Source organism: Salmo trutta, chromosome 3 (assembly GCF_901001165.1).
Source record: "Salmo trutta chromosome 3, fSalTru1.1, whole genome shotgun sequence".
NCBI lineage: Eukaryota > Metazoa > Chordata > Actinopteri > Salmoniformes > Salmonidae > Salmo > Salmo trutta.
Window position 1 is genome coordinate 57,300,773 of NC_042959.1, and position 60,948 is coordinate 57,361,720.

At 41.2% G+C, this 60,948-nt stretch overlaps 1 protein-coding gene, 1 long non-coding RNA gene and 3 other non-coding genes across 13 annotated transcripts in view; 3 read left to right on the forward strand and 2 right to left on the reverse strand.

The window, feature by feature from the left end:
• The window catches only part of LOC115180434 (uncharacterized), a 4,425-nt gene extending 2,315 nt beyond the window's left edge, over nt 1-2,110 (reverse strand). The window contains exons 1-2 of the long non-coding RNA XR_003873074.1: nt 1,969-2,110; nt 666-1,519 (exon numbers count right to left, since the gene is read on the reverse strand). This is a non-coding gene — a long non-coding RNA (uncharacterized LOC115180434). The remainder of the gene's footprint in view (nt 1-665; nt 1,520-1,968) is intronic.
• LOC115189649 (U6 spliceosomal RNA) lies at nt 787-893 on the reverse strand. The gene has a single exon (XR_003876969.1). It is a non-coding gene; the product is annotated as a U6 spliceosomal RNA (small nuclear RNA).
• A 15,301-nt stretch (nt 2,111-17,411) lies between the features above and the next one.
• LOC115180439 (protein O-linked-mannose beta-1,4-N-acetylglucosaminyltransferase 2) lies at nt 17,412-52,296 on the forward strand. Of its 9 annotated transcripts, none has more exons than XR_003873093.1 (4): nt 17,412-17,553; nt 18,003-18,161; nt 18,796-18,856; nt 21,819-21,852. XR_003873093.1 is itself a non-coding variant. In XM_029742544.1 (4 exons), exon 4 carries the CDS (start codon nt 50,299-50,301, stop codon nt 52,051-52,053), a length of 1,755 nt encoding a protein of 584 aa, XP_029598404.1. In that variant the 5' UTR covers nt 17,412-17,553; nt 17,654-17,735; nt 18,003-18,204; nt 50,211-50,298; the 3' UTR covers nt 52,054-52,296. The 9 variants fall into 9 exon arrangements, 7 of the variants coding, with proteins under 7 accessions (XP_029598404.1, XP_029598385.1, XP_029598394.1 ...); XM_029742544.1 differs by lacking the exons at nt 18,796-18,856; nt 21,819-21,852 and adding exons at nt 17,654-17,735; nt 50,211-52,296 and having other exon boundaries at nt 18,003-18,204; XR_003873092.1 differs by lacking the exon at nt 18,796-18,856 and having other exon boundaries at nt 18,003-18,204; nt 21,819-21,853.
• LOC115189661 (U6 spliceosomal RNA) lies at nt 18,629-18,735 on the forward strand. Its single transcript, XR_003876970.1, has one exon. It is a non-coding gene; the product is annotated as a U6 spliceosomal RNA (small nuclear RNA).
• trnat-ugu (transfer RNA threonine (anticodon UGU)) lies at nt 20,856-20,928 on the forward strand. The gene has a single exon. It is a non-coding gene; the product is annotated as a tRNA-Thr (tRNA).
• Nucleotides 52,297-60,948: the final 8,652 nt, after the last annotated feature.

The window sequence follows — 60,948 nt, forward strand, 5'->3', positions numbered from 1 at the left end:
GCCATTCCATTTTCCCTAGATTTTCCCCCCACGTGGGCCAGCCCCCTATCAATTCGTGTTCCAGTCAATGAGTTCAGCCCCTCGCTACTTGAGTGACAGCTAGCAAGAATCAGAGAAGAGCGAGAGAGAGCGCAATGACGTGGTGCACACGTGATGTAGTACGCAATTGTCGGGGACAACTTTTGGCTCATGAGCGCTACTTTCAGAACTACTGGCTAAAAAGTATTCAAAGTACCGGAAAATCCATTTAAACTATATGTACAGTAGCACCAAATGTTCCAATACAATAACATTCTAAATGTTGATACTGTCGGTGCTTTTTAAAATATTAAATCTCAATCTAGGTTGCCAAACTCACACAGAAACAAGCCTGGGCAGGATAACGAATAGCTTTAACACGGGAATAGTGTAAATCACAAAAACAAGTTGAATTTTACATCTAATGAAGGAATGAATGAGTCATGGGGGTTCTGGTCCTCAAGGAGGGAGCTGTCGTTTTCCCCCGTGTTGTCACAATTTAACTGTCACAAATGTATTAACTCACGGCCTGTTTGCAATTATATGGTGTGGTTTAGTATGGGTATATATATATATATATATATATATATAAGTGATTTACTGTCTACATTGGTCTGGGTTTAGTTCTGCTGTCCTGATGCACTTACCCAACATGACCACTAGAGGGTACCAAACATCCACAGGAGTGCCTGCTTTCTCCACCACACACTGAATACAGAAAACACAATGTTTTAGGTCTGAAAAATACAATTCTACTCCCCAGGGGGAGAAAAGTTGGAAACGCTTCCGGTTATGCGTGTCATCCTTGCGCAGGGGCCATGCTAATCTTCTCTGTATCGTTCCAATTTTAGTATATGTGCTGCCGAAGCGAGCACAAATAGTCCATATTTACAGACCCTAACTATACGACCAGACTAGACTAGCAGTCTCATTGACGGTTAATCTCTGAAACCACCCTGATACTCACAATTACTTAAAACACAAGTCAACCACCGCTATACACACACAGCACTTTTGGAGATACTATTTAAAAGATTCTAACAGATGCCTTTCACCGACCCGGAGAGCAGGCTGGGGGTTATGTAGAGTAGCGGGCTGTGCTGTGATTGGTGTCGTTAGACAAAAAAACCAGGCTGTATCCCCCCTCCCTTCCCCCATAACACTCTTTGCTAGGCTAGTAGAAACTAAACTTATCTTAAATCTGTATCTAGTGGCAGCTTTTACATAGAGCTATGACAGGTCAGGCTTAGTGTGTGTGCTTTGAACACTTTCACATCTGTAAACAGCAGAAACTCTTACCAACAAGGAGGGGATAAACTAAAGACATTTGTGATACACTCACAAGTCGCCATCTTGGATTCTTTTTTTTAAACCAGTCTTCTTTCACGTCCGCTGGTGCAGTACTGATGTTGTCCGCCAGATGGGGATCCATCCACAGCAAATAAGACTTTGCAGAGGGCTGATATAAACGCTGTTCCACCTAGCAGCCAGAAAGTCAAGTCTGTTGACAGCAGATGGACATTTGAATAATTTCACACGTTTGACATCAACACATTTCTACAATTTACAATAAATGGTAAAATACAACAACCATGTTTTCCCAGAGGAATCTATATATTAGAAGACAAAGTTCAAAGTAGACAAACTCCAAAATGGAGGGGAGTGAAACAGTTTTTATATAAATGGGTTGCACTTTAGAATGCAGCAGCACTGAATAAAGTGGTGGTAATTACATGTGGTAAGTAACAAGTTATAGCTAGCTACTCACACCGAAGTGCAGCGGAACGTGTGTAGCTAGTCTGAAGGTGCCCCAGTAACTGTTATCTGCGCGTTAGAGATGTCGACGATGTCTGAAGGGAATGCGTGGCCATAACATAGTTAACTTTGACTTTTGAACAGCAGCAGCTATAACATTAAGTATTTTATAGAACCAGAGCAACTCAAGCTTACCTTTCGCAAGCAAGTATATAACTTTCAAGGTGTGGTTCTGGTAGCTGCTAACCCGTATTTTCGATAGATTACAGTATCCCAAATGCGCTATCATCAGAGATGGCTCTTCATAGTTCAACGCCAATCAACGCTCGAGGCGCCCTATCACCGCAAATTGTCTACACACTCCTGGAGATGGTTGAAAGAAATAGACCCTGCTCTGCATGCATTATGCAACTATCCATGTACACACTAGGCCTACACACAAAATAAAATGTGGTGGTTGTTACTCCAGATATGACGTTTGAGAACCACGGTAGACGGTTTGAAGAACGTTTTTGAGTAGCGATTCTAGAGGCATGTTTCTAATATCAGTGCGCCATACTATATTCTATCTGCCATTTCCAGAGAGGCAACGTGCAAAAACAACCGTATTCCAACCACTCAGGCTGACGTCAACATTGAAGGATCATAACTGAAATATTGATGTCATTATGTCAACCAATTTTCAACATAGATGGAAAATATTGTAGAATGTGTTGACTTTGTAAATCTGAAAAACGCAAGATCAGCTAATGTTTACTATCAGAGAAAACAAACTGGGCAAATTTACCTACAGTTGTTTATTCCATTCTAAACCCTATCCTGGCCTGCGTATATACACTACATTACCAAAAGTGTGTGGACACCAGCTCGTTGAACATCTCATTCCAAAATCATGGGCATCAATATGGAGTTGGTCCTCCCTTTCCACTAGATGTTGGAACATTGCTGCGCTGACTTGCTTCCATTCAGCTACAAGAGCACTGATGTTGGGCGATTAGGCCTGCCTCTCAGTCGGCATTCCAATTCATCCCAAAGGTGTTCAATGGGGTTGAGGTCAGGGCTCTGTGCAGGCCAGTCAAGTTCTTCCACACCGATCTCGACAAACCATTTCTGTATAGACTTCACGTTGTGCAAGACAAGTAACGAGCAGCAAAATCACTAGCCTATGTCAATCTACTATCCCCCATAGTAGAACAGTTTACCTATTCTATTGGTCCGTTTGTTGAGAAAGCGTGAATGTTTGTTCCATAATGCAATTAGCAGGAAACCCTGTCAAAAGCGCACTGCACATCCAAGCGGTTTCCTATGACAGAGATTCAAATATCCATCAGAAATGTAAAAAGAGGGGAGATGTAATATGCAACAACTAGCATGGGTTGCTAATATGACTAGGATTGTGCCTTTGGCCATGGACAATGAAAGAAAGTTTATATAAAATAATTGCCTCCATAGATATGGTCTGATTTTGGCTAGGCTACTTTGAAGCAAGGTAAGACCTGCACATCATAATATGTATTAAAACTTTCAGGTTTCAAAATGCATACTGTCTTCAGCTCATTGCAAAGTGGTGTGTGACACGCTGATGAAGCCTGCCTTCCTTTGCCTATGCATTTGCTGAATGAGATGCTGTAGCAGCAGCTCTCGCGCTGTCTGACAGATTTTCCGCTCAAAGGCTCTGTATATGTATGCTGTACGAGTGTGATAAGATACATAACGAATATACTGTACACACGCCAATTTAATTCCACTAAATTATGCAAAATAACAGACTGATATGCATGACCAGTCAAATGTTCACTGAACAAAAATATAAAATGCAACATGTAAAGTGTTGGTCCCATGTTTCATGAGCTGAAATAAAAAATCCCCAATATCTTCCATATGCACGACAAGCTTATTTCTCTCAAAGTTGGTGCACAAATTTGTTTACATCCCTGTAAGTGAGCATTTCTCCTTTGCCAAGATAATCCATCCACCTGACAGGTGTGGCATATTAAGAAGCTGATTAAACAGCATTACCATTACACATGTGCCCCTTGTGCTGGGGGCAATAAAATGCCACTTTAAAATGTGCAGTTGTCACATGACACAATACCACAGCTGTCTCAAGTTTTGAGGGAGCGTACAATTGACATGCTGACTTCAGGAATGTCCACCAGAGCTGTTGCCAGAGAATTTCATGTTAATTTCTCTACCGTAAACTGCCTCCAACTCCATTTTACAGATTTTAGCAGTACGTCCAACCGGCCTCACAATTGCAGACCACGTGTAACCACGCCAGCCCAGGACCTCCACATCCGGCTTCTTCACTTGCAAGATCGTTTCTGCTGGGGAGTATTTCTGTGGGGAAAAACTCATTCTGATTGACTGGGCCTGGCTCCCACCTAATTCATTTTCCCCCAAAAAAGGGCTTTATTACATGGCTGCAGGGCCTAATGAATTTAGTTCAATTGACTGATTTCCTTATATGAACTGTGGAATCTCAGTAAAATCTTTCAAATTGTTGCATGTTGCGTTTATATTCTTCAGTATATTTCCAGCAATGAATAAGCTAAACAACATTTATTACTCTCCCAGATAATTGGCCGGCACCAATTTTAATTATCGCTTTTCTATTATTATTCTAATTATTTTTTATTTTTTGTAATTAAAATCGGTCAAAAGTCAGCTATTACCGGTTAATGGAAACCCTGCACCGTGGATACCATTTGTGCCTTCGGAAAGTATTCAGACCCCTTAACTTTTTCATTTTAGTCATTTAGCAGACGCTCTTATCCAGAGCAACTTACAGTAGTGAATGCATAAATTTCATTTTTTTTTCCTGTGCTGAATCGAACCCACAACCCTGGCGTTGCAAACACCATGCTCTACCAACTGAGCTACAGGGAAGGCCCCTTCATTCCTTCATTTTGCTACATTACAGCCTTATTCTAAAATGTATTTCCAAAATAAATATTATAGCTTGAATACATTTTAGGGTATCTGTGGAGTCTATAGAAACGTATTTTGACTTGTTGAAACAAAGTTTAAGGGTAGATTTTCGGATTCCTTTCTCTTCAAGTTGAACGAGTGGGTTACTCAAATCGATGGCGCCAACTAACAGACTTTTTGGGATATAAAGAAGGATTTTATCTAACAAAACGACACTACATGTTATAGCTGGGACCCTTTGGATGACAAATCAGAGGAAGATTTTCAAAAAGTAAGTGAATATTTAATTGTTATATGTGAATGTATGAAACCTGTGCCGGTGGAAAAATATTTTGATGTGGGGCGCCGTCCTCAAACAATCCCATGGCATGTTATCGCTGTAATAGATACTGTAAATCGGACAGTGCAGTTAGATTAACAAGAATTTAAGCTTTCAGCCGATATAAGACACTTATATGTACATACATGTTTAAAATCCATAATATTTATGATTGTTTATTTGAATTGGGCGCCCTCCAGTTTCAACGGAAGTTGTCCCGCTAGCGGGACACCTAGCCCTAAGAAGATTTATTAATACATTTTAGAATAAGGCTGTAATGTAGCAAACTGTGGAAAAAGTCAAGGGGTCTGAATACTTTCTGAATGCACTGTATGTCTTTGTGTCAACGCCTTCAAGACTGCAAAATTCTCTACGCCGCCAAGGTACCTTTCGAGCTAATAGACTATGTTAGTTTACATTTCCTCTTCCAAGGAACTGTGGGGATGTCAAAACAATAACTGTCTACCAAATCTCTTCACTTTTAAAATGTTGATTACTTCTACTTGCCATTATCATTCACCTGATAAGACGTGATTTTATATTTTTGCTAACATATGATGAGGGTCCCTGGTTTGCCTGGCCGGGGGTCTCTGGGCAAGAAAAGTTTGAAAACCCCTAGGCTATATCATTTAAATAAATTTTTTAAATATGTTTACTATAGAACTACACTTCTACTAAACTCAGCAAAAAAAGAAACGTCCTCTCACTGTCAACTGCGTTTATTTTAAGCAAACTTAACATTTGTAAATATTTGCATGAACATAACAAGATTCAACAACTGAGACATAAACTGAACAAGTTCCACGGACATGTGACTAACAGAAATTGAATAATGTGTCCCTGAACAAAGGAGTGGTCAAAATCAAAAATAACAGTCAGCATCTGGTGTGGCCACCAGCTGCATTAAGTACTGCAGTGCATCTCCTCCTCATGGAGTGCACCAGATTTGCCAGTTCTTGCTGTGAGATGTTATCCCACTCTTCCACCAAGGCACCTGCAAGTTCCCGGGCATTTCTGGGGGGGAATGGCCCTAGCCCTCACCCTCCGATCCAACAGGTCCGAGACGTGCTCAATTGGAACTTCGCTGGCCATGGCAGAACACTGACATTCCTGTCTTGCAGGAAATCACGCACAGAACGAGCAGTATGGCTGATGGCATTGTCATGCTGGAGGGTAATGTCAGGATGAGCCTGCAGGAAGGGTACCACATGAGGGAGGAGGCGGTCTTCCCTGTAACGCACAGCATTCAGATTGCCTGCGATGACAACAAGCTCAGTCCAATGATGCTGTGACACACCGCCCCAGACCATGACGGACCCTCCACCTCCAAATCTATCCCGCTCCAGAGTACAAGCCTCGGTGTAACGCTCATTCCTTCGACGATAAACGCGAATCCGACCATCACCCCTGGTGAGACAAAACCGCGACTCGTCAGTGAAGAGCACTTTTTGCCAGTCCTGTCTGGTCCAGCGACTGTTGGTTTGTGCCCATAGGCGACGTTGTTTCCGGTGATGTCTGGTGAGGACCTGCCTTACAACAGGCCTACAAGCCCTCAGTCCAGCCTCTCTCAGCCTATTGCGGACAGTCTGAGCACTGATGGAGGGATTGTGCGTTCCTGGTGTAACTCGGGCAGTTGTTGTTGCCATCCTGTACCTGTCCCGCAGGTGTGATGTTCGGATGTACCGATCCTGTGCAGGTGCTGTTACACGTGGTCTGCCACTGGGAGGATGATCAGCTGTCCGTCCTGTCTCCCTGTAGCGCTGTCTTAGGCGTCTCACAGTAGGGACATTGCAATTTACTGCACTGGCCACATCTGCAATCCTTATGCCTCCTTGCAGCATGCCTAAGGCACGTTGACGCAGATGAGCAGGGACCCTGGGCATCTTTCTTTTGGTGTTTTTCAGAGTCAGTAGAAAGGCCTCTTTAGTGTCCTAAGTTTTCATAACTGTGACCTTAATTGCCTACCGTTTGTAAGCTGTTAGTGTCTTAATGACCGTTCCACAGGTGCATGTTCATTAATTGATTATGGTTCATTGAACAAGCATGGGAAACAGTGTTTAAACCCTTTACAATGTAGATCTGTGAAGTTATTTGGATTTTTCCGAATTATCTTTGAAAGACTGGGGCCTGGAAAAGGGACATTTCTTTTTTTGCTGAGTTTATATGTACAGTAGCCTATATATAGGCAGCAGCCAATAGAAGGGAATAGAGTAAAGCCGACTGTGCACTGTGTAAAGTATGCCATGTCATCTATCCTTGGGATGCAGTTATGCCCATGTATAAATTATGTGGTTCTCTGTAGCTCAGTTGGTAGAGCATGGCGCTTGCTATGCCAGGAGAGTGGGTTTGATTCCTGGGACCAGCCATACGTAAAATGTATGCAAACATGACTGTAAGTCTCTTTTGGATAAAAGCGTCTGCTAGATGTTATATTATTTGAGTCAGGAATATCTAGTAGGTGGGAGAGGCACGTGTTCTTGAGTAAGAGAAGAGAAGATCAAAGTTAAACAGGGTTGCAATGAAGAGCTCAATGGAGCGCATTCCTCCTCTGTTCCAATTGTCCAAATTGTTCCCATTACTCCTCTCCTCCAATCAGACGCTTCAGCTTATTCCAATTTAGAGAAAGAGAGCAAAAACCCGCCAATGAAGAGCCTAGCTTGTTCCAATTGGTTGTAAGCCAATCATCGCCCTCCGAAATTGTCTAACTTCACTTCATCACGAAATCTTTTTTTGACAGCCATTGATGATACCCGCTGAGTATATGAGGGAAAAGTTCTTAATTTGCAATGAATGTAACATCAACGACTAGATGTGATGAAATATGACAATAACACGTCTAGCCATTATTATTTAAATATAGATATACAAATCAGACACGAGTTATCTTTACATTTTTAAGTGAAAAGTCACCTTCTTGGTAGAGGCCATCTTTAAGATGGACGTGACCTCAGATGTCAACATTGAAGAATCATACTTAAAATATTGATGTCAACCAATGTTCAACATAGATTACAAATATTGTAGAATATGTTGACTTTTTTAAATTCAACATGTTCTAGCACTTATTTTGTATAAAAGCCTTAGATTTGAATTTAGAATCTTGCAAAAATGTATTTACATTACTTCACCACTTCTCCCTACCATTTATTATTATTATGTGATTCGCCTAGTTGGTGTTGTAATGTTAATTCCCATGAGAGGAATTATGATGTGTTATTTTGTGTATAGAGATTGCTGACATTATTATTTAATGTTTATTGGATTTACATTGCAATAATTTTCTCTTTCATCCTGTTTCCCTATGTATACTCTGGTTCATCATTAAAACTCCTAGCCTGCGCTTCTGTGTCTGTCATCACTCTTTGACCTGGTGCTCAAAGCACATGGCTACTAAATGTGGATTGTTGACACACACCCCTGCCTACTCTGTTCCGATTGTCCACATTGTTCCCGTTACTCCTCTCCTCCAATCAGATGCTTCAGCTTGTTCCAATTTAGAGAAAGAGAGCAAAAACCCGCCAATGAAGAGCCTAGCTTGTTCCAATTGGTTGTAAGCCAATCATCGCCCTCCGAAATTGTCTAACGTCACTTCATCACAAAATCGTTTTTTTGGCAGCCATTGACGATACCCGGTGAGTATATGAGAGAAATGTTCATAATTTGCAATGGATGTAACATCGACGGCTATATGTGATGAAATATGACTATAACACATCTAGCCATCTGACTTGTTTGACTACAGGGGCTACCAAAAATGTTTATTTTTATGACGTTTGTGGATCGCTAGCTACTGTAGATATAGTATAGGGTGACGCTGCGCAGAAAAGTTAGCATTGCCTAAGAAGGTTTACAAAGCTGACAAAGTGTATTTGACCGCTGACAACCCTGTAAAACGTTAGCTAACATTTATATCAACTCAGTTGGAATTCTATACTATTTAATTGACTTTTCTTTCGTTTTTTGATGGCATGACTTTGAAGTGTATGTAGAATGCATTCTATGATATGTGACAACCTGATGGTCATTGGGGCAAACGTGTCTTTCTTTGTAAACTGAATTAAACTGCATTTGAAGTAATAATCAATGCCCCCCCCCATAATAATCAATGCCCCCCCCCATCAGAAGGAGAGGGAGCGAGAGCGCAGCGTTTCCCAGCATCCCTGATGGCCAACAAGGACGCCTTGACTCGCTACTGGTGCGCCTATCCGGCCTTCGCAGAGATGGTCAGGTTCAACCGGGCGCACGAGGAAGCTAAAGTCCTGTCCTCCCAGCCAGGTGAGTTTGTTTAATTCTCCTCATTGTATGTAAGATGTAACTCTCTTGCTCTGAGAATTAATCGGTTCCCGTGCTGATTTCAGGCCAGGAGAGCAAGGCCCTTGTTGCCATCGGGAAGTACAAGTGGGACATGCTGCAGGACCTATACGAGGCTAAGGGTGCGGACAGGATAAAGTAAGGGGCACGTGTTTGTGTTTTCTATGTTCATATCAGTGTGTTTTATGCAACATTTTACATCTGAAATGTTCCCTCTGCTGTGTTTCACAGATATGTCAGGAGCATGAGGACGCAGACACCCCGTTATCCTGGGAGTGCGATAGCCGCCTTGATTGACTACATTCAGCGCAGAGACCAGGAGGGAGTAGCTGCTGTGGCCAGCCCCGCAGCAGCCAGCACCACCCCCGCCAGTAACACCCGGCCCAAGAGTGCGGCTACGTAAGTGTTACATAACCATCTTAAAGGAAAATATAATTCTACTTGTTCCACACAGTTGGAAATGATGACATATTTTCTATGTTTTGCTGTCCAAGGCCTCTTGGTCCTGTGATCTCTGCGTTCCTGTCAAGGCGCTCTCTCACCCCAGGTGAACTGCAGGCGAAGATGGAGAAGCTCATGGCTTCTCAGCTTGCAGTTCAAGGTGAGTGTCTAGTTACACATGTAAGATAATGTTAACTTTTTGGATAAGCTGTGTAGCTCATAATCCTTTCTCTTTCCACGTGATATAGGGGTGTCTTCGACCGGCACTGCCACCGACAGAGCTATCGCACGCAGAGCTGGTCAAAGCAGCTGCTGACATAGACACGTATGTTTTTACGTCACTATTAATTGACATAGGACATTTGATAAGTATTCAGTTAAAGTTTGCTGACATATTAGTGTTTTAAATATTTTTTCCTATCATCAGCCCAAGGAAATGTATTGGTAAGAGTCATCTGGGTTTAGAGGAGAGTCACTGCATGTATGCACTATTAAATATCTTACCTTGTCATTGTAGCTGTCATCCTGCATGTAGCTGTCATTCTGTATGTCACATAATCATGAGTTTCTCTTTTCCATTTGAAACACTAATTTCATTTCAGTTTTACTCTCAAACTTATACACAAAATAACACATCATAATTCCTCTCATGGGAATTAACATTACAACACCAACTAGGCGAATCACATAATAATAATAAATGGTAGGGAGAAGTGGTGAAGTAATGTAAATACATTTTTGCAAGATTCTAAATTCAAATCTAAGGCTTTTATACAAAATAAGTGCTAGAACATGTTGAATTTAAAAAAGTCAACATATTCTACAATATTTGTAATCTATGTTGAACATTGGTTGACATCAATATTTTAAGTATGATTCTTCAATGTTGACATCTGAGGTCACGTCCATCTTAAAGATGGCCTCTACCAAGAAGGTGACTTTTCACTTAAAAATGTAAAGATAACTCGTGTCTGATTTGTATATCTATATTTAAATAATAATGGCTAGACGTGTTATTGTCATATTTCATCACATCTAGTCGTTGATGTTACATTCATTGCAAATTATGAACATTTCTCTCATATACTCACCGGGTATCGTCAATGGCTGCCAAAAAAACGATTTTGTGATGAAGTGACGTTAGACAATTTCGGAGGGCGATGATTGGCTTACAACCAATTGGAACAAGCTAGGCTCTTCATTGGCGGGTTTTTGCTCTCTTTCTCTAAATTGGAACAAGCTGAAGCATCTGATTGGAGGAGAGGAGTAACGGGAACAATGTGGACAATCGGAACAGAGTAGGCAGGGGTGTGTGTCAACAATCCACATTTAGTAGCCATGTGCTTTGAGCACCAGGTCAAAGAGTGATGACAGACACAGAAGCGCAGGCTAGGAGTTTTAATGATGAACCAGAGTATACATAGGGAAACAGGATGAAAGAGAAAATTATTGCAATGTAAATCCAATAAACATTAAATAATAATGTCAGCAATCTCTATACACAAAATAACACATCATAATTCCTCTCATGGGAATTAACATTACAACACCAACTAGGCGAATCACATAATAATAATAAATGGTAGGGAGAAGTGGTGAAGTAATGTAAATACATTTTTGCAAGATTCTAAATTCAAATCTAAGGCTTTTATACAAAATAAGTGCTAGAACATGTTGAATTTAAAAAAGTCAACATATTCTACAATATTTGTAATCTATGTTGAACATTGGTTGACATCAATATTTTAAGTATGATTCTTCAATGTTGACATCTGAGGTCACGTCCATCTTAAAGATGGCCTCTACCAAGAAGGTGACTTTTCACTTAAAAATGTAAAGATAACTCGTGTCTGATTTGTATATCTATATTTAAATAATAATGGCTAGACGTGTTATTGTCATATTTCATCACATCTAGTCGTTGATGTTACATTCATTGCAAATTAAGAACTTTTCCCTCATATACTCAGCGGGTATCATCAATGGCTGTCAAAAAAAGATTTCGTGATGAAGTGAAGTTAGACAATTTCGGAGGGCGATGATTGGCTTACAACCAATTGGAACAAGCTAGGCTCTTCATTGGCGGGTTTTTGCTCTCTTTCTCTAAATTGGAATAAGCTGAAGCGTCTGATTGGAGGAGAGGAGTAATGGGAACAATTTGGACAATTGGAACAGAGGAGGAATGCGCTCCATTGAGCTCTTCATTGCAACCCTGTTTAACTTTGATCTTCTCTTCTCTTACTCAAGAACACGTGCCTCTCCCACCTACTAGATATTCCTGACTCAAATAATATAACATCTAGCAGACGCTTTTATCCAAAAGAGACTTACAGTCATGTTTGCATACATTTTACATATGGCTGGTCCCAGGAATCAAACCCACTCTCCTGGCATAGCAAGCGCCATGCTCTACCAACTGAGCTACAGAGAACCACATAATTTATACATGGGCATAACTGCATCCCAAGGATAGATGACATGGCATACTTTACACAGTGCACAGTCGGCTTTACTCTATTCCCTTCTATTGGCTGCTGCCTATATATAGGCTACTGTACATATAAACTCAGCAAAAAAAGAAATGTCCCTTTTCCAGGCCCCAGTCTTTCAAAGATAATTCGGAAAAATCCAAATAACTTCACAGATCTACATTGTAAAGGGTTTAAACACTGTTTCCCATGCTTGTTCAATGAACCATAATCAATTAATGAACATGCACCTGTGGAACGGTCATTAAGACACTAACAGCTTACAAACGGTAGGCAATTAAGGTCACAGTTATGAAAACTTAGGACACTAAAGAGGCCTTTCTACTGACTCTGAAAAACACCAAAAGAAAGATGCCCAGGGTCCCTGCTCATCTGCGTCAACGTGCCTTAGGCATGCTGCAAGGAGGCATAAGGATTGCAGATGTGGCCAGTGCAGTAAATTGCAATGTCCCTACTGTGAGACGCCTAAGACAGCGCTACAGGGAGACAGGACGGACAGCTGATCATCCTCCCAGTGGCAGACCACGTGTAACAGCACCTGCACAGGATCGGTACATCCGAACATCACACCTGCGGGACAGGTACAGGATGGCAACAACAACTGCCCGAGTTACACCAGGAACGCACAATCCCTCCATCAGTGCTCAGACTGTCCGCAATAGGCTGAGAGAGGCTGGACTGAGGGCTTGTAGGCCTGTTGTAAGGCAGGTCCTCACCAGACATCACCGGAAACAACGTCGCCTATGGGCACAAACCAACAGTCGCTGGACCAGACAGGACTGGCAAAAAGTGCTCTTCACTGACGAGTCGCGGTTTTGTCTCACCAGGGGTGATGGTCGGATTCGCGTTTATCGTCGAAGGAATGAGCGTTACACCGAGGCTTGTACTCTGGAGCGGGATAGATTTGGAGGTGGAGGGTCCGTCATGGTCTGGGGCGGTGTGTCACAGCATCATTGGACTGAGCTTGTTGTCATCGCAGGCAATCTGAATGCTGTGCGTTACAGGGAAGACCGCCTCCTCCCTCATGTGGTACCCTTCCTGCAGGCTCATCCTGACATTACCCTCCAGCATGACAATGCCATCAGCCATACTGCTCGTTCTGTGCGTGATTTCCTGCAAGACAGGAATGTCAGTGTTCTGCCATGGCCAGCGAAGTTCCAATTGAGCACGTCTCGGACCTGTTGGATCGGAGGGTGAGGGCTAGGGCCATTCCCCCCCAGAAATGCCCGGGAACTTGCAGGTGCCTTGGTGGAAGAGTGGGATAACATCTCACAGCAAGAACTGGCAAATCTGGTGCACTCCATGAGGAGGAGATGCACTGCAGTACTTAATGCAGCTGGTGGCCACACCAGATGCTGACTGTTATTTTTGATTTTGACCACTCCTTTGTTCAGGGACACATTATTCAATTTCTGTTAGTCACATGTCCGTGGAACTTGTTCAGTTTATGTCTCAGTTGTTGAATCTTGTTATGTTCATGCAAATATTTACAAATGTTAAGTTTGCTTAAAATAAACGCAGTTGACAGTGAGAGGACGTTTCTTTTTTTGCTGAGTTTAGTAGAAGTGTAGTTCTATAGTAAACATATTTAAAAAATTTATTTAAATGATATAGCCTAGGGGTTTTCAAACTTTTCTTGCCCAGAGACCCCCGGCCAGGCAAACCAGGGACCCTCATCATATGTTAGCAAAAATATAAAATCACGTCTTATCAGGTGAATGATAATGGCAAGTAGAAGTAATCAACATTTTAAAAGTGAAGAGATTTGGTAGACAGTTATTGTTTTGACATCCCCACAGTTCCTTGGAAGAGGAAATGTAAACTAACATAGTCTATTAGCTCGAAAGGTACCTTGGCGGCGTAGAGAATTTTGCAGTCTTGAAGGCGTTGACACAAAGACATACAGTGCATTCAGAAAGTATTCAGACCCCTTGACTTTTTCCACAGTTTGCTACATTACAGCCTTATTCTAAAATGTATTAATAAATCTTCTTAGGGCTAGGTGTCCCGCTAGCGGGACAACTTCCGTTGAAACTGGAGGGCGCCCAATTCAAATAAACAATCATAAATATTATGGATTTTAAACATGTATGTACATATAAGTGTCTTATATCGGCTGAAAGCTTAAATTCTTGTTAATCTAACTGCACTGTCCGATTTACAGTATCTATTACAGCGATAACATGCCATGGGATTGTTTGAGGACGGCGCCCCACATCAAAATATTTTTCCACCGGCACAGGTTTCATACATTCACATATAACAATTAAATATTCACTTACTTTTTGAAAATCTTCCTCTGATTTGTCATCCAAAGGGTCCCAGCTATAACATGTAGTGTCGTTTTGTTAGATAAAATCCTTCTTTATATCCCAAAAAGTCTGTTAGTTGGCGCCATCGATTTGAGTAACCCACTCGTTCAACTTGAAGAGAAAGGAATCCGAAAATCTACCCTTAAACTTTGTTTCAACAAGTCAAAATACGTTTCTATAGACTCCACAGATACCCTAAAATGTATTCAAGCTATAATATTTATTTTGGAAATACATTTTAGAATAAGGCTGTAATGTAGCAAAATGAAGGAATGAAGGGGCCTTCCCTGTAGCTCAGTTGGTAGAGCATGGTGTTTGCAACGCCAGGGTTGTGGGTTCGATTCAGCACAGGAAAAAAAAATGAAATTTATGCATTCACTACTGTAAGTTGCTCTGGATAAGAGCGTCTGCTAAATGACTAAAATGAAAAAGTTAAGGGGTCTGAATACTTTCCGAAGGCACAAATGGTATCCACGGTGCAGGGTTTCCATTAACCGGTAATAGCTGACTTTTGACCGATTTTAATTACAAAAAATAAAAAATAATTAGAATAATAATAGAAAAGCGATAATTAAAATTGGTGCCGGCCAATTATCTGGGAGAGTAATAAATGTTGTTTAGCTTATTCATTGCTGGAAATATACTGAAGAATATAAACGCAACATGCAACAATTTGAAAGATTTTACTGAGATTCCACAGTTCATATAAGGAAATCAGTCAATTGAACTAAATTCATTAGGCCCTGCAGCCATGTAATAAAGCCCTTTTTTGGGGGAAAATGAATTAGGTGGGAGCCAGGCCCAGTCAATCAGAATGAGTTTTTCCCCACAGAAATACTCCCCAGCAGAAACGATCTTGCAAGTGAAGAAGCCGGATGTGGAGGTCCTGGGCTGGCGTGGTTACACGTGGTCTGCAATTGTGAGGCCGGTTGGACGTACTGCTAAAATCTGTAAAATGGAGTTGGAGGCAGTTTACGGTAGAGAAATTAACATGAAATTCTCTGGCAACAGCTCTGGTGGACATTCCTGAAGTCAGCATGTCAATTGTACGCTCCCTCAAAACTTGAGACAGCTGTGGTATTGTGTCATGTGACAACTGCACATTTTAAAGTGGCATTTTATTGCCCCCAGCACAAGGGACACATGTGTAATGGTAATGCTGTTTAATCAGCTTCTTAATATGCCACACCTGTCAGGTGGATGGATTATCTTGGCAAAGGAGAAATGCTCACTTACAGGGATGTAAACAAATTTGTGCACCAACTTTGAGAGAAATAAGCTTGTCGTGCATATGGAAGATATTGGGGATTTTTTATTTCAGCTCATGAAACATGGGACCAACACTTTACATGTTGCATTTTATATTTTTGTTCAGTGAACATTTGACTGGTCATGCATATCAGTCTGTTATTTTGCATAATTTAGTGGAATTAAATTGGCGTGTGTACAGTATATTCGTTATGTATCTTATCACACTCGTACAGCATACATATACAGAGCCTTTGAGCGGAAAATCTGTCAGACAGCGCGAGAGCTGCTGCTACAGCATCTCATTCAGCAAATGCATAGGCAAAGGAAGGCAGGCTTCATCAGCGTGTCACACACCACTTTGCAATGAGCTGAAGACAGTATGCATTTTGAAACCTGAAAGTTTTAATACATATTATGATGTGCAGGTCTTACCTTGCTTCAAAGTAGCCTAGCCAAAATCAGACCATATCTATGGAGGCAATTATTTTATATAAACTTTCTTTCATTGTCCATGGCCAAAGGCACAATCCTAGTCATATTAGCAACCCATGCTAGTTGTTGCATATTACATCTCCCCTCTTTTTACATTTCTGATGGATATTTGAATCTCTGTCATAGGAAACCGCTTGGATGTGCAGTGCGCTTTTGACAGGGTTTCCTGCTAATTGCATTATGGAACAAACATTCACGCTTTCTCAACAAACGGACCAATAGAATAGGTAAACTGTTCTACTATGGGGGATAGTAGATTGACATAGGCTAGTGATTTTGCTGCTCGTTACTTGTCTTGCACAACGTGAAGTCTATACAGAAATGGTTTGTCGAGATCGGTGTGGAAGAACTTGACTGGCCTGCACAGAGCCCTGACCTCAACCCCATTGAACACCTTTGGGATGAATTGGAATGCCGACTGAGAGGCAGGCCTAATCGCCCAACATCAGTGCTCTTGTAGCTGAATGGAAGCAAGTCAGCGCAGCAATGTTCCAACATCTAGTGGAAAGGGAGGACCAACTCCATATTGATGCCCATGATTTTGGAATGAGATGTTCAACGAGCTGGTGTCCACACACTTTTGGTAATGTAGTGTATATACGCAGGCCAGGATAGGGTTTAGAATGGAATAAACAACTGTAGGTAAATTTGCCCAGTTTGTTTTCTCTGATAGTAAACATTAGCTGATCTTGCGTTTTTCAGATTTACAAAGTCAACACATTCTACAATATTTTCCATCTATGTTGAAAATTGGTTGACATAATGACATCAATATTTCAGTTATGATCCTTCAATGTTGACGTCAGCCTGAGTGGTTGGAATACGGTTGTTTTTGCACGTTGCCTCTCTGGAAATGGCAGATAGAATATAGTATGGCGCACTGATATTAGAAACATGCCTCTAGAATCGCTACTCAAAAACGTTCTTCAAACCGTCTACCGTGGTTCTCAAACGTCATATCTGGAGTAACAACCACCACATTTTATTTTGTGTGTAGGCCTAGTGTGTACATGGATAGTTGCATAATGCATGCAGAGCAGGGTCTATTTCTTTCAACCATCTCCAGGAGTGTGTAGACAATTTGCGGTGATAGGGCGCCTCGAGCGTTGATTGGCGTTGAACTATGAAGAGCCATCTCTGATGATAGCGCATTTGGGATACTGTAATCTATCGAAAATACGGGTTAGCAGCTACCAGAACCACACCTTGAAAGTTATATACTTGCTTGCGAAAGGTAAGCTTGAGTTGCTCTGGTTCTATAAAATACTTAATGTTATAGCTGCTGCTGTTCAAAAGTCAAAGTTAACTATGTTATGGCCACGCATTCCCTTCAGACATCGTCGACATCTCTAACGCGCAGATAACAGTTACTGGGGCACCTTCAGACTAGCTACACACGTTCCGCTGCACTTCGGTGTGAGTAGCTAGCTATAACTTGTTACTTACCACATGTAATTACCACCACTTTATTCAGTGCTGCTGCATTCTAAAGTGCAACCCATTTATATAAAAACTGTTTCACTCCCCTCCATTTTGGAGTTTGTCTACTTTGAACTTTGTCTTCTAATATATAGATTCCTCTGGGAAAACATGGTTGTTGTATTTTACCATTTATTGTAAATTGTAGAAATGTGTTGATGTCAAACGTGTGAAATTATTCAAATGTCCATCTGCTGTCAACAGACTTGACTTTCTGGCTGCTAGGTGGAACAGCGTTTATATCAGCCCTCTGCAAAGTCTTATTTGCTGTGGATGGATCCCCATCTGGCGGACAACATCAGTACTGCACCAGCGGACGTGAAAGAAGACTGGTTTAAAAAAAAGAATCCAAGATGGCGACTTGTGAGTGTATCACAAATGTCTTTAGTTTATCCCCTCCTTGTTGGTAAGAGTTTCTGCTGTTTACAGATGTGAAAGTGTTCAAAGCACACACACTAAGCCTGACCTGTCATAGCTCTATGTAAAAGCTGCCACTAGATACAGATTTAAGATAAGTTTAGTTTCTACTAGCCTAGCAAAGAGTGTTATGGGGGAAGGGAGGGGGGATACAGCCTGGTTTTTTTGTCTAACGACACCAATCACAGCACAGCCCGCTACTCTACATAACCCCCAGCCTGCTCTCCGGGTCGGTGAAAGGCATCTGTTAGAATCTTTTAAATAGTATCTCCAAAAGTGCTGTGTGTGTATAGCGGTGGTTGACTTGTGTTTTAAGTAATTGTGAGTATCAGGGTGGTTTCAGAGATTAACCGTCAATGAGACTGCTAGTCTAGTCTGGTCGTATAGTTAGGGTCTGTAAATATGGACTATTTGTGCTCGCTTCGGCAGCACATATACTAAAATTGGAACGATACAGAGAAGATTAGCATGGCCCCTGCGCAAGGATGACACGCATAACCGGAAGCGTTTCCAACTTTTCTCCCCCTGGGGAGTAGAATTGTATTTTTCAGACCTAAAACATTGTGTTTTCTGTATTCAGTGTGTGGTGGAGAAAGCAGGCACTCCTGTGGATGTTTGGTACCCTCTAGTGGTCATGTTGGGTAAGTGCATCAGGACAGCAGAACTAAACCCAGACCAATGTAGACAGTAAATCACTTATATATATATATATATATATATATATATACCCATACTAAACCACACCATATAATTGCAAACAGGCCGTGAGTTAATACATTTGTGACAGTTAAATTGTGACAACACGGGGGAAAACGACAGCTCCCTCCTTGAGGACCAGAACCCCCATGACTCATTCATTCCTTCATTAGATGTAAAATTCAACTTGTTTTTGTGTTTTACACTATTCCCGTGTTAAAGCTATTCGTTATCCTGCCCAGGCTTGTTTCTGTGTGAGTTTGGCAACCTAGATTGAGATTTAATATTTTAAAAAGCACCGACAGTATCAACATTTAGAATGTTATTGTATTGGAACATTTGGTGCTACTGTACATATAGTTTAAATGGATTTTCCGGTACTTTGAATACTTTTTAGCCAGTAGTTCTGAAAGTAGCGCTCATGAGCCAAAAGTTGTCCCCGACAATTGCGTACTACATCACGTGTGCACCACGTCATTGCGCTCTCTCTCGCTCTTCTCTGATTCTTGCTAGCTGTCACTCAAGTAGCGAGGGGCTGAACTCATTGACTGGAACACGAATTGATAGGGGGCTGGCCCACGTGGGGGGAAAATCTAGGGAAAATGGAATGGCACAGCTTCCAGAAAACAGTCGCTTTCAAACTAGGGATTTTGTAGCTAATTGAGGTAAGGCAGTAATTCTCATAGATTATGCATGTGTGAGCTACACTGTCCATCATTTCTTGTATTAGTCATCTCAGGGATGCTACTTGAAAACATCAGAGAAGCAATTTCCAGTTTTGTTCATCACTAAACAGCCAATAGACATGAAATCATAAAATTACCCGAAAACTGTGTAGGACATTTAAGTGATAATGCCCGAGAAGCCAGTGATTGGAGGATATATTGGTATGGGTGTTCGACTCGGGCCGGCAAACCGTCCCAATATATCTGCCGAACACTGGCTTCGAGGACATTATCATTTTTATACAACGGGTTACCAACATATTCAAATAATGTTTGACATATTTTCATTATAAATGTTATTTTGATCAATTTATTCGTACTATTTCATCCTTTCACAAGATATAGTCCCGACACAAATCTAGGGTTGCTAGAGACGCGACCCAGTCATTCGTTCTTTTTGTTCTGTATCTATGGACGCGACCCACTCTTTCTGTTCTGTACCGACGCCCACTCACTGACATAATCTCCGTCGCATCTAAACCAGCATTGACCAGTTTCTGGACTGTCGTGGTCCTGATGCTGTGATTTGTGTATGTAGTTGTTCCCGCTGCCCTGCAGATCTTGGGTAGAAGTGCTGCCAGATAGTGCCCCCACCCAATGGACATTTATCATGTTAGTTGTAAATATGTAATTATTATTATGTTACTATTGTATCATTCAGTTCCCTTTGACCTGTACTGTAGTAGCTTAAGATATTCACTGTACCCTGCATTTACATCTGCAACCCTGCGCATGTGACTAATAAACACTCTCTGTGGCACTGCTAGGACTCGCCACTAGAGCGCAGCAACAGACAATAAAATTGCAGTGATTAGTTGTAGGCTGTTTTCTGTCAATGTTAATGCATTTTATGGTATGTTGCTGCCTTCTAGTGGCAAGTCCTGGCAGTGCCACAGGTGTGTGTGTGTGTGGGTGTGTGTGTGTGTGTGTGTTTTATTGCACAGGTCCAATTGGCATGTAAAAATGTGTATTGTGTTTCTCTGGTCTAAATCTCATGTAGATCACGATGTAACAGAAAGACTGAAAACCAGCAGTCACTCAAGCCTAGAGTAGTTTACTTTGCTTCATATGCTAACAGCCTGTTTAGCTGGTTGGGCCAGACTGCCCTAGCAGCTGTGTGGTGGAGTGAGTGGCATGAGGTGTGGCCTTCTGTCTGTGAATTGGCAAGAGCCAGTTGTGATATGTAAATGACCTGTTGTCTCAAGGTGTGAGTAGGTAAGGCTCCATAGCTCAGTGGTTAGAGCACTGGTCTTGTAAACCAGGGGTCGCGAGTTCAATTCTCGCTGGGGCCTTGACTAAAGGGTCACATGTTTTAATCCAGGTCAGTACAATCCCGATTTGTGTTCAATTCTGCTCCCAATGTATACATACCTTGTGAAGAATTATGTTGTTGTTGTAGTAGCTTATGTCTCGTGTCAACAGAACAGCCAGCACAGAAATGACATCTATCAGGTTAACATGTTACCATTTAACATTATCTACGCAAGCTCTCTCACCAACACCCAGAAGAACATCCAGAAGATAATTTTTGTGGCGAGTTACTGGGTTTTATGGCTCCATAGCTCAATGGTTAGCACAATGTTCTTGTAAACCAGGGGGTTGTGAGTTCAGATCACGCTGGGGCCTTCCTTGAGGGGTCATATGTTTTGGCTTGGCTGACATGTGCTCCAGCAGCACTACACTGCCTACGTGACAACCTGTGTAGCCTAACGTGCAGTCTTGTCTACACATTGCATTGGAGTAAAACAATGTGCGTATTAACAACATACAACTGTTATTTTGCTTCTCAATGATCATTCAACGCCGCACAATTTGATGGACAGACAGGACATCATTGAAATTCGCCAGAGTAGCCTACTGTGCCACCTGTGGGCAGATAACAAACAGATATTTTATTAACATCTTCAATGCCTGGATCGGGAGCCGGGGTGGGGCTTGTGTGGAGCTTTGTCCCCGGGGGAAGGGCCTCGCTTGAGAGGCCAATGCAATCAATGTTGACATATGAGATGAATGTGTGAAATCTGTGGATGTCGTTGTATTTGATCATGTCACCACTACAGATTTGTTTTGTTTCTGCATTTTATTTTCATTTATCTTTTTCTGGCAGAGATCAATGTATTATGGTATATGGCAGTAGGAAAGCAGTCCTACTTGAGCATTTATTTCACTCTCCCCTCGTCAGTACGTCCAACCGGCCTCACAAACGCAGACCACGTGTAACCACGCCAGCCCAGGACCTCCACATCCGGCTTCTTCACCTGTGGGATCGTCTGAGATCAGCCACCCGGACAGCTGATGAAAATGTGGGTTTGCAGAACCAAAGAATTTCTACATAAACTGTCAGAAACCGTCTCAGGGAAGCTCATCTGCGTGCTCATCATCCTTACCAGGGTCTTGACCTGACTGCAGTTCGGCATTGTAACCAACTTCATTGGGCAAATGCTCACCTTTGATGGCCACTGGCACGCTGGAAAAGCGTGCTCTTTTATTTTTTTCTAAGTTATCTGTGACCAACAGATGCATATCTGTATTCCCAGTCATGTGAAATCCATAGATTCCATTTATTTAGAGATGATCATGATTAATGCAAAAGTAATGTCCCCTAACCCCCAGTCAGAAGGGTGCAAGCTGTGATTAATGAAATGCCAAAGGTAATATGGAGTTGTGAGGAGAGTGGAGAAATGCAGTATGTGCAAATGTTTTCTTATATAAACATTTTACATGCAGTTTGTTATATGTGTAAATAGCTTGTCCTGAAAAACAAAGTAGTTTGCACGTGAGTGAATTGTAACTAGTGGTCTATGCAAGATAAACATAATACAAAAGAGAAGGATTCATTTGACATACTTTTTTCGACATAAATTATACAATCAAATCGTAAAAATTCTGGGACCTCATTTTATTTCCTCTTATGTTATCTCTATGGTCATATCATCAGGGAGTGTGGAGAAAGCACCGATTACATCTCGCGAGGTTTGGATATAGGATTTGACATTGCAGTGGGTGGAGACAGGATAGCAAGTCGAATCGAAATCGCCCTTTTGACAGCTAACATTAAAAAAAATTAGTGTCCAACTTTAAACTTCAATGAATGCGTTGGTATTTCGTACAGTTGCACCTACATTGAGGCATATCGTTAAGGAGGTTCATTCTATCACGTCAATCCTCTGGAACGTTTCTGCGGAGAGTATGCTCTGGAGCTAGTAATGCTGCCTTAGCTGAAACATTTCAGCTGCAGTGAAGAAAATACCTTTCCGTTTTATCGAAACTCCCCGGTAAGAATAATAAAGACGTTTTATTATCGGTGCATGTCATGTGTTCAATGTGGTGTTTGTTTGAAAACTTTTAGTTTCAGGACAAAGTTTCGAATCCAAAAGCACTGTGACTCTTGGCAAATGATCTTGACGCTACTGTATCAATGCGTTCTGCTCATGGGCATGACACACTATTTTAACGCAAGAATGTAACGTTAACAGTTTGCCTTGACAAATTACGTCATGGCATCAAATATGAACATGACCTGTTGTTTCTAAGTAGACCATGGAGTCTTTATGAATATCAATCAAGCTTATTCCTACAATGCTAGGCTATACGTGTTCAATCATACAATGGTAATCTGAACCACGACATTGTTATCAATAGCGATTGTTCATGAACACAGTTTTGTCTAGGCCTAAACAAGACTGAAGTAGTAAACACTCATCTGTCTTTACAAAGGTTATGTGTGTTCATCTCAATTCTGGATGACTTAAATGGTAACTTCTAACACAGTTTGGTCAGGTAGTATTATCTGGGATTGAATGTTTTTCCTTCAAATCATTCATCCTGGAGAGATTTAGCTACACTAGGACAATCACAAACCAAGTAATTAATCCCTTAGATTTTCAAGAATTACCTACATCCATGTTGACTGAGGATGACTTTTGTGAAAATCCCACCAACTAAAATTGAAAACCAGCATTACCTTGAGGTTTTCATATAGTTTTTGAATCTACCTTTTATTTTTATGATATTTTATTTGATCTCTTATAAACAATACAACACATACACACAACTACATCACACCTGCCCAGACCCACTTGAATCCCCCTTTTGAATACACATGAAGTTTATAGTTTCGCAAATAGGCCTAGCCAACAATATTAATGATTAATTTATTTAAAAAGTAGGCTATCGTGACTTCTTCTGCAATATGGACCTCTTTCACCAGTTGCTCTTGGTTTCAGATGAGTGGGTGCTGCTATAGCCTACATATCATGATGTAGTGGGGGAGCATGGTAGTGTCAAACAGCCAACCTGTCCTAAATATGAATGCCTAATTTTCATTGCCTTGGCACTTCTGTTAGGAAGGTCATCTATAATGAATGGGAGGTAGATGAAGTGGAAGTCTGGGGGAGTCTATGAGGTCTGTCTGTCTGTCTGTCTGTCTGTCTGTCTGTCTGTCTGTCTGTCTGTCTGTCTGTGTGTGTGTGTGTGTGTGTGTGTGTGTGTGTGTGTGTGTGTGTGTGTGTGTGTGTGTGTGTGTGTGTGTGTGTGTGTCTGTCTGTCTCTGAATGTCTATCTGAATATTAGCAAGGTAGCCTATTTGCTATCAGCTAATTCGTTGGTGTGTTATTGACAATACTCAGTTTCTGCTTTTTGGAAGATCTGTGTAATGCACACAATTCCTCTTAGGCCTATAAATGGGGCGGCAGGTAGCCTAGTGGTTAGAGCGTTGGACTAGTAACCGGGAGGTTGCAAGATCGAATCCCCGAGCTGACAAGGTAAAAATCTGTCGTTCTGCCCATGAACAACCCACTGTTCCTAGGCTGCAATTGAAAATAAGAATTTGTTCTTATCTGACTTGCCTAGTTAAATAAAGGTTAAAAAAAAGATTTATATTCTTCTGGACTATTTCATACTATTGCATTTAATTTTCTGGCCTTCATGTGGCTGGATTCTGTGCTATGCTGCAATGTTTCCATAGGATGATCTGTCCTCCCATGTGTCTGACATTTCTCCTCACCCCCTGCAGAATAGATGCATCAGCACCCATTTCTCATGGGCCCCTGGGGCAACGACTGGAAACAATCTAGAGGTTGACCGATTTATGATTTTTCAACGCCGATACCGATTATTGGAGGACCAAAAATGCTGATAGCGATTAATCGGTAGATTAAAAAAAAACATTATATAACTTATGACACTTTTATCTTAATATAATGCATAAATAAAATCTATTTAGTCTCATATAAATAATGAAACATGCTCAATTTGGTTTAAATAATGCAAAAACACAGTGTTGGAGAAGAAAGTAAAAGTGTCATTTAAAAAAGGCTAACATTTAAGTTCCTTGCTAAGAACATATGAAAGCTGGTGGTTCAATTTTCCCAGTTAAGAAGTTTTAGGTTGTAGTTATTATAGAAATTATGACGCGTCGACTATTTCTCTCTATACCATTTGTATTTCATATACCTTTGACTATTGGATGTTCTAATAGGCACTTTAGTATTGCCAGCCTAATCTCAGGAGTTGATAGGCTTGAAGTCATTAACAGCATTGCTAAGAGCTGCTGGCAAACGCAGTCAAGTTTGAATGAATGCTTACGAGCCTGCTGCTGCCTACCACCGCTCAGTCAGACTGCTCTATCAAATATCAAATCATAGACTTAATTATAATAAACACAGAAATACGAGCCTTTGGTCATTAATATGGTCAAATCCGGAAACTATAATTTCGAAAACAAAATGTTTATTCTTTCAGTGAAATATGGAACCGTGCTGTATTTTATCGAATGGGTGGCAACCCTAAATCTAAATATTGCTGTTACATTGCACAACCTTCAATGTTATGTCATAATTATGTAAAATTCTGGCAAATTAGTTCGAAACGAACGAGGCGGCCAAAACTGTTGCATATACCATGACTCTGCGTGCAATGAACGCAAGAGAAGTGACACAATTTCCCTAGTTAATATTGCCTGCTAACATTAATTTATTTTAACTGAATATGCAGGTTTAAAAAAATATACTTCTGTTTATTGATTTTAAGAAAGGCATTGATGTTTATGGTTAGGTACATTCGTGCAATGATTGTGCTTTTGTTAAATCATCACCCGTTTGGCGAAGTAGGCTGAGATTCGATGATAACTTAACAAGCACCGCATTGATTATATGCAACGCAGGACAAGCTAGTTAACCTAGTAATATCATCAACCGTGTGTAGTTAACTAGTGATTATGTGAAGAATGATTGTTTTTTTTATAAGATAAGTTTAATGCTAGCTAGCAACTTACCTTGGCTCCTTGCTGCACTCGCGTAATAGGTGGTCAGCCTGTCACGGAGTTTCCTCGTGGAATGCAATGTAATCAGCCATAATCGGCGTCCAAAAATGCAGATTTACCGATTTGTTATAAAAACGTGAAATCGGCCCTAATTAATCGGCCATGTCGATTAATTGGTTGACCTCTAAAATAAACAAAGTACTGTTAACTTTAAGGAAACTGGAAGATTTTTTTTTAAGGAGAATAATCTAGGCTATAAGTTATTTTAGAATTCAAGGGGTGCATTTTAAATGATTGGAACCCTTACAGACTACAGTGGCTTTAACTGTATCTGGGTTGTTGTGGCAGGCTGACAGTGTGTCCCCAGCAGTGAGAAAGAGAGGGAGAGTATGGTACAGCCACTAATGTTGTGCATTGGGCTGTAGCTCTAGCTAACATGAGCGCTAGGAGGCTTGATCCAACCTGACATGCCACAATTGGGCCAGGAATAAAAATAACAAGCCTGGAGGACACAGGCAATAAAGCAGCCGAGAAGAGAGGGCTATTAAGTGGTTCTTTGTGAGAGCGGAGAGGTGAGCAAGTTGTCCTTCAAAAGGATGAGGATGCAGAGCAGGGAGGGCATCTCGAAGGTGATCCTGAAGGGACAAGCCAGCGACAGGCAGTGAGGAGAAATGCCAGAGTAAGATACTAACAGCGCTGTTTGCCTATTGTGGAGCGGGAGCCTTATTAAAATGCATTAGAATCTCCAGGCTGCTCCGCTCTACGCTACTTCTCCCATCCCCATCATCAGGGTGCTTATCGTCTCCAAGGCAAACGGCAATACAAAACACTAGGGAGCCGTGCAAGGCCTGTCAGCCACGTCCTGATAGAAGAGACCTGGCACTCTCGGCCTTAGCTCAGTTGCTACAGCTGTGATGTCATCAGAGAGAGAGGCTTAATAACATTCTCCTTGGTTACTGCTGCTACTGCTCACCCTTTTGTAACCAAACCCATATAGGAGCAGTTTGGAAACTGTCTCCTGCTCCCATCACTACAAATGTCAGAGGTGGGATCATGTATAGATGTAAGAGATTGGTGACTATGTGAAAAGGATATAGTGATTTCCATCTAAAAGACCCCATGAGCAGCAACGTGAAGTTCATAGAAGCATGTCAAATTTAAGCTGTCTTTTTTTGTTAAGGGATATATAATTGTTTTTACAATTTTCCATCTTAAAATGTAGGAATAAGCAAAGATGGAAAAGGGGTATTTTTTTGGAAAACATCTACCAGAAATGGTTTTTAAAGGTATTAGAAATACATAACATTCATATTGAAGTAAAAGACCCCTTGCCAACAAATATCAACACTTTATATTTAGTTTTGGATATATTTGTCTGCCTTCTGTATGTTGAAGAACAATTGCCTTGTGCCTTAAAATTCTGTTACCAAAAACCCGCATATCTTTAAGATATTTTCTAATTGCTCTCCCTCATTAGGAGGGGAGGATAATGAATGTTCAGAAATAACAAATAAAGGTATATCTATTAATTAGTCAGTGTTTTACTGATATCAATTTTGTTTATGAATTATTGTGACGATAACTTGTTCACTAACTGAATTTCTGCAGTTGATTGGCTACAATGGTGGAAATCATAATAGTCACAAACCACAGTTGGGTTCACAAGTTTGGACAGCAAAGTAGAGTACAGAAAAGTATAGCACTGGGCAGTACTGTTCAGTAAATAACTAGAGTATAGTTCAGTAGAGCACACTAGAGTTAAATACACTATAGTACTGTACTCGAATGCACTCTGCTGTGCTGTACTCTACTGAGCTCTACTGTGGAATTGCCCAGATGCTGAATTGTCTTTACTATTTGAAAGACCTTTTCAGCTTCCGTGAAACAAAGGCTCTTTTTCAATTGTCTTTCCTTGATTCCTCACGTCCTCTCTCTTCGCCTCCTCAAAATGCATTGGAGGAGAAGATTAGACAAAGGAACCTAGGATCTTCTGTGCATTTTGAGGAGGTGAAGAGAGAGGATGTGAGGAATCAGGAGGACAATTGAGAAAGAGCCTTCGGATTACTAGGTCACCCAGGGACATCTCAAAAAGACAGAACTACTCCAGGCTTTTTGTCTTCTCAGAGAGACAAAGCAGAAAGCCATTTTTTTACTGTAAAAGCATAGAGAGAAGTCAGGTGAAACATCAGGCTAGAAATGTGTTGTCCAGTCTGGCTTGTTTAAGTTTTTCTACCCACAGCATATTTACTTACTGTACCGCCTGCCTGCTGCCTTCTAAGAGAATATTTACTTTTCTTAATGCTTTTTTTCATTATTTATAAGCAGTATTCAGTATAACAAAGATTTTGGGACTATTAGGGGAAAGCGGATGTGGGCGAGGTGGTTGACTGAGAAATGTGGTGGGTGGGTGGGAGCTCTAGGGAGACTGAATACTGATGAAGTGGAGCTGGAGCGGTAACATTACGCCAGACATAATTTAAATGTGAAGCATTCCCAGTTGTAGCCCGAGTTCATGCATGCATATGATTATGATGGGAACTATGCTGACCTTTCTCCAATTGGATCATGTTACTCTTAAGGCAACATTTACTTCCTCTCACAGAAAATGTCATGCAAAAAGCGCTCTGTTTACTCTCCATTCAAATTGTGTTATTCCCCATAGCCTAACTTCTATTGCTATGTGAGGACATCCGTTTTCAAACAACCTAGGCTGTCAATGTCTATTTAGGCCTAATCATTTGTTTAGTAGAAGTGTAGTTCTATAGTATGTATATATAAATATATATATATATTTTTTATTATTTAGTCTAGGGGTTTTCAAACTTTTCTTGCCCAGAGACCCCCGGCCAGGCAAACCAGGGACCCTCATCATATGTTAGCAAAAATATAAAATCACGTCTTATCAGGTGAATGAATGATAATGGCAAGTAGAAGTAATCAACATTTTAAAAGTGAAGAGATTTGGTAGACAGTTATTGTTTTGACATCCCCACAGTTCATTGGAAGAGGAAATGTAAACTAACATAGTCTATTAGCTCGAACGGTATCTTGGCGGCGTAGAGAATTTTGCTGTCAATGGGCATGTGCCCAGAATGCCCAGTTTCTTTTCTCCTTGGCTGTATAGCTTTTTTTATTGTTAGTTCTCAAAGATGGTATTATAAAAAATAATGTGTGTGTGTCTGTGTGTGTGTGTGTGTGTGTGTGTGTGTGTGTGTGTGTGTGTGTGTGTGTGTGTGTGTGTGTGTGTGTGTGTGTGTGTGTGTGTGTGTGAATATAAATATCACACACTCATTCAAGGGTTTTGTATTATTTGTACTATTTCCCTCGACATGGGGGCCCCTCAGGGGTGCGTGCTCAGCCCCCTCCTGTACTCCCTGTTCACTCATGACTGCACGGCCAGGCATGACTCCAACACCATCCATTAAGTTTGCTGATGACACAACAGTGGTAGGCCTGATCACCAACAACGATGAGACAGCCTATAGGGACGCGGTCAGAGACCTGACCGTGTGGTGCAAGGACAACAACCTCTTCCTCAACGTGATCAAGACAAAGGAGATGATTGTGGACTACAGGAAAAGGAGGACCGCGCACTCCCCCATTCTCATCGACGGGGCTGTAGTGGAGCAACAAACTAACATGGTCCATGCACACCAAGACAGTCGTGAAGAGGGCACGACAAAACCTATTCCCCCTCATGATACTGAAAAGATTTGGCATGGGTCCTCAGATCCTCAAAAGGTTTTACAGCTGCACCATCGAGAGTATCCTGACTGGTTGCATCACTGCCTGGTATGGCAACTGCTCGGCCTCCGATTGCAAGGCACTACAGAGGGTAGTGCATATGGCCCAGTACATCACCGGGGCTAAGCTTCCTGCCATCCAGGACCTCTATACCAGGCAGTGTCAGAGGAAGGCCCTAAAAATTGTCGCAGACTCCAGCCACCCTTGTCATAAACTGTTCTCTCTGTTACCGCATGGCAAGCGGTACCGGAGCGCCAAGTTTAGATCCAAGAAGCTCCTAAATAGCTTCTACCCTCCAAGCCATAAGACTCATGAACAGCTAATTAAATGGCTACCCAGACTATAGCATTGCTGCTACTCTGTTATTATCTATGCATAGTCATTTTAATAACTTCACCTACATCCTCAAAAGGTTTTACAGCTGCACTATCGAGAGCATCCTGACTGGTTGCATCACTGCTTGGTATGGCAACTGCTCGGCCTCCGACCGCAAGGCACTACAGAGGGTAGTGCGTATGGCCCAGTACATCACCAGTGCCCTGCTTATTAACACATTGACTCTGTACCGGTACCCCCTGTGTATAGCCCCGCTATTGTTATTTACTGCTGCTCTTTAATTTTTTGTTGTTCTTATCTTACTTTTTTACATTTTTGGGGGGGTATTTTATTAAAACTGCTTTGTTGGTTAAGGGCTTGTAAGTAAGCATTTCAGTGTAAGGTCAACACCTGTTGTATTCAGCGAATGTGACAAATAAAATTTGATTTATTTGGAGTTTTCCCATTTTTCTCTGCAGATCCTCTCAAGGTCTCAGGTTGGATGGGGAGCGTTGCTGCACAGCTATTTTCAGGTCTCTCCAGAAATGTTTGATCGGGTACAAGTCCGGGCTGGGCCACGCAAGGACATTCAGAGACTTGTCCCAAAGCCACTCCTGCGTTGTCTTGGCTGTGTGCTTAGGGTCGTTGTCTTGTTGGAAATTGAACCTTCATCCCAGTCTGAGGTCCTGAGCGCTCTGGAACAGATTTTCATCAAGGATCTCAATGTACTTTGCTCCCTTTTACAGAGGAGTGGCTTCCGTTTGGCCACTCTACCATAAAGGTCTGATTGGGGGAGTGGTGCAGAGCTGGTTGTCCTTCTGGAAGGTTCTCCCATCGCCACAGAGGAACTCGAGCTCTGTCAGTGACCATCTGGTTCTTGGTCACCTCCCTGACCAATGCCCTTCTCCCCGATTGCTCGGCCAACTCCAGGAAGAGTCTTTGTGGTTCCAAACTTCTTCCATTCAAGAATGATGGAGGGCACTGTGTTCTTGGGGACCTTCAATGCTGCAAACATTTTTGTAATACCCTTCCCTAGACCTTGCCTTGACACAATCCTGTCTCTGTGCTCTACGGACAATTATTTCAACCTCATGGCTTGGTTTTTGCTCTGACTTGCACTGTCAACTGTGTGACCTTTATATAGAATTTCCAAATCATGTCCAATCAGTTTATTTTACCACAGGTTGACTCCAATCAAGTTGTAGAAACATCTCAAGGATGATCAATGGAATCAGGATGCACCTGAGCTCAATTTCGGGTCTCATAGAAAAGGGTTTGAATACTTATGTAAACATGGTATTTCAGTTTTTTATTTTTTAGAAATTTGCAAACATTTCTAAAAACCTGTTTTTGCTTTGTCATTATATTGTATTGTGTATAGATTGAGGAAAACCTTCAATTTTAATACATTTTAGAATAAGGCTGTAACGTAGCAAAATGTGGAAAAAGTCAAGGGGTCTGAATAGTTTCCTAAGGCACAAATGGTATCCACGGTGCAGGGTTTCCATTATCCGTTAATAGCTGGCTTTTTGCCCATTTCAAAACAAAAAAACATAATAATAATAGAAAAGCGATAATTAAAATTGGTGCCGGCCAATTATCCGGGAGAAGAATAAAAAAATCCCATTGCGAAGTAATGCTTTTTAGCTTATTCATTGATGGAAATACCAATCAATGGAAATATACTGAACAAGAATATAAACGCGACAATTTGAAAGATTTTACTGAGATTCAACAGTTCATATAAGGAAATCAGTCAATTGAAATAAATTCATTAGGCCCTGCAGCCAAGTAATAACGCACTTTTGTGGGGAAAATCGGAATTAGTTTTTCCACACAAAAGGGCTTTATTACAGACAGAAATACTCCCCAGCACAAACGATCTTGCAAGTGAAGAAGCTGGATGTGGAGGTCCTGGGCTGGCGTGGTTACACATGGTCTGCAGTTGACCGAATACAAACAGTGTAGATATTCCCTCCGCAAGGCAATCAAACAAGCTAAGCATCAGTATAGAGACAAAGTAGAGTCGCAATTCAACGGCTCAGACACAAGACGTATGTGGCAGGGTCTACAGTTAATCACGGATTACAAAAAGAAAACCAGCCCTTTGCGGACACCGACGTCTTGCTCCCAGACAAACTAAACTTCTTTGCTCGCTTTGAGGACAATACAGTGCCACTGACACGGCCCGCTACCAAAACCTGCGGGCTCTCCTTCACCGCAGCCAACGTGAGTAAAACATTTAAACGTGTTAACCCTCGCAAGGCTGCCGGCCAAGACGGCATCCCTAGCTGCATCCTCAGAGCATGCGCAGACCTGCTGGCAGACCTGCTGGCTGGTGTATTTATGGACATATTCAATCAATCCCTATCCCAGTCTGCTGTTCCCACATGCTTCAAGAGGGCCACCATTGTTCCTGTTCCCAAGAAAGCTAAGGTAACCCTGGGTCTCGACCCCGTCCTGTGCAACTGGGTCCTGGACTTTCTGACGGGCCGCCCCCAGGTGGTGAGGGAAGGAAACATCTCCACCCCACTGATCCTCAACACTGGGGCCCCATAAGGATGTGTTCTCAGCCCTCTCCTGTACTCCCTGTTCACCCATGACTGCGTAGCCATGCATGTGTCCAACTGAGACGACACTACAGTGGTAGGCTTGATTACCAACAATGACGAGATGGCCTACAGGGAGGAGGTGAGGGCCCTCGGAGTGTGGTGTCAGGAAAATATCCTCACACTCAACGTCAACAAAACAATGGAGATGATCGTGGACTTCAGGAAACAGCAGAGGGAGCACCCCCCTATTCACATCGATGGGACAGTAGTGGAAAAGGTGTATAGTTTTAAGTTGCTCGGCATACACATCACGCACAAACTAAAATGGTCCACCCACACAGACAGCGTGGTGAAGAAGGCGCAACAGCACCTCTTCAACCTCAGGAGGCTGAAGACATTTGGCTTGTCCCCGAAAACACTCTTAAACTTTTACAGATGCACAATCGAGAGCATCCTGTCGGGCTGTATCTCAACCTGGTACGGCAACAGCTCCGCCCATAACCGTAAGGCTCTCCAGAGGGTAGTGAGGTCTCACCAACGCATACCGGGGTAAAAATTGTATGTAATAAATGTATCACTAGTCACTTTAAACAATGCCACTTGATATAATGTTTACATACCCTATATTACTCATCTCATATGTATATACTGTACTCTATACCATCTACTGCATCTTGCCTATGCCGCACGGCCATCGCTCATCCATATATTTATATGTACGCATTCTTATGAATTCCTTTACACTTGTGTGTATAAGGTAGTTGTTGTGAAATTGTTAGTTTACTTGTTAGATATTACTGCACAGTCAGAACTAGAAGCACAAGCATTTCGCTACACTCACATTAACATCTGCTAACCATGTGTGTGTGACCAATAACATTTGATTTGATTTGAAGCTGGTTGGACGTACTGCCAAATTCTGTAAAATGGAGTTGGTGGCAGCTTATGGTAAAGAAATTAACATTAAATTATCTGGCAACAGCTCTGGTGGACATTCCTGCAGTCAGCATGTCAATTGTACGCTCCCTTAAAACTTGAGACATCTGTGGTATTGTGTCATGTAACAACTGCACATTTTAAAGTGACATTTTATTGTCCCCAGCACAAGGTGCACATGTGTTAGGATAATACTGTTTAATCAGCTTCTTAATATGCCACACCTGTCAGGTAGGATGGATTATCTTGGTAAAGGAGAAATGCTCACTTACAGTGATGTAAACAAATTTGTGCACAAACTTTGAGAGAAATTAGCTTTTTGTGCTTATGGAAGATTTTGGGGATTTTTTATTTCAGCTCATGAAACATGGGACCAACACTTTACATGTTGCATTTTATATTTTTGGTCAGTGTACATTTGACTGGTCATGCATATCGGTCTGTTATTTTGCATAATTTAGTGGAATTAAATTGGCGTGTGTACAGTATATTTGTTATGTATCTTATCACACTCGTACAGCATACATATACAGAGCATTTGAGCGGAAAATCTGTCAGACAGCGCGAGAGCTGCTGCTACAGCATCTCAAACAGCAAATGCATAGGCAAAGGAAGGCAGGCTTCATCAGCGTGTCACACACCACTTTGCAATGAGCTGAAGACGGTATGCATTTTGAAAACAAATATACTTAATTGTTTGAAACCTGAAAGTTGAAATACATATTATGATGAGCAGGTCTTACCTTGCTTCAAAGTAGCCTAGCCAAAATCAGACCATATCCATGGAGGCAATTATTTTATATCAACTTTCTTTCATTGTCCATAGCCAAAGGCACAATCCTAGACATATTGGCAGCCCATGCTAGTTGTTGCATATTACATCTCCCCTCTTTTTACATTTCTGATGGATATTTGAATCTCTGCCATAGGAAACCACTGGGATGTGCAGAGCGCTTTTGACAGGTTTTCCTGCTAATTGCATTATGGAACAAACATTCACGCTATTAGGCTATTTCTTTCTCAACAAGCTGACCAATAGAATAGGTCAAATGTTCTACTATGGGGGATAGTAGATTGACATAGGCTAGTGATTTTGCTGTTCGTTACTTGTCTTGTTGGTTGAGGAAAAGTAAATGTAGTATTTTGGTATTTATTAGGATCCCATTAGCTGGTGCAAAAGCAGCAGCTACTCTTCCTGGGGTCCACACAAAACATTAAACAATACAGAATGACATAATACAGAACATCAATAAACAATAACCGCTCAAGGACAGAACTACATACATTTTTTTAGAAGGCACATGTAGCCTACATATCAATGGATACACACAATATCAATGGATACACAAACTAATAGGGGAGAGGCATTGTGCCACAAGGTGTTGCTTAATCTGCTTTTTGAAACCAGGTTTGCTGTTTATTTGAGCAATATGAGATGGAAGGAAGTTCCATGCAGTACGGGCTCTATATAATACTGTACGCTTTCTTGAATTTGGGGACTGTGAAAAGACCCCTGGTGGCATGTGTGGTGGGCTAAGTGTGTGTGTCAGAGCTGTGTGTAAATTGACTATGCAAACCATTTGCGCTTTTCAACACATGAATGTTTCTTATAAAAAGAAGTGATGTAGTCAGTCTCTCAACTCTTAGACAAGAGAGACTGGCATGCATAGTATTTATATCAGCCCTGGACAGTTATTCTAACATCTTCAAAGTGCGCAACAGAATTAGGTAAGAAGGACCACACATGGTTGCATTCTCGACTTGCATGTTCTGTTAATATGAATTACCATCATCTAAATGTGATCTGTCATTCTCAGCATTGATATCAGGTTACGCACCCAATGCATATGGGTCTGGTAAATTTCTCAAATTTCCGGTAGATTTAAATGCTGCTGGTCAAAATGTCAGGTGTCACATTCTCCTAACGGAAACCCTGCCATGGTGGTATTCTGTTGCAGCTAGTGACATTAATAAAATATTTTTTCACATAAAATCACCCAAAAGACCCCTCCCCCCATGTTGAAAACCCCTGATTTAGTCAGATTAGCTAGATTAGATATAGCCTACTTTGTCTGTTGTTCACAAAAACACTTTACACTTTACATTAGAACATGTATTTAGCTACATTTGATGGACTTCAAGGTTGTCTCTTAGTAGTGTGTGTACCGCAATATTATCTGGAGCACCAAAATGTAGGCTAATTGAAGTCATTGTGCCTGAATGGTTATGACTGAACGGTTGTGCAACAAATCTTATATAGAATCTCTTTCTAGTTCTGTGTTCCTAGTAACAGGATGACCAAGCTTTTTAAAACTTGTTCTGTAATTTCTGCATGCTGGTCACGGTTCTTAGAAAGTTCAGATTTATTGTCAAACTGCAGACTTTCCATTACGCTATGTAATCATTAATAATCCATTTCTTAAATTGAGACAGTGTTCTGTTTTGTCCTGAGTGCTAGCATCTCCAAATACATCCTACCATACTTTTTTATACATCTGTATAATTCAGAATTGAAATAAGCTATTACACAACAGGATATTTTAATATGGAAAGCATCATGGGGCGCCTCTGTACAGGGATGCATACTAGTCATCTTTCGGCGAAATTCGCCGTTTTGAATCCAAAATATGCGACCTACGTGATTCGTGTCAATCCGATGAGAAACGTTTTGGGGTGGGGGGGGCGTTGGATGACTACTGGCTGTATGCGAACGAGTGATGCGTGTTTGGAGCAATACTGGCTGTATCCAAGGCTCAGCCAATCATTCACATAACAACAGAATGCAGCACACGACTGAAGAGAGAAGAGACAACCAATGTGCTAGATACAGCATCAGCGCGCGCTCTGGAAAGACTGCGGGAGAGTGGAATGGCAGTCTGCCAGTTAATTTACAGCAGCTTGTCCCAGGCCTTGAACGATAACGAAGAGGTAGGTGAGAAACCTGACCACGGAGATGGGGGTGAGGAAGCGTACTTCATGAGCTGTAACCGAAAAACGACAGGCATTTGGAAAGTTTGAGGTGAGGGAGAAAGTGTGGTGGAACAAGTATTGTTAACTTTACTTAAAAATGCTATCTTGTTAGATGGATCGAATTCTCCGTTAGCTGGCCAGAGAAATGTTGAGCAACATTAGCCAACTTAACTGAACAAATAATTTAGTTTATGGTGTGGAAATTAACTAGCTAATAAAGTCAGACAGCTAACGCTACACCATCAGATATGCTAACATTAGTAACCTAACCAATTCGCTATAGTATTGTAGCGACCCTCACGGACAGCTGTGTGCTATGGGTTGGTTGTGTTGTATTTACCAGTACCCAGTGTTCGCGGGTTCCGACATGCCAATCAACCTGCTATCTGCCAATCACGGGAATGCCTCGAATGTTCTGATGCCGGGCATCCTGGTGGTTGGCGGAGTGGCGTGGAGGGGGGTTGGGCAGGGGGATGGAGCATTGGGTTTTAGAACGAGTTTAGCCATTACGTCTCGCCGTCACAAGAGAAGGTCACGGTTGTTTTATATGGTATCCTTCATTTATTTGGCGTGGGCTACGGCCAAACAGTAGCCTGTGTGAAGTTGGGTTAATAAACCGTAAATTCGTAAACTCAATCCTCTGTCTGGACTCTTGTTCCTTTATGATCTAGTCAGGTCATTACAGTATTAACTGGCATACGACTCCTTGTGCAGAAAAGCTCGCATGAACGCACACACGCTCACATCTTCATTGCTGTGACTTTCTTGCTAGTTGAGATTTCTAATCACGTTCGGCTGCGTTTCATATTTTTTTTTATATCGGTTTGATCGCGGGGGGGGCACTAGTAATGTCTGCCGTTTTCTCTTTTCCAAAATTCATCTCTCCCATGTCTTATTCGACTAGTAGTTCTGAAATATTTATTGCTTGCCTACATTTTACTCCCTCTATGTTTAATATAACACGCATATATTAATTATGAATTTCGGTTGTCTATCCTGACGTGAAGTTTGTTATATAGAAAGTATTTGACTCTGATGTGTAAGTTTGTTAACAAACATTAAATAACAAATACAAATGTCGATTTGCATAATAAGATATAAAATGATGATAAATCAAATATAAAAAGACAAATAACAAACAAATATTGGAAAGCTGCAACAGCTCGACTGAACATTTAGTCCACTTTAACTCAAGCCTAACCTAGTCCTGACAGGCAGTGCAGACATAATCCTCCAATGATGGGATGGTTTTCATACAGGACTGGTGGAACCATCGTGGGCAGCGGTCACAACCAATCTGAAATTTAGGATGAAAAATGTAAATATATTAAACATTAAATACATTTTCTTGAATTACAATTATTTCATTATCAGACAAAGTGGATGATGCTACCTCTAGAAATATTACTGCTTATACAAATTTGTGCCTTTAGAAGTGAACAATCAATTGCCCAGTTAGTGTCTTTCTCATTATTGTCCACCTCCCCACAGAAGTGGCACAGTTGGCTCAGGTCATCTAGCAAAACATGTCAAGTAGTCTATACATCTTTACATGTATTTTTCTGAGAAAACAGGGAACAAGGGAATAGTGTAGGTTTCTTGTAAAATAATTATTTAAATACATGTGTTTTAGTGGACATCTAGTCAGAAGTTGGATCACAGATAACCTTGAAAGATCCATATAAAAGTTTTTTTTTAAAATCTACAATTATATTAAATTAGAAATTGAACATATGGGTGTTTTGGAGGAGAGTGACTGCTATTTCGTCTCTCATGATGTTAACATCTTTGTCCATATTTGAAAAGACAATCGACTCCTCCTTCAGAACACATTCAGCATACTGGGGAAAAAATTTGGTGGGCATTTCAGTTTTCCCCAACAAAATTATGTTACACTTAAGATTCTAATTCGCAAGTATACAACGACACAGCTATAATATAAATGTAAATAATTTGACAGTTCTGTTTTGTCTTTTAGTCAGTATACTTTCAGTAGGTTAATTGTACATTACTTCTACTCTCATACTTACTTTCAAGGCAAAGACCCCACAAGAAGTAACATCTTGTTGGCATGGGTGAGGAAGGGTACCAAATGCCCATCTGGAGATATTACACCCCTTCTCTCTCAGGAATGATCTGAACATATATGTTAATAAAAGTACAGCATTTTGGAACACTTTATTGATTACAATATAGAGATTAATAACAGAGGGGATTCCAGCAGGGTGTGAGTTGAAGTAGTCAAATCTGGAGCTGACAAGGGCTGGAATGTAAATGATGTGATCATCATTATCTAACATCTGAGAATGGGCAGGTATTCCCTCGGATGAAGAGCATCTCCGTCTTGCTGATTATGTGCTGTCATCCAGGTGAAAAGGTCACCTGTATATCTGATGTAGGAAAAGAGATAAGAGATGCGTTGAGTGTCCTGTGCATATGTATATGTACTGTGTATGTGTATATATATCTTGGTATATATATATTTTTAATTTCTATTATCATTATTGTGGTTGAGGGCTGGGGGGAGGTTGATGGGGATGGTGGAGGTGCTGGGGAGGGGATTCTTCATGGAGGCACATTGTCATAGTTTTGTTTATTATATTATTATACATTTATTATTTTTCTTTTTTCTATTATTTTAACAGTTTACTGTGATTATGGATATGCACTCATGTTGACTTATATATTTGAACTTTTTCATGGCAGAGTACAAATTGTATTATTATTATTGTACCTACATTCTTAAAAACTAAAACAGAAAAAGTTTAAAACAATGTAGAAAAAGCCATAAGAGGGAAAAGCACGATGGGATGGGGGATTGAGGGATGGGTAGAGAGAACAGTAGAGGGCTCTGAAAACTATTGTTGCTGAAATAATCACTTCCTTTTGTGACTAGAGTCTAATAATTCCTGTGGCACACATCAGAGGGCATGATAGGTCACCAAAAATGATTCTGAAGTGTGCCAGGCCTTGCAGTCCCAATTAATAATTAATGTATGTGTGTTATATTAAACATAGAGGAGGGAGTAAAATGTAGGCAAGAAATAAACATTTCAGAACAACTACTAGTCGAATAAGACATGGGAGAGATGACAAATTTTGGCAGAGATTTATTTATAGACTAACACACTTGAAACAAATAGCCAAACTGAAAACTGCAGACATTACTAGTGCCTCCCCCGCGATCAAACCGACATAAAAAATTAAATGAAACGCAGCCGAACGTGATCAGAAATCTCAACTAGCAAGCAAGTCGCAGCAATGAAGAACTGAGTGTGTGCGTGTTCATGTGAAGGGGGGGGGGGGGGGGATTCTGGCAGGGGGGGCTTTTCAGCACACTGTTCCTCAAGTTATAACGCGTTAGTTGCTTACTGGACCCTGGCAAAGCTAATGAACTAACTACTATCTGTGAACTAATGTTTTCCCTCTACAATATGTGGTTAATGTACAGAATGAGAGAATTAGGTGAAAATGAGGCAGTGCTTGTTAAACAAGTGGATTCAGGGATCAAGTGTTGCTGGAGCTGGGCCTGGCTTAAGCTGGATGCCGCTATAGAGGTGAAAGGAACACCACACACTTTCCCTTTTTCTCACTTTGTCAATACAGTGGATAAAAGGGGTATGCCAGGTGTACTCTCTGCCTGAAAGAGCTCAATTATGCCAACAAAGGGTATTATGCTCTCCTGGCACATTGTTGAACAGATGTACAAAAGCAGAAAGTGTAAAATGTAATAATGTGCAGTGTAGCCCAAAGATATTGCATTTGTTGTGATGAACTTTACAGTAACACTTGTGTGTGTGAGTGAGGGGGATTATTACTTGTTTTACTCAGTGAACGTTATTTTTGCACACATGTAGCCTTGTGCACTTGATCGATGTCTACTATAGTGGGCAATTCTTTTGAGCAAAAATAGAATGCCTGTTTGTTTCATTCTAGTTCAACTTCAAGATGTTGTTTTCCCAAGTGCAATATTTAGATGTGTGTGGTCACAAGCCTTCTATTATAAAGGCTGTCATGGCTAACTGCAATATTAGTGTATTGTTTTTTTCTCAAGACTTGAGTGTCATTGCAGTAAAGTCTAGGCAACAAATAACCTTGGATTGCTTTCTTTAAATTTGTTTGCTGTGAGTTAGGTTCACATTAACCACTTTTTATTTTACACACACAGAATGAGCATGTAGATCATATTCTTTTGTTGTTTAATTAGTTAAAACCTGCATTTCCCCCTAGCAGTGCCAAAAAAAAAACACTGGAGAGCTGAGCAGTGGAGTTTGATTCACATTTTCGCTCACAAAAACATTCAATCTCAAGCCTGAAACCTCAACGGCTTGGTGCAGTGTTAGCTGAAGATGCTGCCATGGAATTGCCTGCTAATTTATCACAGAGGCAGGCTGACCTTTGGAAGCCCTTCAGTACTTGGCACAGTGGAATTGCAATAGGCCCAGCACGTATCCCTGTGGGCTGCCTGTGTGCATCGAGGAGAATTAACGCTCACCACTGGCACTGGCACCATTGCCCTTGTCCTCATGGATTGGAGGGCAATGCTGCTTTAGGTCTTCATGCTGTGACATTTAAGCAGCAAAAAAATGCATTGAGCATTATTAGCCTATTAGAAAAATAAAGTGGTATTGTCTGAATGGCATACCAACTTAAACGCTTGTAGGAATTGGTTAAATAGGTAGACTAAAAGGGAAAGCCGAGGGGTTTGGGAAAGCTGAGGAGTTTGTGCTATCTGCCTATACAGGTACATTTAAAATCTTAGAAGTAATTTCTGGACCTAAATCCCATGTAGGGGGCTTGGTCAAACTTCAGAGGAACCATGTAGGTAATTCATTTTTTTTAGGGACAGCCAGAGGCTGCTTCCCAAATGGCACCCTATTCCCTTTGTAGTGCACTACTTCTGATCAGGTCACATCAAAAGTAGTGCACTGTAAAGGGGATAGGGTGCCATTTGGGAGAACCTTGTCCTCCTGATGACACCCAGGTCATGAAGCCTATAGGCCCAACTGTCAAGGTCACCAGCAGTGTCTAATTATGGGCTTTAGCCCCCTGTCAGTACAATATGGATCAGTGGGCAAAGGTGAGTTAACCAAACCTGTCTCCTCTGCCAGTGCCCTTGGCGAATGGCAATCCAAGTCAAACATTTGGGGAGAGGAGAAAAAAGGAGGCCCGGGTTTGGATGACAAATGAACGATGGGCTTCACTCAGTTTAACTTCAAATGTATTGCAGTTCACATATGAGTATTATGAGTACCAGTACGTCTGCATTGCTATCATATTGTATCTATAGATGGAGATAAGGGCTTCCCCGAGACTTTTCTCACCTGAATTAGTATCATGCTCTTTTGGTAAACTAAATCTCAAGTCGTTATGAAAACAAGTGGAAAAAGCTCTTGTGTAACTGATCTTTTTCCTGTAACTTAGCTAAAACTGCAGGGTATTGCCACAAAGACTGAGCCTACTACTACCACTGACATATTGTAGCCTAGGTATTTGGATGTCAAAATAGCCTGAGGACTTTTTAGCCTGCCTCTATTGCAGCATATGAGAGCAGATTTGGAAAGAGAGAATGAGAGCAGCAAGAGAGAGAGTGAAAGAGAGAGCAGGGAGGGAGAGATGGAGCCATAATGTCTTTGTTCAGTCTGGCTTCTTCCTCCAGGGCCCTTGGCTTGGCTGGCTGTTAGAGGAGATAGAGTCCGGGGCTTTAGGAGAGTGTAAGGTTGGCTGTGTCCAATGGGCCCTGGTCAAAAGTATTGCACTAAATAGAAAATAGTCTGCCATTTGGGATTTAGACAGAGTCAGGCCAGAGATACTAGAGTTCATTATGAGCTCAGTGTGGAGAGGAGAGAGAGAGACAGGAAGACCGTGGGGGGATGGCTACTCTCTGGGGATTCTAGTGGCAAAGGAGGATTCTCAAGGAGTTTTTAGGATAGAGCAATTTGACCTGAGGGAAAAAATGAAGAAATCAGAGGTGCATGTGTGTCTGTGCAAATGTGTGTTGGAAGTGGCAATGACCGTTCATTATGTTTCCATGATGTCTGCTGTATGAATCTTGTGCTCCATAATGTCTGCTGCTCAAAGCATTAGAGGCATTGAGGTAGGGTTAAACTTATTTTACTTAACCTGGGATTGAAGGATAGATAGGCTTGGCTGCAAGGTAGGCTTGGGTGGTATCCAGATTGTTCTACCTTCAAACCAACCTTGTGCCATCCTGGGATATTCGGTAATATCCCAGGATATTAAGGGGCACTATTTTCAAACCCCACCGAGCTTCTAATCCCAAGGTTAGCAATGCTAACAAGTACATGGAAAATACCATAGCGATTGCTAGTCAAATGCAAACTAGCGCATGCAAACATTTTATACAGTCTCTGACAATCTGTTTGCAGGACAGATATCACAGCTCATAAAGTTTTATAAAAGTAACAAAAAAATGCTACTCACAGTTTTCTGCACGCACAAAACGAATATTAGAAGGCATGGTAGGTTTATTTATCAAAATAGTTTAACCTGCTTTTTTGTAATAATCACTGATCTGGCTTTCAAAGCTAAATATGAAAATGCCCTTTTTGTTACAAATTTAACCAGAATAATGTACAATGCACATCCACTAATAATGACCAACTTCTGGTAGCAGGCAGCAGGCATTATAGAAAATTAACACGGGTTTCATAAAAAATCTCTCAAGCACAAGCCTACGTGCTAGTGAGTAGCCAGTGAATCTTTATATTTAAAGTCAGCCAACTTGGATCTACAGTGCATTCAGAAAGTATTCAGACCTCTTGATCTTTTCCACATTTTGTTACGTTACCGCCTTATTCCAAAATGTATTTAAAAATAAATAATTCCTCATTAATCTACACACAATAATACCCCATAATGACAGAAAAAAAAACGTTTTTTTAGAATCAAAATGAACAGAAATATGACGTTTACATACACTACCATTCAAAAGTTTGGGGTCACTTAGAAATGTCCTTGTTTTTAAAAGAAAAGCAAAACATTTTGTCCATTAAAATAACATCAAATTGATCAGAAATACAGTGTAGACATTGTTAATGTTGTAAATGACTATTGTAGCTGGAAACAGCTGATTTTTTTAAATGGAATATCTACAGTTGAAGTCAGAGGTTTACATACACTTAGGTTGGAGTCATTAAAACTCCTTTTTCAACCACTCCACAAATTTCTTGTTAACAAACTATAGTTTTGGCAAGTCGGTTAGGACATCTACTTTGTGCATGACACAAGTAATTTTTCCAACAATTGTTTAGAGACAGATTATTTCACTTATAATTCACTATATCACAATTCCAGTGGGTCAGAAGTAGAGGTCGACCGATTAATTGGAATGTTTTCATAACAATCGGTAATCAGCATTTTTGGACACCGATTGTGGCCAATTTTTAAAATGTTTTTTTTTAACCTTTATTTAACTAGGCAAGTCAGTTAAGAACACATTATTATTTTCAATGACGGCCTAGGAACGGTGGGGTAACTGCCTTGTTCAGGGGCAGAACGACAGATTTTTACCTTGTCAGCTCGGGGATTCGATCTTGCAACCTTCCGGTTACTAGTCCAACTCTCTAACCACCTGCCTTACATTGCACTCCACGAGGAGCCTGCGTGGCAGGCTGACTACCTGTTACGCGAGTGCAGCAAGAAGCCAAGGTAAGTTGCTAGCTAGCATTAAATTTAGCTTATAAAAAAACAATCAACCTTAACATAATCACTAGTTAACTACACATGGTTGATGATATTACTAGTTTATCTAGCGTGTTCTGCGTTGCATATAATCGATGCGGTCCCTGTTCATTTCTCATCGAATCACAGCCTACTTCTCCAAACGGGTGATGATTTAACAAGCGCATTTGCGAAAAAAGCACTGTCGTTGCACCAATGTGTACCTAACCATAAACATCAATGCCTTTCTTTAAAATCAATGCAGAATTATATATTTTTAAACCTGCATATTTAGTAAATATTGCCTGCTAACATGGCTTTCTTTTAACTAGGGAAATTGTGTCACTTCTCTTGCGTTCCGTGGAAGCAGTCAGAGTATATCTAGCAGTTTGGGCTGCCTGGCTCGTTGCGAACTGTGTGAAGACCATTTATTCCTAACAAAGACCGTAATTAATTTGCCAGAATTGTACATAATTATGACATAACATTGAAGGTTGTACAATGTAACAGCAATACTTAGACTTAGGGATGCCACCCGTTAGATAAAATACGTAACGGTTCCGTATTTCACTGAAAGAATAAACGTTTTGTTTTCGAAATGATAGTTTCTGGATTTGACCATATTAATGAGCTAAGGCTCGTATTTCTGTGTGTTATTATGTTATAATTAAGTCTATGATTTGATATTGATAGAGCAGTCTGACTGAGCGGTGGTAGGCAGCAGCAGGCTAGTAAGCATTCATTCAAACAGCACTTTCGTGCGTTTGCCAGCAGCTCTTCGTTGTGCTTCAAGCATTGGACTGTTTATGACTTCAAGCCTATCAACTCCCGAGATTAGGCTGGTGTAACCAATGTGAAATGGCTAGCTAGTTAGCGGGGTGCACGCTAATAGCGTTTCAATCGGTGACGGCACTCGCTCTGAGACCTTGAAGTAGTTGTTCCCTTGCTCCGCAAGGGCCGCGGCATTTGTGGTGCAATGGATAACGATGCTTCGAGGGTGGCTGTTTTCGATGTGTTCCTGGTTCGAGCCCAGGTAGGGGAGAGGAGAGGGACGGAAGCTATACTGTTACACTGGCAATACTAAAGTGCCTATAAGAACATCCAATAGTCAAAGGTATATGAAATACAAATGGTATAGAGATAAATAGTCCTATAATAACTACAACCTAAAACCTCTTACCTGGGAATATTGAAGACTCATTAAAAGGAACCACCAGCTTTCATATGTTCTCATGTTCTGAGCAAGGAACTTAAACATTAGCTTTTTTACATGGCACATATTGCACTTTTACTTTCTTCTTCAACACTTTGTTTTTGCATTATTTAAACCAAATTGAACATGTTTCATTATTTATTTGAGGCTAAATTGATTTTATTGATGTATTATATTAAGTTAAAATAAAACTGTTCATTCAGTATTGTTGTAATTGTCATTATTACAAATAAATAAATACATGTAAAAAAAAACCTACCGATTTAATCGGTATCCGCTTTTTTGGCCCTCCAATAATCGGTATCGGTATCGGCATTGAAAAATCATAATCGGTCGACCTCTAGTCAGAAGTTTACATGCACTAAGTTGACTGTGCCTTTAAACAGCTTGGAAAATTCCAGAAAATTATGTCATGGCTTTAGAAGCTTCTGATAGGCTAATTGACATCATTTGAGTCAATTGGAGGTGTACCTGTGGATGTATTTCAAGGCCTACCTTCAAACTCAGTGCCTCTTCACTTGACATCATGGGAAAATCAAAAGAAATTAGCCAAGACCGCAGAAATCAAATTGTAGACCTCCACAAGTCTGGTTCATCCTTGGGAGCAATTTCCAAACGCCTGAAGATACCACGTTCATCTGTACAAACAATAGTACGCAAGTATGAACACCACGGGACCAGGCAGCCGTCATACCACTCAGGAAGGAGTTGCGTTCTGTCTCCTAGAGATGAACGTACTTTGGTGCGAAAAGTGCAAATCAATCCCAGAACAACAGCAAAGGACCTTGTGAAGATGCTGGAGGAAACAGGTACAAAAGTATCTATATCCACAGTAAAACGAGTCCTATATCGACATAACCTGAAAGGCCGCTCAGCAAGGAAGAAGCCACTGCTCCAAAACCAGCTTAAAAAATCCAGACTACGGTTTGCAACTGCACATTGGGTCAAAGAGCGTACTTTTTGGAGAAATGTCTGATGAAACAAAAATAGAACTGTTTGGCCATAATGACCATCGTTATGTTTGGAGGAAAAAAGGGGGAGGCTTGCAAGCCGAAGAACACCATCCCAACTGTGAAGCACGGGGGTGGCAGCATCATGTTGTGGGGGTGCTTTGCTGCAGGAGGGACTGGTGCACTTCACAAAATAAATGGCATCATGAGGGAGGAAAACTATGTGGATATATTGAAGCAACATCTCAAGACATCAGTCAGGAAGTTAAAGCTTGGTCGCAAATGGGTCTTACAAATGGACAATGACCCCAAGCATACTTCCAAAGTTGTGGCAAAATGGCTTAAGGACAACAAAGTCAAGGTATTGGAGTGGCCATCACAAAGCCCTGACTTTAATCCTATAGAAAATTTGTGGGCAGAACTGAAAAAGCGTGTGTGAGCAAGGAGGCATACAAACCTGACTCAGTTACACCATCTCTGTCAGGAGGAATTGGCCAAAATTCACCCAACTTATTGTGGGAAGCTTGTGGAAGGCTGCCCGAAACGTTTGACCCAAGTTAAACAATTTAAAGGCAATGCTACCAAATACTAATTGAGGGTATGTAAACTTCTGACCCACTGGGAATGTGATGAAAGAAATAAAAGCTGAAATAAATCATTCTCTCTACTATTATTCTGACATTTCACATTCTTAAAATAAAGTGGTGATCCTAACTGACCTAAGACAGGGAATTTTTACTAGGATTAAATTGTGAAAAACTGAGTTTAAATGTATTTGGCTAAGGTGTATGTAAACTTCCGACTTCAACTGTACGTAGGCGTACAGAGGCCCATTATCAGCAACCATCACTCCTGTGTTCCAATGGCATGTTGTGTTAGCTAATCCAGGTTTAAAATTTTAAAAGGCTAATTGATAATTAGAAAACCCTTTTGCGATTGTTAGCATAGCTGAAAACTGTTGTCCTGATTAAAGAAGCAATAAAACTGTCCTTCTTTAGACTAGTTGAGTATCTGGAGCATCAGCATTTGTGGGTTCGATTAAAGGCTCAAAATGGCCAGAAACAAAGCATTTTCTTCTGAAACTCGTCAGTCTATTCTTGTTCTGAGAAATTATGGCTATTCCATGCGAGAAATTGCCAAGAAACTGAAGATCTCGTACAACGCTGTGTACTACTCCCTCCACAGAACAGCGCAAACTGGCACTAACCAGAATAGAAAGAGTGGGAGGCCCCGGTGCACAACTGAGCAAGAAGACAAGTACATTAGAGTGTGTAGTTTGAGAAACAGATGCCTCACAAGTCCTCAACTGGCAGCTTCATTAAATAGTGCCCGCAAAACACCAGTCTCAACATCAACAGTGAAGAGACGACTCCGGGATGCTGGCCTTCTAGGCAGAGTTCCTCTGTCTAGTGTCTGTGTTCTTTTGCCCATCTTAATCTTTTCTTTATATTGGCCAGTCTGTGATATGGCTTTTTCTTTGCAACTCTGCCTAGAAGGCCAGCATCCCGGAGTCGCCTCTTCACTGTTGACGTTGAGACTGGTGTTTTTGCTTTGTCATTATGGGGTATTGTGTGTAGATTGATGAGGATTTTTTTGTTGTTGAAAAAGTCAAGGGGTCTGAATACTTTCCGAAGGCACTGTATTTGCTTGCTAACAAGGTAGAACAGTTGAACTTTTATGAATACACTCTCCTGTCCGCCTCCAACTGTTTGAACAACATCCTGCTCATTTAGTTAAGATGTTGAAATTAAAAAAATCATTAAAAATAGTGGCCTACCTGTAAGATGCCTATTCTCAGAATGAAAATGAGTTGCCAATTCCTTATATAAATGCATATTTTTATGCTCATTGCACATTTATAAAACATAGACTAGATGGCTAGCACATAAGTCTGTGGCTAAAATGCTGCTAGCGGTACGTGGTACCCCGCCTGACATACTGAGTATTAATTAATTTCCCACAATCATGTTCATTGATACTTCCATTTTAATAGATAACGAACTACTAAATTAGAAAACCAAATGCACAACTGTAGAGCATTTAGCACTGCAAATCGCAGCATCAAATGATGCAAAATTCATCATACGGGCCAGATTTCTGTATTTTGAAAGTTACATATCTTGAAACCTTGATCGCTGACATGCAAAACATTTTGGGACTATATCAACAATGGACTAATGAAACAAATACCAAAAGATCGTTTTTGGGTGTAGTTTTCCTTTAGTAGTTATACGATATCTAGCTGGCAAACATTTAGTTGTGAATTCCATACTTTAACTAGATCACCTGGCGCGTGCTCACAAAGCTCCGATCTCTTGTTGTGTGCTTGTAACCAAACGTGACTGGGGACTACCGGTAGGCCTAAACTTCATAATGAAAAATTATCTGACAGGTGGAATGAAGAACGTGATCTGCTTTATTTCCTAACCTACTGCACAAGTTGACTGCAGGTATTTACTTAAAGTAGCAAAAAATATTCAAATTTATATAAAAAATAAATAGTTTCAATGGTATTGAAAAACCATCCCGTGGCTATTACCAAATACTCTGGAATACGGCATATACAGTATACTGACCAAGCCTACTGCAGACAGTCTGTCTTTAGGGAGAGGAAGGAAGTGTATTTAGTGTCTGCAGCCCAAAGTTGAAGGTTAGGGAGATAGTCCGTAGATTCTGATGCATATTATAGATGCCAATGACTACGCTAACTCTCTTGACTCTTCTTTTTGAGTATTGCTAAGTTATGGTGATATAAAGCATATTTTTAATTAATTGTTTAAGTCTCAAACCTGTATGTTATTTACACACCCTCAATTTTTTTATACTGGAATAATTATATTATTTTAATCTCAGCCGCTATTATGGAAAGTGATATTTATAGTATTCCAGGCAGAGGCTAGCCTATAGAAACATTTGTTCTTGTAGCAGTTAACCTTTAGATGACTATTTACCCCCTTAGTCTGGAAGCAGCTGCTTGGGATCCCAAATGGCACTGTATTCCCAAGATAGTGCACTACTTTTTACTGCAGCCCTATGGGTCCCGGACTAATGAATAGCATTTGGGACGCAGAGAGTCTGTCTCACCACATGACTCACTTGTTCTCTCAATATGCAGATTAGTGTAGTTTCCTAGAGGAACTTTTCTTTTCCCTTTTCTATCCTCACAATGTCATTCATCAAGACATAACCAGGAGGGGAGTGTGATTTGAGGTTCTAGGAAAGCCTGTGCTTATCCACCAAGGTAAACAAAGGATACGTCCCAAATGGCACACTTTTCCCTAGCCTATACAGTGCACTACTTTTGATCAGAGCCATATGGGTCCTGGTCAAAAGTAGTGCACTTAAAATTAATATTTTGAGGTTTTGGCAATGAGGCCCTTTGTCTACTTCCCCAGTGTCAGATGAACTTGTGGATACCATTTGTATGTCTCTGTGTCCAGTATGAAGGAAGTTAGAGGTAGTATTGCGAGCCAATGTTAACTAGTGTTGTTAGTTCCCATAGACTTCCAGTCATTGCCTTAACGCTAGTTAGCCATTGAGCTAACGCTAGTGAGAAACATCCTTCAAACTGCACACAGAGACATAAAAATGGTATCCACGAGTTCATCTGACTCTGGAGAAGTAAGTAAAGGGCTTCATTGCCAAAATCCCAGAGTATCCCTTTATTTGGGACACAGACAAAGGCTTCTCCAAGGGAAGGGGCTCTGAGCCATGCTTTGATCCCTAAAATTGAAATTGTTCTACCGGTATGTAGACCTTCATAAATAGCACTGCAAATAATAGTCTTGCGCTTTGTTTGATATTATTTATATGATTACTTTGAGTTTGAATGTAATTTGAATTTGGAAAGTCTGAAATATATTATGTTCAGTTGGAAACATGATATCAGTAATATGCTAAAAATAATCTCTCTCCCTCTCCCCCCACCCCCTCTCTCTCTCCTCTCCAGGTGTATCGGCGCCTGGTTAGCGGGAGACAGAGCATGCGTGTGAGGTCAGAGATCAAATTGAACGTGGAGCTGTGATGCGAGCTGCAGGATGAACGTGGCGGCCATTCTGAACGGCCTGCTGGTGTCGGTGGTGGCAGCACTGCTCTGGAAGTACGTGAGGCTAAGCGAGCATGCTGCAGTACTGGAGGAGGAGCTGCAGCTGACCCGCCAGTCCCAGGAGTTGTCCCAGGCCCGGATAGACTACCACACTGCTCTGCTGGCCCTCCAGGAGTATGGCACCCGTATGGTCTGCACCGGCAAGATGCACACTGATCGCATCTGCCGCTTCGATTACCTGTGCTACTGCACCGAGGCCGAAGAGTTTGTCTTTTTCCACAGCAACTCCTCCTTCATGCTGCCCAACCTGGGGCCCCGGCGCTTCCAGCCGGCCCTGCTGGACCTGTCCTCTGTGGAGGATCACAACACCCAGTACTTCAACTTTCTGGAACTGCCCGCAGCTGCCCTCAAGTTTATGCCCAAGCCTGTGTTCGTCCCTGACGTCACCCTCATCCTCAACCGGTTCAATCCGGATAATCTGATGCACGTGTTCCACGATGACCTGCTTCCCATCTTCTACACCATGCAGCAGTACTCGGACCTGGACGATGAGGCCCGCCTGGTCTTCATGGAGGGCTGGAGTGAGGGCGCACACTTTGACCTCTACCGGCTGTTGAGCAGCAAGCAGCCACTTCTCAAAGAACAGCTGAGGAACTTTGGCAAACTTATGTGCTTCACAAAGTCCTACGTGGGCTTGTCCAAGATGACCACATGGTACCAGTATGGCTTTGTCCAGCCACAGGGCCCCAAAGCCAACATCCTGGTCTCTGGGAACGAGATCCGGCAGTTTTCCTCATCGCTGATGGAGAAGCTCAATATCACCACGCGAGGAGGAGAGAAGAGCCCAGCGGAGGAAAAGGATGAGTACATCGTAGTGTTCAGTCGCTCCATCAACAGACTCATCCTGAACGAAGCAGAGCTGATCCTGGCGTTAGCGCAGGAGTTCCAGATGAGAGCTGTGACGGTGTCTCTGGAGGAGCAGACCTTCCCCAGCATCGTCAAGGTCATCAGCGGGGCCTCCATATTGGTCAGCATGCACGGGGCCCAGCTGGTCTCCTCTCTCTTCCTCTCACGGGGGGCTGTCGTAGTGGAGCTCTTCCCCTATGCGGTCAACCCAGAGCAGTACACCCCTTACAAAACCCTGGCCTCTCTACCAGGCATGGACCTGCAGTATGTGGCCTGGAGGAACATGGTGGAGGAGAACTCTGTGGCCTACCCAGAGAGGCCCTGGGAGCAGGGAGGTATAGCCCACCTGGATAAGGAAGAGCAGGAGCACATCCTGGCCAGTAAGGAAGTGCCCAGACACCTGTGTTGCCGCAACCCTGAGTGGCTCTATCGCATCTACCAGGACACCATAGTGGACATCCCTTCTTTACTAGAGGCTCTCAGAGCGACAGTGAAAACCAAGCCCAACCTGAAGAAGGCCAAGCCTGCCAGCACGGTCCACCCAGGCCAGGTCAGAGAGCCCCAGTGCCAGACGTCGGTCCAGGCCACCAACGAGGCCAAGCTGACTGTGTCGTGGCAAATCCCCTGGAACCTCAAGTACCTGAAGGTCAGGGAGGTGAAGTATGAAGTGTGGATCCAGGAGCAAGGAGAGAACACGTACATGCCTTATATTCTCCCCCACCAGAACTATACCTTCTCTGAAAACATCAAACCCTTTACGACGTACCTGGTGTGGGTGCGCTGCATCTTTAATAAAAACCTCCTGGGGCCCTTTGCAGATGTACTCACGTGCAGGACATAATTTGAGTTGATATTTACAGTTTGAAGTATGTGACTGCTTGTTCCAGATGATCAGATATTGGGGCTCTGGATTATTGAAGGTAATGCTAGAAAGGTTCTGTATAATTTCAGCCAGTAGTTTTGAAAGTAGCGCTCACGAGCCAAAATGGGTCCCAGAAAATGGTGCGCAATTGTATACGACGTCATTCATTTTGTATGATATGTTACGTCCTGCACAATAAATGTATGTTTCCTGAAATTCGTATGATATGTTCCGAATTTGTAAGTGCTTAAGATCCTGTTCAATCTCCTTTTAAAAGGAACATCTGTGATTGAGGATAGTCTCCGATTTGAGGATAGTTGATATGATGTAATCTGTATCTAGGATGAGAGACTGCTGTTTGATGAGACAACCATGTCCTCACACAGAGGAGAGTGAAATGCAGTAGAAATTCAATGGCATTTAGCATGGGATGCAGGAATACATGAGTCACGATTTAAGGATGCATTGTCTGTACCTGCAGAAAGTGCTATACAACATGTATTTTTGAGATATAGGAATTTCTTTAATATACTTATTTATGAGCAAAACTGTATAGTATAAATTAATGTATGTTTTTTTATTATTCTTAAACACTGAACCTATCTATACCTGTACTTATTTGAGTATGTAATGTAGGTTTTCAGCAAAGCCCAGGTGGGACTTTAGGATGACTTGGTCTTGGTTTCATACTTATTTGATTGGTTTGTGATTTGTTATACAGTTATCTGATAAATCACACCTTTGTGGCTTAGCCTACCCTCCTGCACAAAGTTGTAGCTTTGTCATGTTGCCTTTCTAATTGGCAATTTACATAATTGCAGAATGTTGCCAAAACCTTAAAGGGATACTGTGAGATTCTGGCAATTTTCTACTTACCCAGAGTCAGATGAACTCGTGGGTACCATATTTATGCCTCTGCGTGCAGTATGAAGGAAGTTAGAAGTAGTTTCGCGAGCCAATCCTAACTAGCATTAGCACAATGACTGGAAGTCTATGGGTATCTGCTTCAGGCCTGGGCAATTCCAGTCCTCGGGGACCTAATTGGTGTCACACTTTTCCCCCATCCCTAGCAAACACACCTGATTTAAACTAATTGCGTTTTTAACTGAAGCTCATGATTAGTTGATTATTGGAGTCAGGTGCGTTAGCTGGGGCAAAAGTGTGACACCAATCAGGCCCCCGAGGACTGGAGTTGCCCAGGCCTGCTTGCTGCAGATACCCATACACTTCCAGTCATTGCGCTAACACTAGTAGCGCTAGCAACTTCCTTCAAACCACATGCAGAGACATAAAAAGGGTATCCATGAGTTCATCTGACCCTGGGGAAGTAGATAAAGGGCCTCATTGCCAAAATCCCGAAGTATCCCTTTAAGAGAAACCAAAGTGAATTTGAAAATATGGTCATCAGTCTACAGTACCATTAAGTATGTGTTATTAGTTGTGATTTGGATTATCTTGTGCTTCATTGAGGCTTTAATATTTGCAATTTACCATTTTGAACTGTTGTGGCCCATGGATAATAAATTCTTCCCCTTCTAGATTATTTGAGATATTAATTCAAGGCAGATAAAACTTTCAAAGAGTGTGTCCAGGAAAATATGTTGGCAGTTTTCTAAAGATGCTGACTAAAACATGCATTATTCATTCAAATGTAGCAGTCGTTTAAGAACAGAGTTCCTCTAAATGAAAATTAAGAGAATCTATTATCATGTATTTATGTGAAAGGTTGCTATGCGGTGCGGTCACTAGATATGCGAGGGTAGTTCTATTTCTTTCAGAAAAACTGGAGTTTCTTCAATCAGTTTCTTTGTCATTGCCCTGTGTGTCAAAAGATAAATACAAAAAGGTTCATGTCACTTCAGTGTCCCCATTACAGCAATTCTGAGTTCAATTGTCCTATTCTTTTTTTATTCAGTCCACACAGTTACAGAAAATGATCAGAATTCCTTACTTACTATTAATGGGTACCATTTCTGATTGTGATCATTTACATTTTTCGCAGGTTATATGCATGCATAAACTTGTGCTATAATTAGCCTGTGATGCTTTTAATTTGAAAGGGTGGTAATTACTGCTCTGCCCCAAATCAAGCTGGAGGAATAACCCATTCTATGGCTCATCAGTGCTGCTAACCATGCGTGATGCAGGGTTTGTATCCCAAATGGCACCCTCTTCCCTTTATAGTGTACTACTTTTGACCAAGACCTATAAAGGTGACCTGAGCCTAAAAATAGTGCTCTATATAGGGAATAGTGTGCCATTTTGGGAATCAGCCCAAGTCTATATGATGGTGTGCAATGCTGCCTGTTACTTTTCATTGCCTTGTGGTGAGCAAAACTAAAGTAATGACTAGCTTCCCAGTATGTACCAAGCCCCCAGAGTAAGAGTGCTGATGTAGGATCAGCAGCAGCCCTCCTGTCCTACTAAGCGTATATACATTGTCTTCAGAAAGTATTTACACCCTTTGACTTTTTCCACATTTTGTTGTTACAAAGTGGGATTAAAATGGTTGGGAAAATGTACAATTAAATCCATCTACAAATAATCTGTAATGTCAAGTGGAAGAAAAATACTAACATTTGTAAAAAATAACACTAATACAGTATATCTTTATTACATAAGTATTAAACCCACTTAGTCAACACATGTTAGAATCAACTTTGCCAGCGATTACGGCTGTGAGTCTTTCTGGACAAGTCTCTAACAGCTTTTCACACCTGGATTGTGCAACATTTGCCCCTTATTCTTTTTAAATTCTTCAAGCTCTGTCAAATTGGTTGTTGATCATTGCTAGACAACTATTTTCAGGTCTTGCCTTAGATTTTCAAGCAGATTTAAGTCAAAACCGTAACTCGGTTACTCAGGAACATTCACTGTCTACTTGGTAAACAACTCCAGTGTACAGTCGTGGCCAAAAGTTATGAGAATGACACAAATATTGATTTCCACAAAGTTTGCTGCTTCAGTGTCTTTAGATATTTTTGTCAGATGTAACTATGGAATATTGAAGTATAATTACAAGCATTTCATAAGTGTCAAAGGCTTTTATTGACAATTACATGAAGTTGATGCAAAGAGTCAATATTTGCAGTGTTGACCCTTATTTTTCAAGACCTCTGCAATCCGTCCTGGCATGCTGTCAATTAACTTCTGGGCCACATCCTGACTGATGGCAGCCCATTCTTGCATAATCAATGCTTGGAGTTTGTGGGTTTTTGTTTGTCCACCCGCCTCTTGAGGATTGACCACAAGTTCTCAATGGGATTAAGGTCTGGGGAGTTTCCTGACCATGGACCCAACATATAGATGTTTTGTTCCCCGAGCCACTTAGTTATCGCTTTTGCCTTATGGCAAGGTGCTCTATCATGCTGGAAAAGTCATTGTTCGTCACCAAACTGTTCCTGGATGGTTGGGAGAAGTTGCTCTCGGAGGATGTGTTGGTACCATTCTTTATTCATGGCTGTGTTCTTAGGCAAAATTGTGAGTGAGCCCACTCCCTTGGCTGAGAAGCAACCCCACACATGAATGGTCTCAGGATGCTTTACTGTTGGCATGACACAGGACTGATGGTAACGTTCACCTTGTCTTCTCCGGACAAGCTTTTTTCTGGATGCCCCAAACAAACAAAGGGATTCATCAGAGAAAATTACTTTACCTCAGTCCTCAGCAGTCCAATCCCTGTACCTTTTGCAGAATATCAGTCTGTCCCTGATGTTTTTCCTGGAGAGAAGTGGCTTCTTTGCTGCCCTTCTTGACACCAGGCCATCCTCCAAAAGTCTTCACCTCACTGTGCGTGCAGATGCACTCACACCTGCCTGCTGCCATTCCTGAGCAACCTCTGTACTGGTGGTGCCCCGATCCCCCAGCTGAATCAACTTTAGGAGACGGTCCTGGCGCTTGCTGGACTTTCTTGGGCGCCCTGAAGCCTTCTTCACAACAATTGAACCGCTCTCTTTGAAGTTCTTGATGATCCGATAAATGGTTGATTTAGGTGCAATCGTACTGGCAGCAATATCCTTGCCTGTGAAGCCCTTTTTGTGCAAAGCAATGATGATGACATGTGTTTCCTTGCAGGTAACCATGGTTGACAGAGGCAGAACAATGATTCCAAGCACCACCCTCCTTTTGAAGCTTCCAGTCTGTTATTCGAACTGAATCAGCATGAACATGTGATTTCCAGCCTTGTCCTCGTCAACACTCACACCTGTGTTAACGAGAGAATCCCTGACATGATGTCAGCTGGTCCTTTTGTGGCAGGGCTGAAATGCAGTGGAAATGTTTTTGGGGGATTCAGTTCATTTGCATGGCAAAGAGGGACTTTGCAATTAATTGCAATTCATCTGATCACTCTTCCTAACATTCTGGAGTATATGCAAATTGCCATCATACAAACTGAGGTAGCAGACTTTGTGAAAATTAATATTTGTGTAATTCTCAAAACTTTTGGCCACGACTGTAGATTTGGACTTGTGTTTTAGGTTATTGTCCAGCTGAAATGTGAATTAATCTTCCAGTGTCTGGTGGAAAGTAGACTGAACCAGGTTTTCCTCTAGGATTTTGCCTGTGCCTCGCTCCATTCCATTTATATTTTACCCTGAAAAACTCCCCAGTCTTTAGCGATTACAAGCATACACATAACATGATGCAGCCACCGCTATGCTTGAAAATATGGAGAGTGGTACTCAGTAATGTGTTGTATTGGGTTTGCCCCAAATGTAACACCTTGTATTTAGGACAAAAAGTGAATTGCTTTGCCACATTTTTTCAGTATTACTTTAGTGCCTTGTTGCAAACAATGCATGTTTTGGAATATTTTAATTATGTACAGGCTTCATTCTTTTCACTCTGTCATTTAGGTTAGTATTGAGGAGTAACTACAATGTTGTTGATCCATCCTCAGTTTTCACCTCTCACAGCTGCTCAAAGGGATATTCAATGTCTGTTTATTTTATTTATATATGTTTTAAACCTATTTAGGCTTGCCATAAAAAAAAGGGATTGAATACTTATTGACTCAAGACATTTCAGCTTTTCACTTTTAATGATACTGAACAAAATATAAACACAACATGCAACAATTAACAATTTTACTGATGTACAGTTAATAAGGAAATCAGTCAATTTAAATAAATTCATTAGGCCCTAATCAATGGATTTCACATGACTGGGCAGGGGCGCAGCCATGGGTGGGCCTGGGAGGGCATAGACCCACCCACTTGGGAGCCAGGCTCAGCCAATCAGAGTAAGTATTTCTGCACAAAGGGGCTTTATCACAGACAGAAATACTCCTCAGTTTCATAATGTTCGGGTGGCTGGTCTCAGACAATCCCGCAGGTGAAGAAGCCGGATGTTGAGATCCTGGGCTGGCATGGTTACATGTGATTTGTGGTTGTGAGGCCGGTTGGCCATACTGACAAACTGAAAAATGAAATGATGTTAGAGGCAGCTTACGGTAGAGAAATTAACATGAAATTATCTGGCAACAGTTCTGGTGGACATTCCTGCAGTCAGAATGCTCATTGCATGCTCCCTCAACTTGAAACCTCTGTGGCATTGTGTTGTGTGACAAAACTGCACATTTTAGTGGCCTTTTATTGCCCCCAGCACAAGGTGCACCTGTGTAATGATCATGCTATTTAATCAGCTTCTTGATACGCTACACCTGTCAGGTGGATGGATTATCTTGGTAAAGGTTAAATGCTCACTAACAGGGACTTAAAGAAATTTGTGCTCAAAATTGGAAAGAACATTTCTGGGATCTTTTATTTAAGCTCATGAAACATGGGACCAACACCTTACATGTTGCGTTTATATTTTTGTTCAGTATAATTTAGAAATTTTTGGAAAATCATTATTCCACTTTGACATTATGCTGTATTGTGTGTAGGCCAGTGGAAAAATCTCAATTTAATAAATTTAAAATTCGGGCTGTAACACAACTTAATGTGGAAAAAGTCAAGGGGTGTAAATACTTTCTGAAGGCACTGTATTGTGATCAAAAAGGTTAAACTGTCCTAAATCAGCACTCCTACTCTGAGACACTTAACATGCGGCCCCAGATCTTTCTGTTCCAGGGTTGAGTTTTCAGCAGAGGTCACAGGTTTGAAACTAGTTTGACGGTTTTTGAGGCAACTGAGAGTGGTGACAGGAATCTGTGAATCAATAGCATTGGATTGGGTTTCTCTCTTCCCCTAAAACAGCACGAGTGACACATAGATTGCCAGTGCCAATTCATGGACTTTGCAATGCGTGTATTGGTGTAATAATTTAATGGACATTAATGGTGTCATAATAATCAAGGGATTTAAATGTAGTGCTGACTGGCTGGTATGTGAATATCCTACCTGTTGTGCTGTACCCATTGAGGTATCTTACCGATTAACTAAATTCCTCATTAACTGGAATTTGTCCCTTTTTGATTGAGATATGTTTCGGTTTGAAAGTCAAAACTTGAACTGTTTAAAAAGAATATGTTCTCAAATGCAGTTCTGTCAATGTTGGGATTCAAGAGATTATTTTGAACTGTTGTTGTTCAATGTGATGTGTTTTGTGTGTTTGTAATGCTTGTTAGGTTGTGTATACCACCTCCAGTAAATAAATTATATTTGCTAAGACTGAAGTGTGTCAGAAACTAGTGTACATGTATTATGTTGACTATAATGATAAAAAAATAAGTGCATTGAGTAATTGTGAGTTATTGAATAAAACATTATTTTATATACAGTACCAGTCAAAAGTTTGGACACCTACTCATTCAAGGGTTTTTCTTTATTTTTTACTATTTTCTACATTGTAGAATAATAGTGAAGACCTCAAAACTATGAAAAACACATACAGAATCATGTAGTAACCAAAAAAGTGTTAAACAAATAAAAATATATTTTATATTTGAGATTCTTCAAAGTAGCCACCCTTTGCCTTGATGACAGCTTTGCACACTCTTGGCATTCTCTCAACCAGCTTTATGAGGTAGTCACCTGGAATGCAATTCAATTAACAGGTATGCCTTGGAAAGAAATTCCACAAATTAACTTTTAACTTTTTCATGCGTTTGAGCCAATCAGTTGTGTTGTGACAAGGTAGGGGTGGTAAACAGAAGATAGCCCTATTTGGTAAATGACCAAGTCCATATTATGGCAAGAACAGCTCAAATAAGCAAAGTGAAACGACAGTCCATCATTACTTTAAGAGATGAAGGTCAGTCAATCCAGAAAATGTGCAGTCACAAAAACCATCAAGCGCTATGATGAAACTGGCTCTCATGAGGACCGCCACAGGAAAGGAAGACCCAGAGTTACCTCTGCTGCAGAGGATAAGTTCATTAGCGTTACCAGCCTCAGAAATTGCAGACCGAATAAATGCTTCACAGAGTTCAAGTAACAGACACATCTCAACATCCAACTATTCAGAGGAGACTTCATAGTTAAATTGCTGCAAAGAAACCACTACTGAAGGACACCAATAAGAAGAAAATACTTGCTTGGACCAAGAAAAACAAGCAATGGACATTTGACCGGTGGAAATCTGTCCTTTGGTTTGATGAGTCCACATTTGAGATTTTGGGTTTGACCAAGAAGGAAAGTGATGGAGTGCTGCATACATGACTTGGCCTCCACAATCACCCAACCTCAAACCAATTGAGATGATGGTTCGGGATGAGTTGGACCGCAGAGTGAAGGAAAAGCAGCCAACGAGTGCTCAGAATATGTGGGAACTCCTTCAAGACTGTTGGACAATTATTCCAGGTGAAGCTGGTTGAGAGAATGCCAAAAGTGTGCAAAGCTGGCATCAAGGCAAAAGGTGGCTACTTTGAAGAATCTAAAATCTAAAATATGTATAACACTTTTAGTTACTACACGATTCCATATGTGTTATTTCATAGTTTTGATGTCTTCACTATTATTCTACAATGTAGAAAATAGTAAAAATAAAGAAAAACCCTTGAATGTGTAGGTGTATCCAAACTTTTGTCTGGTACTGTATATTTTGTCCTTTTTCATAGCTCTGGAAAACATCTCATGAGAATAATCATTCTAAGCAATTACATTCATATTACACATGTAATCAATATCATTTTTGATTGAGAAGTAAATTGCACACACGAAAAAGAAGAGCGACCTAGATAACTTCTATAACTGATACTCCTGGACTGAGTCAAACTCAAAGCAATATTTACCTGCTTATTTTTAGGTTCTAAATAAGGGCATTACTTTGGTTCATGTTTTGGGGCTCTAAAGATATTTTAGACCATACATACAGGTTTTTTAGTTACACATGCCCCCCAGAACAAACTGTACTGCATCAAAATGTAAATATAACAAACATCTGAGACAGAAAGTGAGTGCATGCACTCTTGGTCTCATCATCATACATTGTCCTATGAAAAGTAGACTACCTGCATTTCCCTTGGAAGACAAGTCAGCTCCTGGCATCCCTCATTCTCTTCCCTCCCATCCTTCCCTCTTCTCCACGGGGCTATTTTCTGCCAGCTTAGCCTGGGAGATGAGATGCGCTCTGACAAGCCCAGATGGGCAGCACCGGCATATAGGGGTAAGTGACAGTGGCCTGCCCCCAGAGTGGAGGAGTGGCAGGGGGGACCCGGGTGGCACAGCATAGCAGAATGAGTGTGCGTCCCAAATTGCACCCCTTTCTCTATAAAGTGAACTACTTTTGACCATAGGGCTCTGCTCAATAGTAGTGCACTATGTAGGAAATAGGGTACCATTTGGGACTCAACCTCTGAGTGAATGGCTGTAATGGAGGAAGAATGAGAAGAACTCTCACAGTGGCTATGAAGAACATTCAGCGCTAGAAGTTTGGAGTTTGTCACCTTACCCAGTGTAAAAGCAAGCTGGAGAGACATAACATATAGTG

Bases quoted from the DNA above. Each gene is read 5' to 3' on its own strand.
- LOC115180439 (XM_029742544.1), top strand. From the start codon at position 50,299: ATGAACGTGGCGGCCATTCTGAACGGCCTGCTGGTGTCGGTGGTGGCA.